This window comes from Acipenser ruthenus, chromosome 19 (genome assembly GCF_902713425.1).
Source record: "Acipenser ruthenus chromosome 19, fAciRut3.2 maternal haplotype, whole genome shotgun sequence".
In the NCBI taxonomy this organism is placed as follows: domain Eukaryota; kingdom Metazoa; phylum Chordata; class Actinopteri; order Acipenseriformes; family Acipenseridae; genus Acipenser; species Acipenser ruthenus.
Genome location: NC_081207.1, coordinates 22,497,983 through 22,551,971, shown reverse-complemented (window position 1 = coordinate 22,551,971; position 53,989 = coordinate 22,497,983). Strand labels below are relative to the sequence as shown.

The window sequence follows — 53,989 nt, the reverse complement described above, 5'->3', positions numbered from 1 at the left end:
TGCACAACCAATGCCTCTTTTGTTCCTGTGTCCTTGGTGCAGTGCCTTTGAATTCTTCTTCTCTGTGTTGTGAAGTAGTTGCAGAATGTAACCTGTGTCCTTGTATTGAATTTGGTGCTTGTGAATTTAGTGCTCATTAAAATTGACACAATGACACACCAGCATGTGCCATAACAGCTTTCCCTCACTGCTATGCATGCAGGTGTATCTCAATCCTGATATGCAAATCCCATACCATCCACTCACTCAATATGAGATTGCTAATTGTGCCAATATAATGTGGACTAATGTTAAGACCAGAAGTCATTTATCCTGACTTTAGTTTAAACCCAGGCCTTCAGGGGAAGGCATGGAAAGCTGAAAAATTAGCCTGCTGTTCTTTCTTGGAACCTCAAAGTGGTTTAATATTAATGAGAATATTGGGAGGCCTGAACAACTAAAAGGATTTGGAAGGATTTATTACATGAATGAAGACCATGTGCAGGTGACTGGTATTCACTTTTTTGCAATGGAGGTATATTTAAAATGCACTGCCTGCAATTACAGTAATTGGTAGGTTTATTTTCCAGTCTTTCAACTTGAAGCCAATTGAGATGGACAATGGACAATCTGGGGTTGCCTTGGAAACCTTCAAGATGAAGTATAGAGCACCGTGTTTAGCAATGGTTAAGGGTTAGCCTTTATGCCCGTTCAAGCCCCTCAAACTAACATGCAAGTAAAGGATCCTTTGTCTGCTTTTAAATTGGTTCAGAAATGTAGAGCTAGGCAACAAAACAATTACACTACAGAAACTAGCAAGTGTGTTCACATAGCAATTGGAACAGACATATTGTCAAAAGTATCTTATGATTAAAATAGAGAACATATTTGTTTGTTTGTTTTTTTTTTGGTCATTGAAAGCTACAAAAGCCAAAAGAAGGCAGGCTTATATCAGCAGTGATGGTTCAATTTTCACTTTGTACTATCCCTTGCTATTGGTGTTTGTACTCAAACGGACAGATCAAATATATTTTAATGCACTGTCGAGTAGAGTAGTCAGAATGTAAATAATGTTTTTATTGTCTCTCTATTATGAAGGCAAATGTAGCGATTGTGCATTTACTTGTCCAAAAGAGAAAAGGTATGAAAGTGTGAAAATGGCGAATGTATTAACTTTGTATCCTTTAAATCAATTTGTTGGTACAGAACAAGAAACTAGGGAGTGAAATATAATGTAATGTAATATAATGTAATCAAACACTAAAAAGAAAATCATTTAACATCCTAAATCAGATTAAAGATTAAAGATTAACAATGGTAAAGATTGGCCCTGGTATTACAGAAATAATGGAACGGTTCTTGTTTTACTGAATGTGAAAAAAATGTCAAGATTACATACCTACTATAAATAATGTTGCCCATGCATAAATAACTAAATGAATTTCTGACGCAGTTGGATCCTTACAAATAAATGAATATGAAAGGTCTGCTTTTGTCTATTTGATAATAAAGAAACTGCTAATTGAAAAAGTGAAACAGAAGACGTGCAAAACTCTTTTAACAGCAATACATTTATTAAATATTCCCCCCCAAAAATGGCAAAACTAGTAAAAAATAAAACATCAGGGCTTCATGTTATCAAAATAAAGGAATTGAGAGTTGCTAAAACTTGGTATCATTATGTTTGAGTGATGTTTCGTATTTTTCATTAGTAATAAATACTAAGGTGTGTTATTTTTTTTGTTTTGTTTTTGCAAGTTATAAACAATAAGAAGCAAGGATACAGAAGGATACAGACAGTGATCTAGAACTGACGCTAGCAGAGAAAGAGAGAGAGTAACAGCAGGGTATGAACACAGAAGGGGGAGGAGGGAAGTCTGGGTTTTCATGGAGATGATGGGAGGTTTTTAATTCTTGACCGTTTTTGTTTTGTATTTAAAATGTTCATTTTTGGGCTTCGGACTCTTCATCATCATCTTCATACATTTCGCCTTCCTCTTCGGCGGTGGCATCCTGGTACTGCTGGTACTCAGAAACCAGGTCGTTCATGTTGCTCTCGGCCTCAGTGAACTCCATCTCATCCATGCCCTCTCCGGTGTACCAATGCAGGAAAGCCTTGCGCCTGAACATAGCTGTGAACTGCTCTGAGATACGCTTGAACAGCTCCTGGATGGCCGTGCTGTTGCCGATAAAAGTGGAAGACATCTTGAGCCCTCTTGGTGGGATGTCGCAGACGGCCACCTTGACATTGTTGGGGATCCATTCCACAAAGTAGCTGCTGTTCTTGTTCTGGATAGCCAGCATCTGCTCATCCACCTCCTTCATGGACATGCGGCCACGGAAGACAGTAGCTACCGTCAAGTAACGGCCGTGGCGTGGGTCGCAGGCTGCCATCATGTTCTTGGCATCAAACATCTGCTGGGTGAGCTCTGGCACAGTGAGGGCACGGTACTGCTGGCTTCCACGGGCGGTCAGAGGAGCAAAGCCGGGCATGAAGAAATGCAGACGAGGGAAGGGTACCATGTTGACTGCCAGCTTGCGGAGATCAGCGTTCAACTGTCCGGGGAACCTCAGGGAAGTGGTCACACCACTCATGGTGGCAGACACCAGGTGGTTTAAGTCTCCGTACGTGGGGGTGGCTAGCTTCAGGGTCCTAAAGCAGATGTCGTAGAGGGCTTCATTGTCAATGCAGTAGGTCTCGTCTGTGTTCTCTACGAGCTGGTGGATGGACAGGGTGGCGTTGTATGGCTCCACCACTGTGTCTGACACCTTGGGGGAAGGCACTACACTGAAAGTGTTCATGATGCGGTCAGGGTACTCCTCCCGCACTTTGCTGATCAGGAGGGTGCCCATCCCAGAGCCAGTGCCCCCTCCCAGAGAGTGGGTGAGCTGGAAGCCTTGTAGACAGTCACAGTTCTCACACTCCTTCCTCACCACATCCAAGACTGAGTCCACCAGCTCAGCGCCTTCTGTGTAGTGGCCCTTGGCCCAATTGTTTCCTGCTCCACTTTGACCTGAAGGAATATAACATGTATATATATATATGAATGAAATGTCAGATAACATCATTCCTGCCTTGCTGTACCCTTCTTCTTACACAACATGTTGACTACACTTTAAGCATTCTGAATACATTAAATGTCACAGACATTTTTTTAAGATAAAGAACTTCAGATGCACTGAAGTCTCTGAGATTGAGAACTGAAGAAACAACATATTTACATATAGAAAATATCAGATAGATGATTCGAAAGTACTTTTAATTTGCCATCAATGAATATATAACTGCAGCTTTATTTTGGTTAAGAAATAAATCTAAGTTGTTTTTTTTTAATGTAGTAATTGCCAATTATTTTACTATTTTCTCCCAATTTGGCATATCCAATTATTTTTAGGCTCAGCTCACCACTACCACCCCCGCATTGACGAGGGTGTGGCGAAGACCAACACACGCTGTCCTCCGAAGCGTCTGTCGTCAGCCGACCATTTTTTTTTCACACTGCAGACTTACCGTGCAGCCACCTCAGAGCTACAGCGTCGGAGGACAACACAGCTCTGGTCAGCTTACAGGCAAGCCTGCAGGCGCCTGGCCAGACTACAGGGGTCGCTGGTGCGCGGTGAGCCGAGGACACCCTGGCCGACCTAAGCCCTCCCCCCCATTCCCTCCCCCCCACTCGGAGTGCCTTTACCAGATGCGCCACTCGGGAGCATAAATCTAAGTTTTTGTTCAAAGCAAATGCTGTGTTTAATTGTTGAGCTAAACAAGACGTTTGCAAGCAGCTGTGCTTACCGAAGATGAAGTTGTCTGGTCTGAAGAGATGACCGAAGGCCCCTGAGCGGACACTGTCCATGGTTCCAGGCTCCAGATCAACCAGGATGGCTCTGGGTACATATTTGTGAGCTGTGAGGGAAACAGGGTGATATTATCAATTAAAATTAGAAGCTGTCATGTACCAATACCATGACACCATTGCTTTTTGTTTATTCCCATTCATGTCTAAAACTAGCCAATTACAAAACTCTTGCAGACTGAGCTTACTGGTTGCCATCGTTCCGGCCTGTGTGGTTTTCACAATGTTTTTTTGGCTTCCTGGACTTGAAAAATCATGTGATATTGTGACCTTTCAACTCTGTTGACTCCATCTTGGTAAAGTATTGAAGCAGTTGCAGATGAAATGGCAAAATATTACAGGATTTCTGAAGTCTAGGAATTTAAAAAAAAAACATTGGAAAACAATACAAGCCTGTAAGCAATAGAACTCTGAAGTACTCAGAATGTATTCAAACATCATGAAACTTTAAAGGAAATGATATATACTCTGATTTTAGAGCCCATTGAGTTTTAGTTTTAGTACATTCAAAACATGTTGAAACTATATAAATTCAAATGTGTATGTTTTTTTATCAGATTTTTCTGTTTTGTTAGTAGCAGTTGGAGAGGTTTCAAGACATTAGGGAGTCTTCACAGCTAACACTATTTTTGAGTCATGTAAAATCAGCTCAATAGAATTGTTTTTCTATTGGATTTTTGTGATTGTGGATCACTGTGCGCAGCCATAAATTGAAGTAAATAAGTAAAGATGACTCGTACATGAGGCCTCATTGTAATAGACACTGATTCTCTCCAGCTGAAGATCAGAGTCTCCAACGTAGTTTCCAGTGGGGTCGATTCCATGTTCATCGCTGATCACCTCCCAGAACTGAAATGATGAAACATGAAAATCTGATAAGATCCATACAAATACAGTACACACCTAATACAGTGCTAACTGCTCCATGGCTGTATTTGTACCTTGTTCTGAAAGGCAATAAAATATGTTAGAAAACTACATGTTTACAAAACTAGATCGAAACAGGTCAGAAGATTCATTATTGGACAAGTGCAACTTAGTTGTTTCTTGCAGGTTTTATAACTTAAACAGGTTTAATTTTCTTTCAACAATAAGCTGCACATTTTGTATTGAAGCCTTTGACAAGCAGTAAAGTTTTAGTGAAGTATATTTTAATGCAATACATATAATACGTTTTTTTTATGCCTAAATGACTACAAAATGTCAGTCATTTTAAAAGCTCAAAACATACAAATAACAATTGTACATTCATGTAATTTCCTGAGCGTTGTACATTTTTGTAAGTGTCCATTAGAAATTGCTAAAAACATCTTTCGGATTTTGGAAGCTCTACACTAATCCTGTGGTGAGGCCTAGCGCTTAAACTGCCCTTTATGTCTTTATGCCATTTACTGTAGCAATTATTTTTCCACACAAACGCTGACTGCGCTCTCAACAATGGTTCTTTCCTGTGTCTCTCCCTGCTGTGATTTATTGGAGCAAAACTTGTCCAAGTTAGTTTGTGTGCCGCTCCAGTTCATAAAGCCATGGTGCTCTTTTGTGTTTCTGCAAAGAGAAACACTCTGGATGTAGATGTGAAATGAATGGAACTAGGGCACTGTCCATGACTAAGCCAGGCATTGCTGTCTCTAACCATTGCCAGGACCTGTGGGGCAGAAGCTCACTCCTAGTGTCTGGTTATTATTTTGCTGTTGTAGATTATTTTGTGTTCTGGAATTTATTTTCATTTTGACTCTGGTGAGTTATGCCAAAATATTTTAGATTCCAATCCTGTATAGCAGGTTTTAGGACCGAAAGTCCTATGAACAGTAAAGTGTGTGTAAATTAATCTATCAATATGGGTAGAACTTCAGAAAACAGAAACAATATCACCCCCCAGAGTCTGTGCACACAGATAGTCATTCCACGTCAACCAGTGGTCATCACCCGACCATCTCAAATAACACAAAGGTTTTACAAAATCTATATTGTATTCATATACAGTACTGTACAACCTGTGGTGGTTATTTTACATATTGTCGACATTTAACCTTACTCATTTCAATCACTGGGGAAGCAAGCAGACAACAAAGGCCTGTAGCAACAATGGAAACAAAGGTTCCCACACAGAGATCCATTAACTAACCACAGTGCTGCTCCCAGAGACTCCCAGTACATCTGCTTAGATGTGTCTAATCTTGATTACCACTTTCCTGTCAATAATATACTGTAGTTTTCTTATTGTAAGATTTAAAGTGGTATTTATTCATGTTGCCATAATTTAGGAATGTAACAGACACCCACTATATAATTCACGCCCCTTGTAAAATGTGCAAGTTATACTTCAAGAATTACACCATATCATATTGCAGCTGCTTGAACAGAGTTGAAAGGTCACATTAAACATGAATCAAAAATCACAGACATGTCAGATGTCAGACAGCAAGTCCTCCAACAAAGCACAAAGCTAATTAGATTCAATACTGAAGCAAAAGAACACAGAACCACTCGGAATTATTGCAATCCTAAAAATAGGGAAGAATATAAAAGGATATAAAACAAAAACATTACATAATATTAAGGCTTTGATTTTTTTCTGTCTGGGCATTATAAGGTTAAAATCGAAAGTAACTAACACGTGGGAAATTATGCAAGTCATCACAAACGGTATCACGTGGTGATAGTTGGAGAGTAGAACCACTAAAGGTAAAAAAAGGTCCTATAAAAAAAAGATAATAATAATAAAAAATAATTATATATATATATATATATACTGTATATATATATATATATATATATATATATATATATATACACACACACACACATTATACAATCAATCAAAAGTCATCTAATCTAATTGATGTGGAATTATTTCATTAAAATGTGCTGTCACTGGCAGTGGATGATGTTAAATTAGTAAGACCTACTGTCTGTCTGATCTAAGATCCCTAGTAGGCTCAACACAGACAATGTTATCTCCCTGACTCTCTCCCCCTCCCTCTCACCCAGCTTCAGTGCAGCTGCCTCCCCCTTATTCCCCCCTCCCCCCTTCTCTTCCACCTCACCCAGGGGGCCTCACAGGACAGGCTCCAACATGCTAATGGCCAGCTTTTCTCTCCTTTCACTTAGGCACAGATGTCTACCGGACATCTGAATTGATAATTAGCTGCTTTCTCTCTCAGCCCGTCTTTCAATTCTGCAGGTGCTCACCACAAACTGTGTGGCATTGATTTTCTCTCACCTAAATTAATTTCTTTTTCACATTGCTATTTTTCCTCCACCATGCCCCTCATTTTAATGTAAAAATGAAACAAATTGCAGAAACTTATCCCATTTTCCCCTCTGTGTCTGCCTAAAGAGGGGGGGGGGGGGGGGGGGGGGGGGGAGCGGGGTCAGCTGGTGAATTATTGATGTGACAGATGTTGGGTATACACTGATTTCAGTCTCTCACAGACAGCATGATGTCATTACATTATCTTAGCCCGTAGGGGGTTCAGGAAGAAGTTAATTTCAGGTACTACAGTAACCAATTTTTATTGTATATAAAGATACTGGACTATATCACAGTTTAATGGCTTGTGTTACAGTTGTAATGTAGTAATGCAACCTTTATGTCCGTTATATCTCTGTTTAATAATCCAGTTCAGCTTTTTAAAGCATTTGATTGATTTGTTACAACCTGAAATTACAGCCTGTCTCTTGGAACTAAACAATTATTCTAGGGTCTTAAACCAAATGTTTCCATTAGGATTCATAGGTATGAAGAAGTATTAACCTTTCCCTGGTTTCAAACTGCTTCAAGAATTCAAGCTCCCCGACTGAATTTAAGATAGCTTAAAATCAAAATGTGGGTGTTTGTGTACTGGTAATGCTCACACCCAATTAATCTAGTATGATAAAACAAGCTAATCAATTCAAGACCACAGAAAGCACAAAGGCCATATTTAGTTTAAAAACAAATCAGGTAGGTAAAAATAATAATTTGCATGAGATGCAAAGCAGTGTGGAGTAGTGGTTAGGGCTCTGGACTCTTGACCGGAGGGTTGTGGGTTCAATCCCCAGTGGGGGGACACTGCTGCTGTACCCTTGAGCAAGGTACTTTACCTAGATTGCTCCAGTAAAAACCCAACTGTATAAATGGGTAATTGTATGTAAAAATAAGGTGATATCTGTATAATGTGAAATAATGTATAATGTGATATCTTGTAACAACTGTAAGTCGCCCTGGATAAGGGTGTCTGCTAAGAAATAAATAATAATAATAATAATGCAGGTTACACTGCCTGGCTCATTTGAAAGGCTGGAAGATGGTTTGAATATTCAAATGCAAGCCCTGTCTAGCCTAGTCTCAGCCTAATGAGTGAGGGCCCTTCCGGATACAGCTCTCGTCTCAGCTACCATCCAGCAGCCATGATGACTCAGAGGACACATAATTCCTGGGCTCTGTGTCTATTCAATCAAGAGCCGTTTCTCACTGCTAAGTGTCTAGATTCAGCAATTATGTATTGATGAATACTCATGCGCTGCAATTGGCAGAGTAATTTAGCAATTTCCAATGCTTACATTATGAATGTATAATAGTGTGCCATGCATTTTTTTTACTGTAGTTTACCAATCCATTGTTCTTTACTATGCATGCCTGTGCTTCAATACAGCTGAGTAACAATGACACTGAGGAAGGTAAGGATGGCTCTAGAGTGCACTGCACAGTGTAGAACTATTTCAATTTCTCGGGCGTGTTGCATAGTGAATTCATATATCATATGTGTGTACACTGCCTACTAGTTTGATTCTCCTTAATCTTTTTTCCTTCCACCACAAAGCATGCCAATCTGAGACCCACATGCTAATGATGCCCTGACATTGACTGACAGGCAGCTGAGTGCAGAAAAAGGGGCCAGGTTCAAAGCTGCAAAAGGAAAGACCTTTATAAACTACCATAGAACAGCACACGCCAATAGGACAATGGGACAGTTGCTACTTTTCTAGCACTTTAGCAATGCTAGCTGAGGCGATACAGGAAAATGTAAACAATAGTATTGGAATGCATTTATAGTATGGGTGTATTCTCCTGAAGAAGCCCTAGTGAAACCCCAATATTGCCAGTAATGTTTGAGAAACTATTTGTATGTCAAAATAAGAAAATGTTACCCCTGTGGTATTGTTCCACCAATAATGCAAACCATTGTAGATGATCTGTCACTACCAATGCCACCAAGTACAGAACCAATGCATTGCCATTGAAGATGATTTGGTAAGGACTATGTCATGTTAATGGCCAAAACAATTGAGTTGAACTGTCTGTATATGTGTATTGTACTTGCAATTCCAACAAAGAACTGAGACTGAACTCAGAAACGAATTATATTACTACTGCTGCTTCAACTAATAATAATAATAATAATAATAATAATAATAATAATAATAATAATAATAATAATACTTTGTCGAGTTGGGTGGGGGCCCCCACAAAGAGAGGCCCAAAGCTATGGGGGGGTTGAGAAATCCTTATTCATCCATATGTAAGAGTTAGCAGAAATCGCACCTGTCTGCGGCCTGTGGCTGTGTGATGCGAATATATTTTGCAGTCTATGTTCCTCAGTGCTTTGTACTGCAGACGCGAAGAAATTCTGTACTGCAGAAATTCTGTCCCTTTGTTGGAATTCTGCAGTCTGAGGGTGTGGCACCGTTTTCAAAACCAGGAATTGAGCACTGGAAATTAAAATCTTTTCAGACATATTTCTGTTATTTACCTAAGCAACTGTAATGCCGTTTTAGTAATACTTATCATCCATTCTGAGTTTTTCTGTCTTTCACAGTTTTACTTTTCTGTATTTAGAAGTAATGTTTTCTAGTTTAGTGTTGTGCTCTTTCGGATAAGACAGTAAATTAACCCACCCCCTCCGCCCTCCCCGACTGTCTGCAGTGCGGGGCGTGGTCATAGAATGCTATACACGTCAGCTCAGCTGTAGCAAAATTGAAAATCAATCAGTCATATTCTGCATATGACAATCATTACAATCGTTAAAGTGATTGTTACAAATACACAGAAAAGGTAGCAGAAACTAATCCGTTAAACTATGCAATCATTTTGTACAATTCATTGGTACTACTAGCGATGCCTCAGCAGTTGAGCAGGTCATTTCCTAAAACAACGTTTCAAAGACTAAAATGTTCAGGTTGCAAAGTGTACATTGTTGTAATTACATTAAACAAATGCAATATTACACAGAATGAATTAAGAAAATATTGTATTTAGCTAGAAACTATTTTTTTCCGTCCAAGGGCATTCCAATGAATTCAAGCATTATCAATTTTAAAAAGAATATTCCTTTTTAAAATCATTTTATTTTATTGCATTTTATTTTACCTTAGCTCCAATCTGATTGCCACATTGGCCAGCCTGAATGTGAACAATTTCTCTCATTCTTCCCTCTGTTGTGATAGTGAGTCCTGTACAGATGCAGAGTGTGGGTGGGATGCGGTGGTCTGTTCCAGGCAGGCAGACAGGCAGGAGAAGACTGTGACAATACAGTCTGGGGGGGTTTATATTGCTCCTTGTGCTGCTGCACTGCCTCACAAAGAGAGATGCTAATTCAACGTGCCGCTGACGTAACTTTCCCCAGGAGAGGTGCAAGGCAATGCCCAATCAGGAATAGCAGAGAGAAACACTGCAACATCCCAGCGCCTAATCGCTTCTCATCTGCGACCAGTAAAACCAGCTGCATCAGCACCGAGGACGAGTCACCCGTCATGAGGTGGAATAGCAGAATTACTGTACAGGAAAACTCCTGGGAGACTGTAAATCCAGATCGTTTGTCATAAGCTGAAGTTTTCAAAATATACCCGTGTGCACTGCTCTAGATTTGTGTGGCTAGCGGTATTTTTCAGCACGAGAACAAAGAAAGACGGTCTAATTTTGCTTAGGCATTACGAAACATATTGCCGTTATTGCAGTTCAACTTTACTGCGCTTTAACACAAGTCCTGGAGGAAGCATTCAGCACGCTCAGCTGTTTCCAGTAATATAGTGAATAATGCCACGCCACACTTTTTCTTTGTACAAAGTAAACATTTGCATCATGACAATACAGTGGGTATGCCTAAATATCACAACCTGAACAAACACTGGGCAAGTAATTGGGGTATTTTTTTTAAGCTATTTTTTTTAATTTTTATTAGTATTTATTTATTTATTTTACAGATATGTAATAACGTTATTTTATGTAATACTATATATATATATATATATATATATATATATATATATATATATATATATATTCTAGTTTAATCTAGTTATATATATATATATATATATATATATATATATATATATATATATATATATATATATATATATATATATATATATAATCTTTTTTTTTTTTATTTTATTGTACATTGACACTAAATTGGGTCCAATCAAAAAGAAAAAAAAAATTGGAAGCAAATGTGGACTGATAAGACCATAACCAGAAAGCATGACAAGGCAAAAAAAAAAATACATTTCTGCCATTAGCAAAATGTTGTTACCCACATGGCTAAAGTGTGTACTTAATTGTGTAATGAATCATTTTAGTTTTCTACATTCTGTCAACACTCAGCAAGGTCTTTGTGTCTGAATCAGCACAATAAAGGCATTCTTTGTACATCACAAGAGCCTCAATTCCCATTTCAGCTGACTGCCTGCTTTTCACAATGTTTACATGTGAACTGCACAGATTTCAAAACTTCAAAAGCTTTTTGGAGCTGTCCCTATTTCAACAAAAAACTTGAACGATATCTTGAACCCTTGTCCCACAATCATCCTTTCAATATATTTTCTATGTTGTTTACTCCATTCTCCCTTTCAGCAGTTTATCCATGGATGTGCACTCTGCTTTATCAAAGCCTCCTTTCTGTTCAGTTTGTTTACCAGATGTATTTTTAGCTGAAGTTGTCAATATTTTCCTGCTGGTCACTGTGCTGTTCTATTCGGAAAATGTAAGCACACTCATTCTCAGTTCAAATAAAATGAAGTTAACTGATGGCTCAGGTTTTATTTATTCCAAACAGAATCTGTGTACCATTATTGTGCCCCAAACTGAAAGGTTTAACATATTAAATGTGGATTCACAGCAAAAAAAGAATTACAAAAGCTGCATGGAAGTTGTAGTTCATATAAACAGGCTGTTTTTTCAGAGCATGGTACAGCAGTATGGGGAAGCTGCTGCTTCATTGTTTAGCTACAGGGGCTTTGTAGCAGCCTAAAGGAATATTCATGGTTCATTGTAGACCCACCCAGGAGCTGTATCCAGAGAATTACTGTGCCAGGGCTGTCTTGCCGAGCCTAGTTGGGGGCAGGGAGGAAACAATGACAACGCAACTCACTGTTTTCAACCTTAGTGTTTCTAAAAGGTATTATTGGAGATTTCAGAGCATGACTGCAACAATACTGGTTATATATTCAATACGAATGGTAATACTGAGTATGTCACGAATGTTATTCAGTGAGGGATTGTCTGTTGTCCACTGGATCACAATCAGAATAAGAGGATTCATCTCATAGGACTGTCCCGGTGAGCAGAAAATACATGTTGCATTTAAATTGCAGAACCGTTTGAGGAGTAAAGAATTTTCAGATGTTCACTCCATTCTAGAATTGTGAGACACTTATAAGCAGATGTTACCAAATATAAATCTGCTAGGGAGGTCAGCATTATTAATGTCATACATTTAAGATGACTGGCTATCCTGATAACCTGACTGAGACCTCATCACCATCTGGTAGTAATATCCCTGCGCACCAAAAAGGAGAACAAAGGAACTATTTTCCCCCATGTAGAAATACTGTGAATGAAGATGGCCATGTCTTCACTAACATATAACTGCAATAATACCCCCTCAACAGGAATTACCAGAGATCATGGGTGGGTAGATTACAAGAGATTACCAACCTCTGGCTCAGTTGTGTTAAACTCTCCATTATCTTTGGTAATTCCCACTGTGTCAGGTGTTAGTGCCTGACTATAATATTACTAATTATTTCTTTAGGAATATTACAAGGTGATATAAATGCAAAAATGAATTTCTAAACAACTTGACCCTCCTGAACCTTTCCAGAATGGTTTAAATTCTCAATTTGCATGGAAAATTCATGCAAAGAATGCATAGATCTAAGAAGTTTTGAAATCAATTAAATATTGGGTTAAGCAGCTATCAGGAGCAAATGAATTTTGTTAGATAGTTATGACTGAGAAAATACCAAACTACATAAAGAGCAGGACGAGGTAAATCAGTCCATGAGGATACATTTTCTATCCTCTAGATAATTTTGTCTGACATTGTTATATTATCAAGCCTGTTTGAATTAGTAACTGTTAATGAAAACGTTTTGTGATTGGTCAAAACTGTCTCTATTGTTGTGCACATCAATCAAAATAGGTGCCAGTCGGTGCCCTCTCTGTAAATCTCTCTCTGTAAATCTACTCTGTTCTTATTGTCACGATTAGTGTGCATTTTGGATGTGCTCATTTTACTTGAATAACTTGTCATGCCATTTGAACGTGAGAGAATTGATTGAAAAGTTTCAAAGTGATTTCAGTGCTTTTCCATTTGACAGATGGGGTGAGTAGGGACATCTGCACTGCACCCGAGGGTAACTCTCTGATCCTCTTAGGATAGTCTGTGTTGAAGGAGGGCGTGTACTTGGGTAACTTGAAAAAAAACTGGAGTTGCTTTAAGCTTAATAGTGAAACTGTAAAAACTATTTAAAGATAAGTAAGATTCCTCAGAAAACAGATACATCGCAGGTAAAGTCACGTGCCAGTTTCTGCTACCTTGACAATATGGAAACTATAAGTCTGAATTTACAAGTTTCAAAGTAGGCTCAGTACTTTTGTATTTGACAGATGGGTTCAATAGGGACACCTGTACTACACCTGAGGGGCAGTTCTCAGATATCATTTTAATAGTTACTGTTTCAAATGAGCAATGACTGCATGTATTTTGTTAACTGATCTAATCCACTGTTTTCTTTTTGGTGTGCAACATTTCTGCTGTTTTGATTTCATTACATGCAACATATATTGCTCACCAACAGGTGTTGGGTTAAGAAGTCAAGGAGCCTTTAAGTACTGATATGTATTTATTTATTTATTTTAAAAAATGGAATTTATTTTTAAAAAAGACATTTCCCCTTGTTCTTATTGACCACAGCTTTTAATTAAATATTAAATAGGTACAGCACTTATATAAAAGGCTATTTTTTCGCAATGGGATAAAGTGGCTAACTTTAACCATGCGATAAAAAGTCATCTTACGCTGGTTAATACTGCAAGCATCAGATAAATATTGTCTTCCAGTGGCCTTCAGTTTAGTAACAAGCTGCATGCCATTTTGAATTGGTAGTGTTCAATGACATACATATTTATTACTGTTAGAACACAGTGACTATTTAGCTTATAGAAAGTTATGTTGGTGCATGGCGTAAAGTAAATAGCTGACAAAAAAACTGGTGTTATAAGCACTCACTTATCTATCTGTCATCCTGTTTTATGTAATGGGAATGTTTTTCATGGCCTTACAACATGCAAGGATAAGGCCTCCCTCTGGTGGTGTCTTTGTGGCATTGCTACATATGCATAGGCCTGGATTTATTTTGGGGGCTGTTTATTGCAGTGTGATTTATAGGTCACTCACTTGTCCATTAACTCATCCTCGTAAAAAAAACAAAACAAAAAAACAAAAAAAAAAAAAAAAAAACAAAAAAAACATTATGTAGTTCACTGATTTCACTATGTGGTCTCCTGTAAGGTTTAAAAGTAGTTTCAAAATTACCTTATGCCCCAGGCCCTCTGTCATGCTGGTAGCTTTTTAGGGTGCCAGATTAACACTGTGGCCAGCAGATTTCTTCTGTTACTGCAACAAAATTATGTTTTGAAATCATTTCCTTAAATATTATGTTTAGTCTAGGAGAGCCACAGTCCTAATGCCTGCCTTGTATAGTTTTGGATATAGATTCCATTACAGCGATCTGGGACTACTGTATCCTGACCACTGTCTTCAGGGAGAGACAACTAAAAAACTACTCATAAAACAGTAAATGCTTTGGATACAAATAATTAGCCAGTTCCTGAGTATAAAAAGGGTCCCCAGGTCTCTAATGCCCATGGAAGTGTATTCCATTACTGGTTGAAAAACAGTAATATTAACCTAGAAAGGGGAGCAACCAGCAAGCCTTGCTTGGAGGACCAAAGAGAGAGGGTGGGTTCATAAGGTACCAGAAGGTCAAATACAGTGCCTTGCGAAAGTATTCGGCCCCCTTGAACTTTGCGACCTTTTGCCACATTTCAGGCTTCAAACATAAAGATATGAAACTGTAATTTTTTGTGAAGAATCAACAACAAGTGGGACACAATCATGAAGTGGAACGGAATTTATTGGATATTTCAAACTTTTTTAACAAATAAAAAACTGAACAATTGGGCGTGCAAAATTATTCAGCCCCCTTAAGTTAATACTTTGTAGCGCCACCTTTTGCTGCGATTACAGCTGTAAGTCGCTTGGGGTATGTCTCTATCAGTTTTGCACATCGAGAGACTGAAATTTTTGCCCATTCCTCCTTGCAAAACAGCTCGAGCTCAGTGAGGTTGGATGGAGAGCATTTGTGAACAGCAGTTTTCAGTTCTTTCCACAGATTCTCGATTGGATTCAGGTCTGGACTTTGACTTGGCCATTCTAACACCTGGATATGTTTATTTGTGAACCATTCCATTGTAGATTTTGCTTTATGTTTTGGATCATTGTCTTGTTGGAAGACAAATCTCCGTCCCAGTCTCAGGTCTTTTGCAGACTCCATCAGGTTTTCTTCCAGAATGGTCCTGTATTTGGCTCCATCCATCTTCCCATCAATTTTAACCATCTTCCCTGTCCCTGCTGAAGAAAAGCAGGCCCAAACCATGATGCTGCCACCACCATGTTTGACAGTGGGGATGGTGTGTTCAGGGTGATGAGCTGTGTTGCTTTTACGCCAAACATAACGTTTTGCATTGTTGCCAAAAAGTTTGATTTTGGTTTCATCTGACCAGAGCATCTTCTTCCACATGTTTGGTGTGTCTCCCAGGTGGCTTGTGGCAAACTGTAAACGACACTTTTTATGGATATCTTTAAGAAATGGCTTTCTTCTTGCCACTCTTCCATAAAGGCCAGATTTGTGCAGTATACGACTGATTGTTGTCCTATGGACAGAGTCTCCCACCTCAGCTGTAGATCTCTGCAGTTCATCCAGAGTTCATCATGGGCCGCTTGGCTGCATCTCTGATCAGTCTTCTCCTTGTATGAGCTGAAAGTTTAGAGGGACGGCCAGGTCTTGGTAGATTTGCAGTGGTCTGATACTCCTTCCATTTCAATATTATCGCTTGCACAGTGCTCCTTGGGATGTTTAAATCTTGGGAAATCTTTTTGTATCCAAATCCGTCTTTAAACTTCTCCACAACAGTATCTCGGACCTGCCTGGTGTGTTCCTTGTTCTTCATGATGCTCTCTGCGCTTTAAACGGACCTCTGAGACTATCACAGTGCAGGTGCATTTATACAGAGACTTGATTACACACAGGTGGATTCTATTTATCATCATTAGTCATTTAGGTCAACATTGGATCATTCAGAGATCCTCACTGAACTTCTGGAGAGAGTTTGCTGCACTGAAAGTAAAGGGGCTGAATAATCTTGCACGCCCAATTTTTCAGTTTTTTATTTGTTAAAAAAGTTTGAAATATCCAATAAATTTCGTTCCACTTCATGATTGTGTCCCACTTGTTGTTGATTCTTCACAAAAAATTACAGTTTCATATCTTTATGTTTGAAGCCTGAAATGTGGCAAAAGGTCGCAAAGTTCAAGGGGGCCGAATACTTTCGCAAGGCACTGTATATACAAGGGGGTGGCACCAAACGGTTGAAGACTAAATAATCATTTTAAAATCTATGTGAAATGTTATGTGGTGCAAATGCAAGATCGGGGTTACTCAGCTGCATTTTGGAAATGGTGCAATCTGGCTGAGGAAGTATATGGAAGACCAGTATCGAGGGCAGAGCAATAGTCATTACACTATGGTATACTAGTGCATACATCAGTGTTTTAATATCAGAAACGATAAGGCAGCTTTGAACTCTAGCTACGTTATGTAAATAATAAAAAGCTGCTTTTGTTTTATTTGACGCCACCCAAAGGAAGCATATTGATGCTAAATACAACTGGACCTTGTATAGACCCCCACACACCTAGAAGCTATAAAATATGCCTGGATAATGACAAGCAAATAGTATAGTCAATAGTATAAATGCGGCATTGAAATCAACCAAAACTAGGGACAATAACTTAACTGAAAAATAACATTTGGTGATTCAATATAGAGCGACACCCCAGCTAAAAATGATAGTCACTCAGCATAATGTTATTGTGCATATTCATTTATGCATTTCAGAAGTCTCAGTCCTCTGCAGCTGTCATCTTCCCCATATCGGTCACCAGTCGCTTCTGACACCACTGAATGCACTCAGAATTTCTGAGTGCATTCACACCACTTTCTGATACAGAGCTTCTACAAATTCTACAACCCACAAACTAACACATAGCTGCTCTATCAGTCACATGGTTCACTTCTAAATATAGTGTTGTGTATTAAAACAAAACAGCTAGAGGAAAAAATTCTAACTTCTGAAACTACAAAGCGGTGCCTTAATGAATGGCACAACAATTTCACAGGGCCCAAAATAAAATGTTATCAGTTTAGCCATGTCCTTATCTTTCTGTATCATGTAGAATGATCTTTTTCTCAAATATAATGGTGCCTTTATTAAACATGCCAAATGAGTGCAGAAACAGTAATGCAATTATGATTAAGAACACAACATGGAATAATAAAAAGATTTAAAAAGAAGTATTATGCAAAATAATCCCTAAGTGATTGCGAATTGTGTCCCTGTTATCTTCTGGGGAGGAGCAGTTAAAACAGAAGCCTTTCTTGTGTTATTTGTTGACATTTTATTTCATTGGTCAATGTAGCTGCTTACTAGGCATTTTCAGGCAATGTTCAATGGTAATCACCAGGCAAATACCACATACAAAGGAAAAATATCCATTAGATGTAGAATTATCAAAAAAAATAATTTTGCAATTTCACATCTAAATTGAATTATTTGTCAGTCTTCACATTAGGCAGTTTAAGGGCTTTTGGTAGTGGGCTCGGACTTATGACTAGTTCATATTTTGTTATAATATATACATATTCCATTTCGTTTTGTACAGTGCTGGAGGTTGCTTGAGGATACATTCAGCATTTATAATGTTTGGTTCCTCCCTATGTTATATAACAATAAAATTGTTTCAAAAGGCAAACAGGGAGAAAAATGACTCACCCACCCGGCCCCTGGTCCTCCGAGTCCTCACATGACCCAGGAAACAGCCCTCTCTTTATTGTTGGGGTGCTGCATAGAGATAAGAGAATCACACGCCTAGTTCCCAAAAATGTGCAGCCTGTGGGTCTGTCTTGATAATGTCATGGCAAGAACAAGAGGAGAACAAAAGCCAGTGTTTCGAAGGGAACTGGATTGTCTGTAAAAATGTAAATGAGGCACCTTGGGTCACCCCCCTCCATTAATATACAGTGGAAACAGGTCTATAGTCCTGAAAGAATATCAACTCTTTCAATCTGTTTTCATGATTATCTCAATTGGCATGGCAAAAAAATTACCTTTCAATATCTTAATTGAAAAATCCTTTTTCACCCCCCAGAGACATCCAGTAAAGCTGAAAAACACACCATAACTATAACATATATAACTAAAGCACCACTAGAGACAGCCATTGGCCACATAGACAAAAATCTGATCAAAAACATTTCATTCTGTGTGTACAATTACGTGGGTCAGCCATATAAAGACGTGATATCTATAAAGGGGGCAAGGTTATAAAAACTTGAGGTTAACTCCACCCACCACCACCATTCTTATTGCAACGGGTAACTACTAGTAACATGATTTTTATAAAAGGGGACAAGTTAACCCATTGTTTTTATAAATTGTCGCCTTTTCTAGATATCACATCTTTATATACTGTAACTGAAGAATGTTGTCCACTTTTTGACTTTTTATTTCTCCTAACCTATTAACGGATGCAAGTAACATTTATATATGCATATGTGTCAATTTCTCTACAGAAACAGAAACGTAGAATGGCATTGCAAAAATTGGGATTGTTGTGGTGATATCTTAGTTTTCCTATAAAGTTCAGTCCTGTATAGAGAGTCGCAGTAGTTGCTCTGCCTCGTATTCTTACTTGGCTCTAGCATTACTCTCGATTTGATATGAGTCTGTACATCCTCAGATTAAATGTTAAATGTGAAAGTCTTACTGGTCTTTGAAGACTCTTTTTTTCTGGAAACAAAGAGCATTGTGAGATTTCTGTATTGTGAGATTTTTGTATTGTGTGATTTCTGTATTGTGAGATTTCTGTATTGTGAGATTTCTGTATTGTGGTATTTCTGTTCATGTTGGGCCGTTGATTTGGAAACAGATATTAACAGATAGATTTTTCAGTTCCAGGGAGACACCATAAGGGAGACACTATATACGGAATATATATATATATATATATATATATATATATATATATATATATATATAGTTATTCAGTTCCAAGAATAGAATCCAAACCTGTTTACAGGGACTTCAGGGAAAACACTCTTATCCATATATATTTAAGCGATAGTTTGTGTTTACAGTAGGACATTAGTATTACTACATTTCCTTTTTATCACAGCAGTATATCTTATGATTGGCTGTTCAAAGTTTGACTATGCTTAGAAAATAGTAAAGAGAAAAACTTTAAATCCATTTTTAGAGATACAATTTTGATACATGACTGGTATACCCTAGATGTATTTTACATATTTCAGATTTCTTTTCTGTCTGATCTGGCAGCTGTAACTTACCTTAATCAATACAAAGTAAATTACCAAACAGAAAAGGGACATTTTCTGAATAGGGACCAAGAACAGATGTGACTGCAGTGTACAATGCCTCTCACGTCACTCTCTTTCAGGTGGGTCAATTCAATAACTAAAGAGCTACAGTCAACAAAGTAAGGTTAAGAGTTCTGTGCACTCAGCGTCAAAAGAACGTTTGGTTTCATTGAATAGAAGAAAATTAAGAACAAGAGGAAACCGTTCTGCCCATCTTGTCCAGTTATTAGTAGCTGATTGATCTAAAAACTTTGTCAAGCTGGGCCTTAAAGAATCCCTGTGATTCAAAATCAGCAACATTGAAGTTTAGAATCAACAGAGGTCTTTTTAATTGTAAGCACTGTGCAAGCATGTATGCGAAAAACTTTTTTTCTTTATCCATAAATCAAAAATATATGGTAAAAGGTTTAGAGCATTTTAGAGTACCCGAGAATCCACCTAGATTGAGATTCAAATTTTTTATGGTAGTCCAGGGATAAACCCATGTAGGTTAGCGCCTACAGTTTAAATATTATGTCTGCTTGTTTGTTTTACCTTACAGCTTTCAAACCTGTAGAAAACAAAACAAAACAAAACAAAAAACGTTTGTTTATCTCCACAGTATTCTCGTTAGGAAACCCAAGCAGAACTGTTAGCAAGCCACAACATTTCCAAGACTGACTGGACAATATGTGTGGATGTTGTGTGGACATGGTGTCATGGTACCATAATGGATTACCAAATATCACTAGTATATCAAATATAATAGTACAACCATTATACCATCTTATCAATGGCTTACTTGATTAGCTGCCCTACATGGGTATTTTTTTAACATTCTATTTCTCTGATAGTCACGGTGTATTAAATTTTCAATGTAAGAATTATAACACTGAGCCTTAGGTCTAAAGATGTTTCTTGGCAATAAATGCTCCACCCTATGCTGTCTGATCTGTTCCAGTAGTGACTATAGTGTTCTGTATATCATCAAGCAAGGTACAACTGTACCCAGGCACACAAGAAGATTAAGTGCCACATTAAAAAAAATAATAATAAAAAAAAACAAGATGCTGATGTTTAAAAGCATCAAATAAAATAACTCTTGTGGTTCGTTGAAGAGCTCCGACATGCACTTTGCTGGTCTCTTGCTACTTCTGCAATATTCTCTGTGGACGTTCACAAACAAAATGGTGCAAACTTAGCGTGGTGCGTTGTGAACATGACCTAATGCTCTTCAACATTTAACACTGAATAAAAGGTGCTCAGAAGGCTAATGTTATACAAATTCACAAACGTAATACTTTTATCTCAGATTATTTTTATTTCTAACCCTGTTTTAAATCTTGTTTTTCTAGCTTACAGAAAACAAAGGGCCATTCTCTATGCCAAATTGATTCCCGTAACGTTTCTATCTTTTAGCAAAATCACATTTTCTACTTACTTTGTTTTTTTACGTGGTAAAGTGTCAGGAAACCATTTTACTCTGGTCTTGTGAGTCTAATAAACAGAGAGATCCATAGATAGAGTGGTTAGTCCTTAGAGTTTATAAATAACAGAGGCAAAACAAAGACAGCAGACATAGCTTTGGGATATTCAAAGCTGTAAATAGTTAGACTATTTAACTCCTTTATTGTTTGATTTGTAAACCATAGAGACAGGTCTCAGGATATATGCAACTGAAGCATGTATTGCAAGTATATTATGTGCTGGGAATCAGGCTTTTGTGTGTTATATACCAATTACAATTCTAAAACTAATAAGAAACAACTTAAAGTACATATCACACTAAAAAAATATCTGGTCGTTTGGCAATGCATGTATAGGTGCACAGTGGTATTTAAAACCCTTACTTTTGTAGTGGTCCTTTTGTGTATTATCCCATACATTCTAGCCTTAAACTCGAACCAACTTTGTGCTGTTCACACAGTAAATGTGATAGTCAACTCCTACAGCTATGGCAAAACGTTTTTGCAGCACCTAGAATTTAAGGTTTGAAACAAAAGGAATATATATATATATATATATATATATATATATATATATATATATATATATATATATATATATATATGAACAGATTGTAGATATTTTATTTCACATCATGTAATCAAAGAAACTCCAAAATGATATTGCAAAAATAAAGCCTTAATAGGTTGCTGTAAGACTCTAAAAATGGGAGCACCCTGGGCTTCCACTGTGTAGATCGGGGTGTTAAAGTCTTGTTCACGCTATTTGTCATGTATTTTCTTAAAAGCAAAAATAAGTTTATTTTGCTTTTCAATTTGAATCCCTTGTTGAGCATAAAGGAGAATTTTAGTAGTTATTTACAATTTATAAGATGAGGTTAGGGAAACATTCAATAGAATATAGGGAGGATAATGTACTTGAGTTTATGCATGGAAGGGTTTGGGATGTGTTCCAGTTAGTTTGTCTGTAGATACTCTTGGAGTTGGAAGTGTTTTTCATTGGATTAATCTGTAACCTGCTACCCAGGGTTTCTTACCACCCCCTCACATCTTTCACAGCCTTTATCCCAATCCATCCTCATCCTTAGCTACTGAAAAGCCAGAGCTTGAAAGCATGAGTTTAGGGAACTCTTATTCTGAAGGTTGTTGGGTTTGTGTCCAACTTTTTAAACTAATATTATTCTTATTATTTTGGAATGAAACCCATGTATAATAAAACTACCACCAGTACAGGAACACAACAAAACACTGTCAATGCCAAAACAAACAACAACAGCCTGCAGGTTTAAAGTTTTATGTGCAGTCAGGGAGAAATTTGAGGACGAGCAGAGTAACGCAAGTACTCTTAGAAAAACAATAGGCAACATGAATTTAGTTAGAAATGACCTCAGACACATGACCTCTGTGGGGTTAGGCAGTTCAGACTAGTGGCCCTTAGAAAGCAGAGGCTTTTGAGTGACAACAAATCATTCTTCTCCACACTCCAATAAAGCCAAGCGAGGTTCTACTCTGATTTTTTGTAATAATACGTGTAGCCCCCAACCCCAATTTCTTTTTGTAAAATAAAAATAAATACTGACGTTCATTGTTCCAGTGTTAATCTCAGCTCTTCTTCAGTTGTTACAAAATAAACACTGCTAGTTCTACAATTTCTGTCTGCGCATATAAGGCTGTAATTGTATCTCTGGTTTCTGGAGTTATTGATATATCACTCAAGCTTCATAAAAATACTAACAAATTAATCATGCAAATATCAAAATAACTTTGAACAATGAAAATGTATTACACAGGACTAAATATTTTGGTTATCTTTATAAAAAGAAAGGTTTTTAACAGTTACATTACTGTATCATTGGGTAAATGAAGAGTGAATCACAGCTCAGAAACTCGCTGTGTTGATCTCCCTCAGAGAAATAAGCAAAGATTTAACAGTTATAAGCAGCTGGACAGTAACTTTTTGTTAACTTCAAAGCCCCTACATTGTTACAAACTCCTAAATATCTCAGATTGCCTTGAGGGATAATTTGTCAGCCACATATGAGAGAGAGAGAGAGAGAGAGAGAGAGAGAGAGAGAGAGAGAGAGAGAGAGAGAGAGAGAGAGAGAGAGAGAGAGAGAGAGACCTTTTTTAACTTATTATCTTGGCACTACACAGTTTATGAAGTACCCCTTTGGGAAACTAAAGAAAATGGGTGTCAAACATCTCTTATAAATCTGAAAACTGCATAGTTATAGGCATTTATTTTTAAGGCCTGCTTTGATTTGTTAAATCAGGCCCATTATGCAAACCATTTCTGTCTGTTTTAACTACACAAGCAGAGAGTATTGGCTGTGGGTTCCAACTGGGGCATGTTTTGGGAAAGTCCAGTGACCTTCTGGTATGAAGTTTAAGTGATCACCCCTTCTATTTTGTCAAATTCTCTGAATATCTTTTTTTAAGCTTTCTGTATAAATCAATGTACCAACCACATTGCTGTTTCCTCTGTATTGGAATCTATATCAAACTATTCAAAGCTATAAGCCCTACTTTAAAACAAGTTAGTTAATACAAACCATGTTTTCCTGTCAAAGGCCTGGGTAGGGGCTTTCTCCATCAGCATTCACATCCAGAAAAGCATTTCTTCCTTGTATACAGCTTGTCACAACCTTTAACCCCCCCCCCCAATTCCAACCAGAGACAAACTAATTGAGAATTTATGTTTGAAATGAATACATCATTGGATGTCAGACGTACATGACTGTTGGCAATAGGACCCCCAGCTAAGATCAAGGACAGAAAATGTGCCATTTAAAGCCATTTCAAGGGAGGCCAGCAAGATAGCGATAACTTGATCAGTGGAATATTACAAGGCAGACTTACTGACAGCATGTTAGCATAAAGAAGGCATCAGATAAAATGTATTAGCTAGAACTAGAAACAGCTATAACAATTAAAATAGATCTAGCCTGGAAAGATCAGTTTAAAGTGAAAGTAGGAGACCTGTAAATAAGAAAAACTTGAACTTGAAAAAACTGGAATTAGGGCTCCCGAGTGGCGCATCCAGTAAAAGGCACTCCGCGTCGGGTGCAGGATGCACCTCATAGCCTGGAGGTCGCCGGTTCGAGTCCAGGCTATTCCACAGCCGACCGTGGACGGGAGCTCCCAGGGGGCAGCGCACAATTGGCCGAGTGCCGCCTGGGGGAGAGGGGGGGGGCTTAGGTCGGCCAGGGTGTCCTCGGCTCACCACGCACCAGTACAGCCCCTGTCACAGGGGCAGCTCCAAATTAGAGCCACAGTAGATCAATGGTATGTACAAAAAAGTAGAGAAAAACAAGGACATTACATAATTACGTAAGCGGAATTTAAAAGCAATATGTCACCAGGTAAGCAAAAAATGTGTTAGTATCATGGTAAAGTATATTAAAATGTGTTCCCATGATACATACATACATCTGTGATGTACAGACGAATGAAAGTACAGACAGAGAGACACCTCTATAAAGTACAGACAGTACTTTATGTGTCCTCCTACTAATTTTGGCTGCAGATTTCCACACCCAAGTTCCTTAATTGGATCGTCAAATCAGTGCTGCCCTGCCAGCACCATGTTTGTCCTTTATGTCATTGATGTTGCAGGCTTTTCTATTTTCTTTTGTTGAGCAGAGTGTAATTTTAATTGAACTAAATATGAGCAAAGCCTTAACTGACATGATCATTTTGTTCAGCTAATAATTCCATTCAATATACAGATCTCATATGTGCACATGTGGAAGGCATCAGCAGGGTCATGTGGATCTATGCATGAGACTGTATGCAAATAATTTCATTAGGCAAGGCAGCTGGTTGGTTAAAGACAGGCATTGCATGTATTGAGGACAATGTACTCTCGAGGTGAAGTGGTGCAAAACTAACTAAAAGTTAGGTGTGGAAGCTTTCTTTAACTTACAGTTGTGCCACATATCATTTAAAATTGCTGTTTGCTGTAACACATGCTTCTTTGAAAAGGGTACATTTGAGACCTGCCTAATGGAAGTGCATGACAGACAGGATTTTTGGTTTTATTTAATTAGCTATAACCACCAGCTACAATCAGGCACTGTGTGGTTTCATTACTTGAGGCAGATTTAAACACTGTGTACTGCATTCTGAAACAGCTCCCAGCAGGAAAAATATAATGTAAAGCACAGCCACCTCTATAAACAGTTTGAGCAGTGCAAAATGCAAGCAGCAGATGTGCCACAGTGATTTTATAAGATTCAAGTAAAACGAGAGGGGTAGTGTATAAGGCTGGCACTTTTAAACATGTAACCCCCCAATAAACGCTTAGAAAATCCATAAATTATAACTATAAACTATAAGCAGCTGGAAAGTCATTAATCTGCAGATTGTTTTTTTCTTATATTGAGTTGCACTCTCATACTGACTCAATGGCATTCAGGTTCATCGTCTATTTGGAACAGGAGACGCTGTAAGAAAATGGTAAGTGAAGTTAAATTCATTAAGAGCTGTTGTTGAGGTTTCCCAAGTGCTCCGTACTCCTTCAATAAAGTATCATTGTGCAAATAATTTTTCTTGTTTGTTTGTTTTTTTTATTATTTATTTATTTAGAATATCAGGTGTACATCATTGTACACCTGATATTCCCTTGGCCCTGGCAAGGAGGCTGTGGGATACTAAATAAACTAGCCAACACGAACATAATAAAGCCAGCAAACTTTTACATGCAAAAGGATATATTGACTTATCACTTATTGAGGTCAATGTAGCCAGTAGACTACACTGGTCATACCCAAAGTACTCTTATCATAATATAATATTGACCTTAAATAAAAAATAATCAAAGTTTTTTTGTTTATGTCATATTTATTTTTTTATAAAATAATTGTTGATTATGTTCCTCTTTTTCTCTGTGACTCCTCTTACTTCTGGGGGGGGGGCTCACTGAGGGGGAGAGTCATTTTTTTTTGCCCTTCTTTCCTCTCCCTCCCCTCTGACGCTTTTTTCGAAAGAGGGACTCTGGGGGTCCTGGGTGGATAGGGTTCTCTCTTGGTTCCCACATCCTCTTTTCTTCCTTGATGCCTTCCTCCACCTCAATCTCTCCTTCTACTTCTCCCTCCATCCCTTGTTCTTCCTTCACTACTTCCTCCCACTCACTTAGGTCAGTCTCCCTGTTCCAAGTTGGTGGAGTTGGATGACTTTCTGTGAGGGGAGGTAGAAACCACATTCTCTCCTTGTCCCTCCCCCTGATCTGCCTTATCCTTTGCGGTAAAGGAGGAAAGATTGGGGGCTGCAGTATTTCCTGATTCAACGAGGCCTCTGTGTTCCAGAGCTTCTTTCTTTTTTGTCTCCTTCTTCTTTTCCATTTTTGCTGTTCTTTTACTATGGTGGTTCCTCCTCCCTCCTTCCCCCTTTCTTCCTCCACCTCAATCACTCCTGCTTCTCCCTCCATCCTCTTTTCTTCCTCTGTAATATCTCCTTCTGCTCCTCCCTCCATCCTTTTTTCTTCCTCCACCTCAATCTCTCCTACTCCCCCCTCCACCCCCTTGTCTCCCCCCACTCTGCTCATGCATTTGTCTTCATCCATTCCTATATCCTTCCACTTTTCTTCCTCCTCTCCCTTTATTCCAGTCTCTCTCTTTCCAGTTTTTTCTTTTCTCCATCGTTCTTCTTTCACTATTCTCTCATCATTTTTCTTTTTTTCTCCATCTCCCTTCCAATCTTTAACTCTCCCTCTACAGGTCCTCTCTCTTCCCCTACCTTTTTCCCTCATTATACCTCCACAATCTTTCTCTCGACTCCTTATCATTTTTCTCCCGTTCCTGCAGTCCAATCCAGCACACCCCCAGGACTCTTTCATGATACAGCACAGTATTTTTCTCATGGTTGCCTTGTCTGTGTCTGAATAAACACGGCCAGAAAAGCAGCTTGAACATTCTTTTGCATCTTTGATTACATTACCGAAATTGTGACCTCATCTTTGACAAACAATATGCTCATGATGACATCATAGGCAATGCACGTGACATCACTCCTTTGGCAACAATACAAGCAGTTTTAAACAGACTAAATTTCATGAAGAAAATATAGTTTCCCTTGTATTCTAAGAAACAAAACAATTTAGACTACAGGACTGTATTACTATCAGTAATATTACATAACCACCCACAGACATTTTATTAATACTAGGACTGAAAAAATGTATTGTATTTAAACATCATTATTCCATGTTACCATGGTAATAGAATGCTTTATTGCCATAAATATATACTAATATTGATATGCACGTACAGGTGAAAATGTATGCCTTTAAGACTTAGAAGACATTGAAAAAGACTTCTAGTAAAATAATGTGTCATTGACTTTAAGTTTTGTATAGTATTTTTAAAATTCATGTATAATTGAATTGGTTTTATTTTTATGTTGTGAAATGTGTACAGTACATCAAGACAATCTACAAGCTGTTACAGGAATGGGAAAGCTTGCAAAAAAACAGCACTAGAAAACACAATTCTGCTGATCATGATGGGTTGAGCCCGCAGATGTGTGCAATGCACTGTGAGAAGCAACAGGCATGCGACAGGGGCCAGAATCACTGAAACCTTCAACACTAGACAAGACATACTCGTTTCCTCTTGAACATCATGGACATCATAAATCCCTGATTCAGTGTTTCAAAGCAGCGATGTTAGTTGATAATGAATGGTAACTCAGGACTATGTATCCAAGAGAAGAAAGCCGGAGCAAGGAAAAAACAGAAAGTTACAGGCATCTACATGATTTTTTCTCAAGGCTGAGACAAATTAAATAAACGAGGAATGCACGCACACCAGAGGCGATTTGTATCCAGTGACCTAATTAGAAAAACAAATGTGTGGCAGAGAAAGGGAACTGACAAATGGCCCAAATGGTTCTGTGTAGTGGCTGGTGTGGTATGCATTGATTTGTGGGCCATTAAGGTTCTTCACAAAATGTGCATTTTTGGGCTCAGGGTCCATGGTCACCAAAGCCAGGTCTTGAGGGAGGTTTCCAGCTGTCATTGATTTAGGGACCATTACATAAAAGTTTATAACTTTGGTTCGGGAGATAGGATTGCCCCCACACTCATTACGACATCTACTACCAAACAGGAGATTATAAATAAACCAGACACTTACTCCTCCTCATGCGCAATTGATTCATATACCTCCCCCAGTCGGGGGTCTCTCGTCTCGTCCAGCCAGTCAGCCAGCCGGTGGGCCCTCAAACCAAGCAGGTTTGAGGCCAAATGACTCGTCTGCATCGCACTCCACAATCATCAGTAAAAATATTACTATTCTCAAATTCTCTGTCTCAGGGGTTTGTCCAGAACTACTGAAATACCTTTCAGCATGATTTCATGCTTAGAATACAGCTTTCTCACCCACATACTTTCTTATGCCCATCACTTTAAGATTATTAAAATAACTAAATAAATAGGTCCTAACAAGATGCTTGTTTACGGCTTCACGAAAAGAAAGGCACCCTGGAGCAAGACAATGCTACTGTATCTTTTGTTGATGAGCTATCCACATGATTTTTTTTTGACGAAATTGTACAGAAAGGGATATTTAATGAAAGACAAAAACAACACTCACTCACATCAACCGCTCTGGGGTAAATGGTTCATATCAACACATTACCTCTTCGTCATGTGTCTTCTGTGAGAAATTGCTTTTTGTCAGTCCTGTCTCACATGTTCACACACCATGAAGGGTCATTTTTTTTTTATTTTTTTTTTACAAAGAAGTCGGATTAGTTGAAGCAGTAGAACCAAAAGAAAGTCATTTTCCCAGGTATGTGATGGTAAATAGCAACACCATCTTGTAATGCACCCATAGTTAAATGTTATTAGTAGATCAAAAATGCTATTTTACAATGGAATCAAGCTGTATAAGCCACATTTATAACATGATGCGGAAAGTAACAGGGGTATACTGTACCTGTTTGGTGCACAGAATTGCAAGAAGTTTTCACTGAGGGAGGAAAGTAGTGATAAAGACTTGTAGCAATGTCCTCAGCCTGGATGAAAAGGTCTAACCTGAATAACAGTGAAGTCTGAAAAACCAATGTGCTTCATGTATCCTGTTAACCTATGTAAAATACATCACGTAAGCATGTGAAGAACAAGAATTGCTTTAGCTAACCTCAGATCAACAGGGTAAAGAGTTTCAATTCCATTTCTTTGTTACATTTCCTTAACTATTTCATATTGTTTGTACTCCGTCTGAGTGGTAGAATAATGACAATAACTCAATATTGGAGAAAAAGAACCCAGAACTACAAAAAATTAAAAATAAAATAAATAAAAAAAACATTCGGTTTCTCTTTTTTTTTTTTATCAATGTGGAATACACCAACATTGTTCTGGGAACCTCAGCTTTAGAAAATATTACTAAACAAGTGGATTTTAAAACAGATAAACAGTTTCAGGAGTTGATGGGCTTGATGTTCTCCGCTTCTGAGGTCTTAATCCTGTGACTGTTAATCACGAGTCACGAGGCCACTAAAGATCATTTCCATGGGTCTTTATCTCAAATTATAGCTCGCTGCACTATCTTTGGCACATACTTTCCTAAAAATACTGAATTCTCATGAGTGGCAAAACCACTCTGTAGTCACTTGACAAAATGTTTCCTAATTGTTTTTTTTTTTTTTTATGGTACAACCGATCCCCAGTTTTAATTACATTTAAGCATTTATTCAATTAAATGGCTATAAAAATCACAAAATAATTACCAGCTAGAGATCTTGTTACCAGAGGCTGGAATCCCTGTGGACCAAAACAGGGCCCAGCTCAGCCTTGTTAGTGTCAAAACCGGGTCCTAATCTCTGTCAGGTATAATTTCTTTAATATATTTTGCACTTTTTTCTTGACATGGTTTATTATTAATATAAAAACAAAATTACACCATTTTACATTTTACAATATTGCACACAAGGCACGATAGTTTGCATTTAGCCTTTACTGATGTTCCATAAATCACACTTTTTACTGCCTAGGCCAGGGGTGTCAGACTCCATCATCGATGGCCGCAGGGTCTTCTGGTTTTCATTCCAACTTAAGCTCTCAATTAACATAATTGATCTAATTATTTGTTCAATTTGACATATTTAATATTTTTCAAGGTCTTTTACAGTTGATGGTTTTAAAAATGCACTTGATTGAAGGTACACTACCTATGAAACATTTTGAGGCCTGAACAGAAGTGTTAAATGTGTCCAGTTAATCAAATAATTAGACCAATTAAGTAATTAAAACAAAGAAAGCATCTTAGTCAATAATCAGTAATACAAACACTGGTTTAAAACCTTAATTCACTTTGAAACAAAAGCTTTAAGCTAACAATGTTTGAATCTGTTACCAACGTATGACTACTCTGAACATAATCTTCTTTAGAATACCTATCCATAAAAAATGAAGTATGCATTGTTAATAACATTTGCTCTTGAAAAGTAATGAGTATATAAAGGAATAATAACTGCTAATTATAGAATAATCCAGTTTTTTTAAAAATATATAACACTTGTTATAACATATGTAACTAAATATATACATAAATACAATTTCCATCTGAGCTTTCTTTTAGTACCAAAGCTCCAAATACTTGTTCATGTCTCATATTTGGTAATTGATGCTAATTGGGGAATGGCCACACCTGTGATTCCTGCCAACCTTACATTCTCACACACCCACTATTTACAGCAGCAGGGCAGAAGCCCTGCCACACAGCGCAATGACAACTATGTGAATATACAGTAGTATTTGACTTGATAAAGAACATTTTGAAAAACATCACAATATTGTAAAAAAAAAAAAAAAGCAGTTGCCATCTCTGTTGTTATCGCTATCAGAATAATCACCCACACTTCTAGGTGAACTTAATTGATTCACATTATAGTTCTGTTAGCAAATTAGAAATCTCCTAAGTAAATAAAACAAGTAGTAATACTCAAGTTGTACATGTGCCACTGAGTAGAAGCTATTTAATAAAGGAATTATTGAGACAACCTAATAAATCCATTATGAAATGGGAAATATAGTAAAAGTGGTTGATTATATATCCAAGCAGGAATGTCGACTAATACTTAAAGCAGGTGTCTCCAACCCTGGTCCTGGAGAGCCCCTATCCAGCAGGTTTCATTGGTGTCTTTACATCATCAGTGGCTAAAGATCTGGAACACCTGTTAATCTTGACTAATTAAGCCAATAATTGGTTCAATTAAGTAACTGAGAGATCGATTGAAACGAAATCCAGAAGACCCTGTAGCTCTCCAGGACCTGGGTTGGAGACTTTGTTGACTGACCATAGAATCTTCCCACGATTATAATTTTCTGCTATCTGTTAATTAAGTTAAATCTTCTTTCCTATTATTTTATTGGAAACACTCAGATTCTCTTTTCAATATGTTCCCAATTGAAAATGGGAACATAAAGTGTGTATCTTATAAATAACTTATTGTAGTTTTCTTAGTTTTTGTTTTAATGAGTTATAGGCAAAAGTGGTGGAATATCAGTGACAGTTTACATTTTCATGTAATTTATCTTTTAAATACAGCTTGCATAGGTGAAACAAATCTTTTTAATTGTGCTTTTGTAAGAGGCCATAAATTGCCTCAAAAAATATATATATATACTGTATATATATAGCATAATCAACAAGTACAGAGAAACACCATGTGTAATTGACAAACCCAGGACTGGAAGACCCAAAAAGCTGTCTAACAAGGATGAGCAATACTTGAAAATAATATCCTTAAGAAATAGAAAGAAGACAAGCATTGAATTGACAACAGGACTGACAGAAGGCACAGGTGTTGTTGTCCATCAAATCAACAGTACAAAGGTCACTCTTGAAATCTGGACTTAAAGAATGTGCTGCAATAAGAATACCTCTGTTAAGAAAGGGGAACAAGACTAAAAGGCTCAAATATGCACATGAACACAGAAATGCTTTGGACTGTTGATGGATGGACAACGACACCTGTGCCTTCAAAAGGGAATGACAGAAACAAAAGTTAGACTGAGAAGTTGTTTATAGTTTGAACAACACCAGTACTGTATTTACTGTAGAAATATTGCTTGAATCACTAGTATAGGGAATTGGGGGACATGCTGTAGGAGCGTTATATTCGAGGAGCGTTATAATCGAGAGGCTTATTGCGAGGGAGCACTGTATATAAAAAGCTGATATTAATATTATAGACATCTAATCTTCAACTGAACCTAATAACGCCACTGAAATGTTTTACATAGTGAATGAAAATGTATGTAATAAAGGGAATAAAGGGACATTTTATTAATACTATAGCAGTGCATTACACACACACCAATACAATATTTATGTATAACGTTCTACAGTAGAAATATTTGCCTTAGTGCTTTGCATGTATCGCACTGCCGTCCGTTAAAGGCACACTACACCCAGGTGTTATTCATGCTGTTTGTTTTTTTTTTTTTTTTTTTTTTTTTAATCACATCCCTGAAACACAAATCAGCTATGCCTTTAGGTGTTTTATAACAGAAATACATTTCTTATTTCCTTAGTGTTTGCTATCAAGCAAAGCATAAGAAACAGTGCAAACCAACAAGAGCAAAGCATAAACTACCAGGAGCAAAGCATAAACTACCAGGAGCAAAGCATAAACTACCAGGAGCAAAGCATAAACTACCAGGAGCAAAGTAGCAACTCCTTAAGCGTCTTTCGAAGTTCTTGACTTCTGAAGGCATAGATAATGGGGTCTATAAATGAGTTGCAGATTATCAGTATTAGAAACAGGTTGAAGTGGTTGAAAAAGCAGAGGCAGTGTGGGTTCTTGGGGCAGGTGACAATCAGGGTTAGGTGAAGGAAGAAGGGACCCCAGCATATGAGGAATACCCCCAGCAAAATGAGCAGGGTGACAGCCCCCTTCATGCTGGTGGCCTGGTTTTGGCGCCGGTTCTTGTAGAAGGCAGTGATGCGCTTGGCATGGAGGTGGGCGAGGGTGAACATGTGGAGGTACATGGTTGCTATCAAGATGAGCATGAACAAGAAGAAAGTGATGAGGCAGATGATGACGGCGTTGTTCTTGTAGTAGGTGATAAAAAGTGTGCTGGAGAGCGTGCTGGCCACCCAGATGGCTATAATGATGGCCACAGCCCGCTGAGTGGTCATGATACTGTGGTACCGCAAGGCGTAGAATATTGTGATGTAACGGTCTGCTGTGATGGCACCCAGGAACGAGAGAGAGGACACCACAGAGCTGCAGATCATCATATCAATGATGTCGTCCATGTTTTGGATGATGTTGAAAGTGACCACCAGGACCCCTTGATCTATCAGCAGCATGAACATGGTTTCCACCACATTGCTGACGCTCACCAGCATGTCCGACACGGCAAGGCAACAGATAAAATAGTACATCGGAGAATGCAGGTTCCTGTTTTTAATAATGGCTAACACCACCAAAATGTTCTCCAGGAGACTCAGAAGCCCAATAGTCAAAAAGAGTTCATGGGGAATAATGATTTTGTTGCATACCAAAGTTGTTGTGTTGCTGTAGGAAGCATTGTCTGAGTTGTTCTCAGAAACAACATGTTTCATCACTAAAGGATTAAATGTAGTGAAGTTCATTTTGTTAAAGCTGACTGAAAAACAAGAATGGCCTCTTCAAGCAGGTTCTCTGTTCTGATATGTCTTCTGCTGAAGATTGGTAAAATAAAATACAAGTTAGTTTCTTTATAATGGGCTAAATCACAAAATCCAATTGATAAAAATGAAGATTTGTTGGAGAGAATTGGCCAGGGAGAGAGGGAGAGAGACAGGGGGTCCGGATAATGGTACATGTCATTCCATTAAAGCAGGGTCCCCCTTGGGAGAATGTCCTATTTTACAGTACATTTTCCTGCTTAGGAAATACCAGTACTGAAAATTGCTGGAGCATTATGGATCTGTTCTATTCCTATCAAGGAGGCAGTTATATAATGGACATTTTGGACAGCTTAATATTAGAACGGTTTATTCCGAGCCAGGGCATTACCAAAACAAAAATGCTCATCATCACAGCATGATTTTTGAGAGAAACCCATAATAAATACATCATGCTTTAATAATTAATATAAATAATTACTTAGAGCAGGGGTTTTCAACCGGGGGTATGCAAACCCCTGGGGGTACTTGTAAAGGTCATAGGTCAGAAATGCACAAATAAAAATGAAAGTAAGAGAAAATAATGATCTTGAATTTTTTAACGGCATTATATATTCTCTAAACCACGATTATTACGTTAACTGCTAATGAAAAAAATAAAATAAATCTATCACGTCCACATTTTCCACCTGTACGCATGCGCAATTTCGATTGCGTGAATTTCCACTCTGGTGATAGAGGTGAAGCAGGCACCTGGCGATTGTACCTGGAGAGCGCTCTGTGATGCTCATGATCTTTGCTGTTTTCAACTTGCCGTATCAGTGAAGCACAGTGTTTCTGCGTTTTTTAGAAGTATAAGTGCTCTGGTAAACATAAATAGTCATCACAATACTCATACTTTAACGAGTTTTGTTTATTACCGCGGCTCAATTTTATTAACAGCAATAGCGGCTGGTTGAATATGTGTTCGGTGTTTGATACATTTCTTACTTGCAATAGAAAAACGAAGGAAAACACAAAAGTCAGAAAGTGCAAAGCGACATAGTTATACAGAGTCCCTATGGATGATTTTTAGCCTAGTAATTAAGTATAGTTTAACGGCACACATAATTATGCTGAGGTGGGAAGTAATAGTAACGTGATACACATTTACAATGCAGACTATTTTTTTTTTTTTTGGTATTATTTATGTTGACTTTTCCCAATAGAAAGCGAAAGATTCCTAAATTCTTTGCATCCAAGTTTTAAGAATGAAGCCTACTGTTTGGTTTTCTCAGACTGTTGTGTAAAATTATATATTAAATAAACTGGAGAAAAAAGAAATGTGTTAACCAGATTAATCTGCATTTTATTGCATCTGTGGTACCATTAAGTGAGCGAAAATTGCAGTGAACTTTAGCTGAAACCTCTCGACAGAAGGGGTACAGTTTAAAAAAAAAGGTTGAAAACCCCTGACTTAGAGTAATAAAGATTGAATATGTTTCATTTTAATTTATTATAATAAATTATATTATCCATGTAATAATAACTGAATGTTAACTTATTGAACCAAATAAACATCCACTGCTGGAGGTGTTTAACTGTATCAACACATAAATATAAAGTTACAAAGAATACAGAATTTTTACAGAGACAGTGCATCTGTACATGGCATGCAATCTACAAAACAATGAGCATTTAAAACTGATATAGGTGGTGGTCTACGAGTAATACAGAAATAAAACTTACCAGTTAAACAAAATTTTGCAGCACATGTGGATATGTGTAAATTATGATCCTCAGCACTTCTATTGCAAGCCTTCCTTCGGCACTTATCCTAGAGAATTGCAGATTCCTTTTGACTTGCATTTATTTATTTATTTTCCAAATGATAAAAGGAATCACATCAAGTTCTTAGAGAAGAAATAAAGTCAAGGGAACTGTTTAAACATTTACATTTGAAAAAATGCATTCATTGAGTTTATTCAGCCAAACCAGGTTCAACAAGACTAGAAACAGTTCTCCGGTCAAAGTTGCTCTTTATACAATGGACCTTGTTTTTGATGCTGAATGATTTCACTTTTCACTCACTTTGCAGATGCTTCCTTTTTCGGTTTTCTTATTTTGGGTTCTAGAATCGTTGAGATAATTCTTCTGAAGCAGCCGGTGGCTTGATTTGAAACTTTGCAGCAGGCAGCTGTGTAAATGATTTAATTCCAAGAAAATCAACTAAAAATGGTTCCTTTGTAATAGAGTGATATTTCGCTCTGATTTTAAGGTTTATATTCCCTCCTTTAACTCCTCCTATGAGCAGGATAACCAACCGCATGATAGACTTCCAAACCGCTGTATGCCTCAGCAAGTGTCACTGAAGCACACATTCACACCCAGTGTCTAAATATGTCTTCAAGATTTATGACAGGGAAAGCACACAGCAATGAGGTATTTAACAATGTTAATTTCTTGTGTATTGTTTTATGGCTGCTTTAACATACTGCTTGAGATCGACTGGATTATCTCTCACTCTCTAAACCATTTTAAAGGAATACTTTAGCCTCTGCATTTAATCTTTGTTCTGTGTACTATCACATGAAATGTGTTCTTATTCATAATGTTTAATAAAGGCACCAGCATATTTTACAGTCTCTGAGAAAGATGAGCCAGATGGAAGTATTCAAATTTAAACAGTTTATTAGATATTTTCCAGTACAAACCTTTAACAAAGTCAACTGGTGGCGAAATTACCAGTGGGTACCCTTATTGAAATCCTAGTGAAAATAAAGCTTAGAAAAGAAATATAGCTCTTTGCAGTCCAATTATTTTGACAAAATAACACTTTAGACCATGTGCTGTTCAAATTGAATTAAAGTGACTTTATTTACATAAAACATGTTTTAAATCACTATATAATAAAACAAGGTTTTATTCTTTTTTTTACTATTTATATGAGGGGAACATTGCAAAAAAAAACAGTTAAAAAAATCACAAAATTCTTGGTTTTGCTGAGTTAGTGACTTTAGAGCAATCACTCGGGTTTCAAACTTATTGTAAATCAATAAGACAACCCCAACAAAGAAAACAAGTGAAAAAAAGTAACCAAAAACAATTTATGTATTTTATAACTTTATTTAAGAACTGCAAAACACAAATGAAAGTACACAAATTTGAACCAACAACAACTATAGAACAAATGTAACTATGTACCTGCTACTCAGATGTACAGTATCTGTAAGTATCCTGTGTGATACTTTTCAAAGCAGACACCTATCTATCACAAAACTATCTATGCTTACAGGTGTGTCTTTAAAAGCCTTAAAAAATACTATAATTTATATTTAAGGTTAAGGTCCTGGATTTCACTGGGTGTCTAATATTTCAAACCCAATATACTACTTCAATAAAGTTGATAAACCCCACAATAATTAATCAACTACTACAGAAGAGCAAAACTGAGTAATAAGGTCTATGTATGATTTTTTTTATTCCTTTTTTTGTAATGATTAGTAATGCCACTTTCTATAACAGCTGTTGAGACTGTGGGGTAAACAGAGGCAAAGAGGCACCTACACATGTGATTGGTACTACTGACAATTACAGTTTAGGTTTCACTGTATGTGATGTGCTGCAGTTTTCACTTGCTCAATAGCACATCACCATGAGTTGATGTGTTTTAGTAACCCACCCCCCCTTCCCCCCTTCAGTAGGAAAATCATAGACTACAGCTGTGTAACAAATATAAAGACAGTATCTCCAAGTGTACTGCCTCTATCAAGTAAAACCGTCACATGACCTTGGCAGCCATAAGTCAGAGAGGTCAAGGTTTTTTGTGGGGAAGTAGGAAGACAACTTTTTCCCACATGGACTGAATCTCAGTTGCGAGAGGCTCAGAGTAACAATCTATTGTTGAATAGAGTGCTTAATTTTTTCAGAGGGGCCATTGTCCAAATGCAAGAAAGAGATCTCAAGAGACGGAAGATGTGTTGAAGATCTTGCGTCAATGGACTCGATTTATCTTTCGAGACGACGTCTTGTATAGAACTAGGAGGGCCCTCGGGAGCAGGAGTTACAGCATCAGCTTGTGCTGCCTGCTGGTTTTCGCCCTCAAGTGTGGGAGGACTACCACGAGAAGGCTGGATACTTTGGAGTAGACAAGACTTTTGCGATGGTGAGTGCCCATTTTTATTGGCTTAATTTCCTTCAAGATATTAATGATCGATGTGCAGCATGTCCTTGATGTCAACAGAAAAAGATGCCTGTAAGGCCTGAAAGGGCCCCCCTTGTGTCTATTCAAACTTCCGCTCCATTAGAGTTCGTTGCACTAGATTATTTGAGTTTGGAATGCTCATCCGACGGATGTCATAGATATGTCATACAGTGCCTTGCGAAAGTATTCGGCCCCCTTGAACTTTGCGACCTTTTGCCACATTTCAGGCTTCAAACATAAAGATATGAAACTGTAATTTTTTGTGAAGAATCAACAACAAGTGGGACACAATCATGAAGTGGAACGAAATTTATTGGATATTTCAAACTTTTTTAACAAATAAAAAACTGAAAAATTGGGCGTGCAAAATTATTCAGCCCCTTTACTTTCAGTGCAGCAAACTCTCTCCAGAAGTTCAGTGAGGATCTCTGAATGATCCAATGTTGACCTAAATGACTAATGATGATAAATAGAATCCACCTGTGTGTAATCAAGTCTCCGTATAAATGCACCTGCACTGTGATAGTCTCAGAGGTCCGTTTAAAGCGCAGAGAGCATCATGAAGAACAAGGAACACACCAGGCAGGTCCGAAATACTGTTGGTAAATTCCGTCTTCTTACCAGTTCTTTGTGGACTCCACACAACATTGGAACCACCTGTCTACCAAAGAATAAAAAAGAAAGATGAAAAGGAGAAATGTGAATGCTGTTTAAGACTTATCCTCTACAGTGGATTAAACCGTGTGAGCAAACTGGTAAGAGATGGAAACATCAAAGTTACAGTGTTTCATGAAAGTGTGAAAAGAAGACCAAGTTGCTGCTAAACAAATATCAGCAATAGGAACATTCTTAATTTTTGCCCAGGAAGTAGCCACACCCCTGTGAGAATGAGCCTTGACATGCTTCACCTGTGGTTAGGGTAGGCACAATTGCATAGCTGCCCCCCGGTGCTTCGGTATCGCGGTGCACGCATAGCCCTTGGTACTTTGGTATCTTGGTGTGCAAGGTACTTATTACATACGACACACGGTGCCCAGCGCTACAGTGTCAGTGCACAGGCACAGTGCCGCATGGTACTGGGTGAGCAGTACGCACGGTGCACATGTGTCTTGGCCCACTGCTACAGCGCTAGTGCAGGAACAAACGGTGCTGCATGGTGCACGCAGTGCATGGTACTCGGTACGCATGGTGCACACGATGTTTGGTGCCCACTGCTACAGAGCTAATGCAAGAGCGCACAGTGCTGCATGGTACTTGGTGCACACAGTGCTCGGCGGTATGCACGGTGCACACGGTGATCGGTGCCGGTTGCAACAGCGTCAGTGCAGGAACGGAGTGCTGCATGGTACATGGTGCACGTAGTGCTTACAGTGCTCTGTGCGTATGGTGCTCGGTAGGCAGGTGTCTAGTACCTCTGTGCACATAGCACCCTCGGGTGCTCGGTGCACGAGGTGCCTCCATGCCCTCTGCCTGTAGACGGTGCTCCACTTCGCTGTAGGCTATGTGCTGCCCCAGGCATGTGACTGCACGTAGTCCAGGCTAGAGACCCCTGTCCAGTTGCTGTGATCGAGACTGCGTGAAATTGCTCTCTCTCGAGTTTTTTGGAGTTCCCCTGCAATTTTGTTGCTGGAAGCAACACACATGCGCCCAGTCCAAGTGTGGCTCAGTGCCTTTCGGCTGCACCCCAAGCACGACAGACACCGTCGGCTGACCGTGTCTCACCTATGCTGGGAAGCTCTATGCTACTGGAGGCAAGCCTCTCACCTGAGCAAAGGCGTAAGGATGGGAGTGATACACAACCATCAATTGGTGATGACAGACACACCCAACTCTGGTTGGGGAGTTCGCAAACCCTGGTCGGATTGCTGGACATCCCTGCACATAAATTCGTGGGAGCTGAGAGCAGCCCACGAGTGGCCCAATGCGTTTTGTATGCTTTCCCGCCAATACCGCTGCTTCATGCTTTCTTCAAGAAGGTCAGGAGAGACAAGGTGATAGTTCTCCTGGTGGCCCCTAGATAGCCGAGGAGATTCTGGTTTTTAAACCTCTGCTAGCTGCTGCAGGGCCAGCCCTGGGGGATCCTGCTGCGCATGGATCTCCTCAGTCAGACGCAAGGCACTCTCTGTCACCCAGGACCGGGCAGACTCCAACTGTGGGTCTGGCCCCTGAACGGGACCATCTGCCCGCCTTAGGGCTCTCAGATGCAGTTGTCAGTACACTGCAGAATGCTAGGGCCTCCTCCACTGGGGCATTACACGCCATATGTGTAAGTATTTTCAAAATTGGTGCATGGCCAGAGGACATGACCCCAATTATTGCCCTATAGCAACTAATTTGCAGTTTCGGGCTCGATGGAAAAAGAGAAATGGCTTCCTCAGGATGACGGTTTTAATCCCTTGGTGGGCGGGACAAAGTGTGTCATCCCAGGAAGGGGTCTATCGGCAGATCTGGTATAGAGAGCTCAGCGATACCTACCCAATGGGCAACCATATCCCATACATAATGTCGTTGGTGGTCGTCTTCTCTTTCAGGGAACCAGGGTTACGGTAAGTAATCTAACGTTCATTGACACAGCGAGCCAATATAATCCCAGTCAGGAAAGCTGTTTTCAAAGTGAGGTGTTTCATATCGGCTGATGCCATAGGCTCATATATTTTATTTTATAAAATAACGACACTCACATCAACCTCATTATTCTTTAAAAGTTACACATTGTGTTTCTTTCAATCGTTTCTTTTCTGCACTTACGTAATTCAAGTCATACAAGCAACTGTCGTCAGCATTGCCATTCTAATTAATGAAACTCAGTATATGAATTGAATTTTCATATTCCTCCTTGTGTAACAGTTCTTTTGCTTAATAAAATGAAGAGATTTCTCCTATAAATAGCTGGTTTTCTTCATTCTCTGTTGTGTAACCACTCAAGACACATAGACAGTGAATAGACCCAAAAGATAATAATCAGAACTGGGAAACCTACGGAAGCATCCTAGTGCCAATTAAAAAATATATATATTAAAAAAAGTATCTCTACCCCCCTGAGAGAATGAGCCTTGACGTGCTTCACCAGTGGTCTTCCTTCAAGTTCATAACAGAGCTTGATACAGTCCTTAATCCATGCTGCTATTGTCTGTTTTGTCACTGGTCTGCCCTTAAGGAGAGGGGCAAATGAGATGAACAGCTGACCACTATTCCGAAGGGATTTGGTCTTGGATATGTAGATCAATAGTGCCCGTCTGACATCCAGCAGTGCAATTCCTTATCCTCCTCCGTCTGATGAGGTGCAGGATGAAATTCTGGTATGATTATCGCTTGTGATAGGTGGAACTCTGAGACCACTTTAGGAAGAAAAGAAGGATCCTGTTATTAAAAAATGGCATGTATGGCTCACCAATTACTAAAGCCTGCAGTTCACTGACACAGTGAGCCAATATAATCCCAGTCAGGAAAGCCGTTTTCAAAGTGAGTTGTTTCATATCGGCTGATGCCATAGACTCAAATGGATGATGCATGAGACGCCTCAGTATCAGAGACAAACTCTACTGGGGTACGATGTGAGGTGTGGGGAGCCCCTTGAAGAACCTACTCACTAGTGGATGGGATCCCACCGATACGCCAGCTCATACTGTTAGGAAGCTAGAAATTGTAGATGAATAGACTTTAATAAATGAAACAGGCACCACGCGTATGGACTTGCGCGACTACTCAGACTGTCTGCCAGCACATTTTACTTCCCTGGTAGGTAGACGGCGTTTAGTTTGATGCCACTTTCCAAGCTTCAATGCCAGAGAGCATAAGGACCAGGATTTTGTCCCCCCTGGTGGTTTATGTAATGTACTGCTACAGTGTTGTCTAGATATACCTGGACAGACCTGCCCCTGAGTATGGGACCGAAATGTTGAAGTGCCAAGAAACACAGCTCCAGGAAGTTTATATGATGTGAGTGTTGGTAGAAATCCCAGGAATATCCTCTGGTTGTTGGCTCCTGAAAGGACGGCCTAGATCTAGTGTATTGGTGGAAACCCACCAGTTTGCATCTTGCTTTGCTCTGGCGGATATTGTCACCTGGTGAGAGGGTGACTGTAGAGGAGACCACTGAAGACAGTACTGGAGGCCCCTCACGTGCAGGCAGGCATTCGGGACCAAGAGAACGGCTGACGCGATGTGACCCAGCAGCTGCTGGAATGCACTCGCCAGAGCAGAGCTGAACTTCAGAAATCTCGCTGCAAGCCTCTTCTGCAGGGAGACAGAGTGGCAGTAGTTGAGGGAGTGTTCAGAGTCTCCCCCAGAAAGGAGATCTAAAGCGGCCCTCCTGATATCAGCTTAGATCTGAAGCTCCTGGAGGCTGAGCATGAAGAGCTCCTGGCATGTCTGGATCCAGACCTGCGGCTGGGCTGGGTGCTGGGAAGTTCTCAGTGCTTGTCTTGCTTCATGCGTGGTCTTGCAGACAGCAGATAGCAGATGTCCCTTAAAAGGGAGTTCAACTAGCTGTCCCTGTTCTAAGCAGGCAGAGAAGACAACTGTAGAGTATCAGTCCTACACGCCACCACGCTGTGAGCCATTACACACGCTGATGTATCTATAGAATCACAGGCAGCTTGCAAGTCAGTTTTAGCTGTGACAGTAATTGTTTAGCAACCTCCAAATTTGCAGGCGTGGGGTCAGACAATAGTCTGCACGTGTCCATCCACAGGCCATGTTGGTAACTTGTCATGTGAGCCTGGTAGTTTGCAATACGCATGCCCACAGAAGCTGCAGAAAATGTCTTTTAGATAATTCTGAGTCTTACTGGAAGCCCGGTCTGAATGCTTGTTTTTCAGGGTGGCAGATAAAAGTCCTGGAGCAAATGTAGGATTTTTAAAAATGTCATCCTTATGACCTGTGGGTATTTTATAGAACCTACGAGCCCTTTGTAAAGTAGGCTCTATCCCTGAAGGGGTTTGCCAAACTGATTCCATAGATTGCCACATGTCTGAGTTAAAGGGAAATCCCTGAAAAATATCAGAAGCAGGAGTGTCTAGAATACTCATAAATCCAACAGACTTTCCTGCCGCCTCCTGGACATTCAGAGCGACTGCAATAAGTTTCATTAAGCCCTCTGAATCTTTTTAATTTAAAGAGGATTCAGAGACATCAACCTCATCGGAAGGAAAGTCTGTCTCAAATTCACCTTCCTCTATATCTGTACAGGGGTCTGGCTGTGCTAACATTTCAATGGGAGGATCAGGCGGTAACACATGATATGGTTTTTCATTGAGCTGCATAACAATCTCAGATACCATCGCTTTAACAAACTACTGTAGGATAGCAGGTGTTACGTAATTAATAATACACTCCTTCCAAATAAAGTTACAGATTATCCAGCGCTGTTAATCCTGATCACACAGCCAGTCTCCACGCCCGTGTCCGGTGCCCCAGACTTCTGAACAGAGGTCAGAACAGCCGCTCTTTGGGTAAATAATGCGGCGTGCAAAGCAGAAAGCGGCTGGTAAGAAGATTCTCCTCCAGTATGAGGGCTTGCTCAGCAAATACATGCCCATTATCTCTTCTGCACTCCCAAATACTTAGACCAGGGGTTTTCAACCTTTTTTTGAAACTACCCCTTCTGTCGGGAGGTTTCAGCTAAAGTACCTTGCAATTTTCGCTTACTTAATGGTACCACAGTTGCAATACAAGGCAGAATAGTCTGGTTAAAACATTTCTTTTTTATTAAATATATAATTTTATACAACAGTCTGGGACAGAAAACCAGAAGCGGGCTTCATTCTTAAAACTTGGATGCAAAAAATGTTGGAATCTTTCGCTTTCTATTGGGAAAAGTCATTATAAATAATAATACAAAAAGATAGTCTGCACTGTAGATCTTTATCACGTTACTATTTACTTCCCACCTCAGCATAATTATGTGTGCCGTTTAAAATGTTTACATTATCAAAAACATTCACCTCAAGATAAAACTATACTTAATTACTAGGCTAAAAATCATCCATAGGGACTCTGTATAACTATGTCGCTTTGCACTTTCTGACTTTTGTGTTTTCCTTCGTTTTTCTATTGCAAGTAAGAAATGTATCAAACACCCAACACATATTCAACCAGCCGCTATTGCTGTTAATAAAATGCACCCGCGGTAATAAACAAAACTCGTTAAAGTATGAGTATTGTGATGACTATTTATGTTTACCAGAGCACTTATACTTCTAAAAAAAAACGCAGAAACACTGTGCTTCAGTGATACGGCAAGTTGAAAACAGCAAAGATCATGAGCAGCACAGAGCGCTATCCAGGCACAATCGCCAGACGTCTGCTTCACCGCTATCACCAGAGTGGAAATTCACGCAATCGAAATCGCGCATGAGTACAGGTGGAAAATGTGGACGTGATAGATTCTGTGTTTTGTTTTGTTTTTCATTAGCGGTTAACTTTGAGCGGCTAAACAAAGACTAAATAATCGTGGTTTAGAGAATATATAATACCGTTAAAAAAATTCCACTTCATTATTTTCTCTTACTTTCATTTTCATGTGTGCATTTCTGAGTCGTAGACCCTTAGAAGTACCCCCGGTTGAAAACCCCTGGCTTAGACAGACCAGCACAGAATGAAGGGGGTATACTTTCGATTTAGAAATCAAAGAAAACTAAAGAAAGTTAATAACGAACGTAATCACTACTATGTCCACGCTTCCTAGCTTTTTATGAAACAAGGAAACATGCAGGACATTTGACCCTTCTGCGTAATTACCAATGCATGCATTTAAAAGTATGTGTTTTGTTTTGTTTTGTTTTTGTTAAAACTCCGGGCAATCCAGTCCGCATGAATGTTCCTCATGATGGGTACAGCAGCTCCAGGTGAATTAGGGAACAAGGCTTCGTTTTTAAAGCTCTCTTTTTGCACAATCTATATGTCATGTGCCTTTGTAACTTGCGTGGGCAAGTTTGTTTTTATCAGTTACATAATACAACATGCCCTCTTTTTTATTATTTAACCATCGAGGACAGTTAACACAATCAATACAGTGTTATTCAACCATAAAGCACAAAAAGCAAATAAATATAAGAGGAATGGATTGTTTCTGTGGGTCCATACAAACGTTGGCCTGTACATGTGATGTTTGAAATGATGTCCATGTTTTTCTACAATAGTGATGCTCTTCACCTTTACATTTTAAACACCAATCCTTCAACTGTTCTCACCAACAGTCCTCCAGACTCCTTGGAACAGTATCAGCTTGCTTCTGGGTGTTACTCAGAGTTAACACAAACACAACTGTTTACTGCATTTGAATACACACTGATGTATGCAATTACTGGACTGTGGCTTACTTTAATACTTCTTAAACTGGGTTTAAAATCTGAATCTATTTTTGTTTGTTTTTGTTTTGTTTTTTTACAGTGGCTTATTAAGGACAGTAGGGGAAAAAAAATGGTTATGTCAAGATCACAAGATTAATTCTCAGGATCTTGACATTTCAAACCCTGATGCCAAGATCACAAGATAAATGATCTGAGGATCACGCCATTTCAAACCATGATGACGAGATCACAAGATAAATGACCTCAGGATCACGCCATTTCAAACCGTGATGACGAGATCACAAGATAAATTATCTGAGGATCATGCCATTTCAAACCGTGATGATGAGATCATAAGATAAATGATCTGAGGATCACGCCATTTCAAACCATGATGTCGAGATCACAAGATAAATGACCTCAGGATCACGCCATTTCAAACCGTGATGACGAGATCACAAGATAAATTATCTGAGGATCATGCCATTTCAAACCATGATGTCAAGATCACAAGATAAATGACCTCAGGATCACGCCATTTCAAACCGTGATGTCGAGATCACAAGATAAATCATCTGAGGATCACAAATAAGTACTCTGCAATTATATCGGTTCTATTTCAAAAGATCATCAAATAGGACAACATGGCAGTTTCTATCTACTGACCAATGGCAAAAAAAGAAGAAAAGCCTGTTTTAATAGACTTGTTTTTAAATGGTGAATCACCCATCATCTCTCATATCCCGGGACATTGTCTGAGAACATTATAACTATGTCCACTTCATCTTTTCATGCAGTCTTACGCCAGGAAGTGTGGAGAGTGGTGGCAACACACCTTAAGTAAATTCCCAATCAGGATCAAGAATAACCCACAGGTCTCAAACCTACATTTTAGGTTCCACAAAATGACCATTAATCAAATCACATTAGCTATCTGATGCTGAGCAACATTAGCTCTGCTATCAGAGCTAATAAGATAGACAAATATATATATATTACTGCTCAAAATCCCAGAAATCAAACGTGGTTTCTTGAGCAGTGGTTTAACCACGGTCAGTTTAAGACCTAAATAGACTACCCTTGACTTCAAAGATTAATTTATAATCCTCAGTTAACCAATGTTGGAAAATTGAAGGGATAGGGTACAGAGCACACGTACACAAACACCTTAAACCATTTATGAATGTTTTTATTGTTGGAACTTAATTTAATATTTTTTTAACTTAATATAAGTTCTCATTTTACCAAACTCTCATGTTGACCGTATTATCTTTATCAGATCCCAAATCATGACATCCATCGATCTACATATCTATATTTAAACTACCATGCATGCCATGGGGACAGTCAGAAGTCAGGATGTCAAGTAATCCTTTGGAAATTAAGTCAAAAAAGGTTATTTAATATTATTGGTAAAAAAAACATTCTTTCCAGTAGACTGGATTCAAACGAATGTGTTCATAGTGTACTGCTTGCTGCTAATGTGCTTCTAAAGAATGAGGAGAACAAGGAGAAAAAACACACCTCAGAATATCTCAAGAGATTAGATTTCACTCAGAATATCTCAAGAGATTATAGATTTCACTAATACATCACATCAAATGTGAAGGTCCATACAAGTCTTCAAATCTGTAGAGAAAATCTTTTTTTTTTTTTTTTTTATTACTTGGGGATGTTTTGTATGCCACAAGTTTTTTTCCCCTTTTTTTAATACAAAAAAATACTTTTTTTACAGTCAAAATGAAATCCCCAGAGAAAGGGATTATAGTGTAGGAAGTCTTACATGTGCATGTGTGTCACACATCACATTTTCCAATACATCTGGAGAACCTGGGGATAATAAATAGTATTTTAGCACAAATTACTGAGAGTATCCTATTCTGGGTATATATAGAGGGGTCTGTCCATTCATCAAATCTATTTGTATGTCACACTTCCATTTAAACGTAGAGGATATATAGTTTTAGCACGTGCACAAAAAAACATTCCGATACTCTGACCAAACCTTTTTGCCTCATCTTAAAGAATAATACTTTGCTTACACCACTTTTAAGTATCTGCTTCCCAGATATAACTGTCAAGAGCACTATTAGTTTATAAATGTGTTTACTGTGCTTGCATTACTGTAAAAGAAACAGGTATTAAATGCTTACCTAAGAGTCATCAGGTTTGTAGGTTACATATTATTTTTCAAGTGAAAACTACTGTTACATTTTGTAAAGTGTTATTAAGCCTGAATTGCATTTACCAGCAGTGTATTCATTTTTTCTGCTGCTGTTAATTAAAATATTCATATTCTGAGGCTGTTTTTTTTTTTTACATAACAAATTAAATCCATTTGGATTGCTGCAAACAGACAAAATGTATAAATAATGGAAAGTATTGAAAAAAAAAGTATGCTTTTTTTTTTGGGGGGGGGTGGGGGGGGTGTTTTATTTTCAAATTTACATTTTTAAACAGCCTCCTATTGAAAGAGACTTTAAATACATATTCATGGTCTTTCAATTGTGGCATCAAAATTCCAAAGCTGCTGCTTTATTGAGAACAGATGAATTAGCAGGGTTAATTTGGTCTTAGAACCTCAAGAATGGCAGTTCCAATTGAACAGAATAAATTATTGAATTTAAAATGGTTTCTTTGTTATTGCTGTTGTCTAAGCCCGGTAGCCTTCCAACTTCCCCAGCCCTGGCCCAGCAGCCTGCTGTCCTGTAGACACCTAAACTGGACCTCAACGGTCTCAATCCCACTCTTCTTCATCCCTCTCTGGGTTGTCCTCACGCGGTGGCTCCTGAAACTGGATATTAGCCAGCATGTCCCTCATAGCCCCCATTAGCCGGTTCACTTCCTGGTTCAGCTGTCGCCCAGCATGGGCCACTTCCAGGTCCTCCTCAGGCCTTACGCCACCCTGCAAAGAGCAAACAAGGGGCCTTGTCAGAGACAAAACATACAGCATTGGGTTCAATGAGAATAAAATATATATTCTTACATTAGAGAAACATGTATAATACCAACAACGACTAATGTTTGCTCTGGGAGTTGCTGAATGTGGCAGTAAAATTTTTCATATCTGTTTGCAAGATACACATAATTGAACATTACAGAGAGAATCTGTTCTGAAGTTGAAGCCAATATGTTAAAACGTGTTGGTCTTTATATGGTCTTTATAAACCAGAATGTTCCAACACAACAATATGACTCCTGTATTAGGACCGGTTAATGTTTTTGGTTACCTGCACATACTATATTGCCTGAGTTTATTGAAGTCTGTATCTCAAATACTTGAGTTCGGAAGAAAAAGCAGCAATATAAAAAGGTGTGTCCTACATATTGCAAGTGTTACATTTTTTGGTCAAAATTCTGTATATTTCAATACAGTATTTGCCGCTACGTTAATGTTTTATATTCATACATACTTACATAAAGGAAAGAACTGACTAACTTTAAAACGCAATGGGACACCAATCTGGACGTCAGTAAAGAAACACTATTTTTGTAATAGTTAACTGAATACAAAACTATTTTTTTAAAAGGAACAGTTCCATTCTGTCACCCCATTCAATCTGTGCCTCAGTCTTCCACTGATGTGAATCCTTTTTGGTAGAACTAATTGCCTCCATAACATGGCGCATATCTTTTGTTGCCGTTTGTCCAAATAGGATAGACATACCAGCAAAAAGTTTAAGAGCGCACGTATGGTGATTATATATTTAAAGAATATCAATAATATAAAAGAAAGTCCCATAGTCCAAAATGGGAATGCATAACTTCAGAAACAGCTTACTGTATTTCAGAAATGTAGATGCATTTCGGAAATACAATCTGTAACAAATAAAAAACTATGCTTTAAAATCTTTTCTTTGACATATTGATCAATGTTATTTTTAACAATATTATTGGGTCAATAATCAAAAGTTTGAACTACTCGGCTTTCTTTACCGAAATAAATCATGCTTCACACGGCCAGCTAAGTACTTATTGGTACAGATGTCTGTACTACCCATTTTAGATTATGGAGATTATGGAGATAGATTAAGCTGCTTCTAATGTTGCCCTTAGGAAGCTTGATGCTTTATATCACTCTGCAATAAGATTTGTCACTGGTGCTCCCTACCGCTCTCATCACTGTGATCTCTACACTTTGGTTGGCTGGCCCTCACTTCAAAACACGTCGGCTATGTCATTGGTACAGACTCATTTATAAAACCCTAATCGGGAAATCACCCCTCTATTTAAGAGAATTGTTGACTATATTGGTCTCCTACTACAACCTTCGATTCAGCAATTTGATTAGTTTAATTGTCCCTCGTGTTTTTACTGCTGTTGGGCATAACTCATTCCAATATGCAGCTGCTCACGATTGGAATGAGTTACAATCAAGGCTTAAACTCCCTGGTTTTATCTCAGAGGGTGCTTTCTTTTCTAGACTTGAAGCTCTTTTTCCTGTTTCATGTGCTTGTCAGAGCAGATGCTGATTTTATTAGGTTTTTTTAAATTTATTTTTTTATTGATTTCGTATTGCTGTAATGTCTCCAACTGTCTCTGTATTGTTGTTTGTTGTATTTATGTTGCCTCTTGGCCAGGTCCGCATTTTAAATGAGAACTTGTTCTCAATGTCTTTACCTGGTTAAATAAAGGTTTAAATAAAAAAAAAAAAGTTTGATAACAAAAAGCAATTCTATTTTTATAGCAATGGTAATGCCAATTACATTTTATGGATTTCTAAAGAGACTTCACATTCTGACCTGAAATAAGGAACATAAAAACACTTAATATTTGAACCTAAAATTGTATTTTAACAGTTTTACACTACAGCACACATAGTAATGACACACAGTAACTACAGAACTGCCTAGATGTTAGTGATTTTTTTGAAAGAAATATGTGGATCTGCTCAATCAGTAAGCTGCCATGTATTGCAAATGATGCAGCCTTTTTAGTAGGCACATTAAAATAAACTTAATAAATTCAATGACAAACATTTCGATTAGAAGTATTTCAAAACATTGAAGACACTGAGAAAAAGTTTGACAATGAATTTAGTAAGTTACTTTTAATATGTTTAAATTTAACACTATTGAGTGTTCACAAGGACATATAGCACTGAAAGTTGGGGAGTTTAGAACGCATTTTACACAAAACTAATTATTTAAAACTCAATGTATACACATATAAAATACCCACTTACCTGTAGGTTGAAGTTTGGCAGTAGAGATCGTAAAAACAGCGACAAAGTGCTTTCATCAGTAGCAACTCTATTAGCTCTATGGAAAAGGGGTTAAAAACAATAAATATTAGTGGATTTTCCTCCTCCTACAAGGAATGTATGCCACCTGTAATGTTGAGAAATACATTTCAAAAGGAGACACATTTTGGCAAAATGGTTAGTAACATTTCAAACTTCTGTTTTTAAAAAAACTTGTTATCCCTTTCTACTGTGTAACAGGTTATAAGGCGATATGGTCATGGCTCACATTTTACCCAAAATGTGTTTCTTCAGATGTACATTGAATTTTGTACAAGCCTGGGCATTCACCATTGCAGTAAATTATAATATTTTAAAGTTTCGTTTTAGGCAAATAAGCATATAAAGTTCTGTATATTTAAGTAAGCTGCATTAGTTAATATAAGCTATTTCTAAAGTGGGTATTGTAAATATATTTATTACAATAGAAAACACAAGACCTGTATTCAGATCACATTCTACCTCAATTTTGTTTTCATTTCTATATAGTTAAGGCTGTCACAAGACCAACATTTTCAGTTCAGCTGACTTCATATGAAAGCAAACATAAAATCAATGTAGCTCCCATTTGTAGATTTGAAAAAGAAAAGATTAAATATCTACAGACCCTACTGCAGTTGAATGGTAAATAAGGACTGTATATTTTAGTATAATTGTATTTGTTAATTTTTAATAATGATCTCAGGCAACCAGACACATATATAAAACCACTAGAAGCATTTTATTCAAACTTTGAAATGGATGGCGACGTTCAGTTACATTTAACTCAATATATCTTACTGGCAAAAGACCACATGTTTTTTTTCTGAAAAAGTTTGCTTTATATAAGCAATGGTTATTAAAACAAATTAGTACTGTGCAAGCCAAGCTGACGTCAGAAATCCTTTGAATATAAGCGTGAATTAATGATGTGCTCAAGGTCCTCATTACAGCACATATGATTCTCAGATTAATCTAATCTTTGTTTGAAAGCTACAGTCTACCAGTATATATTTTCATTTTAAGTGACAAATGACTACCCTCCACATAGATCTGAAAGCTATTTAAATGAAAAAGAATGCAGTTAGACTACAGAATAAATACAGGAGGTAGCATTCATAAAAATAATGTCATTAACACATCTGAATCACCTGTTGTTCAAAGACACCATGCATGCCAGTCTAAAAAGCAAATATACCTTTCAGGTCTGGTGTAAGAAGCCACCGAATCTAAAGGAGGCAAGGGATCAAACCCCATCACTGGCTGAGCAGTCACTTCCTGGAGAGGAAAACAAGCATGTGAGCAACATACATCTCCTGCCAAAGCTGTAAATACAAAATGCCAATGAATGTATGCACATGTAAAAACACAAGTGCGACAAAGCTAGGCAGACGTGGGTCATCACATATCTTCTTATTTTCATTAACTTGCAGCAAATAATGTTGTAACCACAATTGGAAAAGTGGATAGGATTTAAAAAAAAAAAAAAAAAAAAAATCATGTTTGATGTAAGATTCTAGAACTATAGATATCAAGTTCCACGTGTTTTCATTTTAGTAAAAGGAACGATGATCAAGGCTGTAAGATGAATTTTACCTTTACCTTATTACTACTGGCAATATTATCACTATTCAAATATAGTCCTATTTTAATTCAGCATAAAATAGTTGACAAATAGAACCCAATGTTCGACAACAAGAACTGTTTTATCTGCTATCCCAAGAAACTGCAGCATCGCCTGTCCTGTGTAGCCTGGGATACGACTGTGCTAATCTCTCTTACCAGAGGCAGAGCAGCTGTGGCCTCCTTTATCTCAGACAAGATAACATGGCGATGGATGCTTCTTGGGGCACTTTGGTACCTCAGCTTCCTTCTGTAGATACAGGTATATACATTTTAAATGTTCGCCAGGAACTGCAACATCTAGTTTTCATGGGTCCAGGGGAACAGCAGGTATGCATTAGCCATTACATCAAGCATAACATCATAACGGCAACATAACAGAACTAACCATTTACCCCTGTATTAAAAAAAGCTTTCAGGCAGCACATTACTTATGTTTATTTATGTATTTTTACTCTTGCATGCAATTATTATTTTTAATTTATTTATTTTTATTGAAAAAATATTAAAATGTTTTATTAAAATGTGTTTTTATGACTTATTAGTTGGAATAATATGTCCTCATAATCTAATGTCTTGGTTTTTCAAATGTACTATATTAACCCTACTTATTGTATATTACTTATCCTCAAGCTATGACTGAGTCTAATAATATATTCCAAGCCTGATGTACTGGAACATTATTTCTCTTACCAGCCCTTTTCATACACACTATAAATCAAGTGACAATTGTAAAATTCAGTAAATGTTGCCTTTTATGCACCATATATAGGTCTACAATGTTCAGTTTAAAAAAAATCATGCCGTAGTAACTTTTGTTTTAAAACATGATATCTGGTATCACACTTGGTTCATTTCTGTTTGCAAGCCATGTTTTTAGATTGTGTTACATTTATTACTTGGTCATTTCACCTGGAGGATGAAATTTTTCCCAGCTCTTCAATAGCTTCTTTATTGTCATTAACCAACCAGCTGCTTCTCTTTTAACTAACATGCTTTGGCCCAAAGGTGAAATGACCCAGGAAGTGCAAGCTTAACAGATATCCTGAGAATAGGGTGTAGAAACTGATAACTTTCTTGAACCTAAAATGGTACCAGCCCAGACATCATGTTTTCAAATACAAAATACACATTGGAAAGCCATAGTTTAGATTTGTACTCTCTTAAAATACATGTCTACCCCCTAAACAGTTTATCTGAGTGTTTCACACTTCAACAGGGGGGCTTACTTCTTCTCATACTCCTCCACCACAGGATCATTGGCATCTACTCTCTGCAGCACTTCTTTAACATTCCTCTCCAGCCACAGCATCACAGCCGGGTCTTTCCACAGAGAGTGACTCCTCCCGACGAAGAGGGCCACGAGCTCATTCAGGGCAGGGGGCTGCCTGTACAGACACACACAATCTCATCAGCTTTCTATATGATTCTACACTGGTATCGCTACAGGATATCATATTGAAATCTCACACCAATCACCTGACCAATACAAAAAAATGAAGGCTTTGCAACTAACCCACTGCCACATAAAAACATGTTTAATAACGTGTTTAACAAACAACTGACCTACATAATCGAAAACAATCCTCCTTTTACACAGTCTCCTGAAAAAATATTTCATATCCATTTACCTAAAGGTGCAATTTCAAGCACCCACAAGAGAATGATAGCTTTCAGCTGTGCACTTAATAGATTATGCTACTCTGAAGTATTTGGTCGCCAGACCAAAGTCCTATAACTTAAAGGAACAAATTAGTTGTATTGTGTGATTGTCAGAGAATAGTGAAA

General features: G+C 38.2%; 3 protein-coding genes across 4 annotated transcripts in view; all 3 read right to left on the bottom strand.

Annotated features, from left to right (window-relative positions):
* Positions 1-1,531: 1,531 nt before the first annotated feature.
* On the bottom strand, positions 1,532-10,369 carry LOC117424726 (tubulin beta-3 chain). The gene is made up of 4 exons (XM_034041395.3): positions 10,183-10,369; positions 4,571-4,679; positions 3,770-3,880; positions 1,532-2,993 (listed from the first exon to the last, which is right to left on the bottom strand). Exons 1-4 carry the CDS (start codon positions 10,237-10,239, stop codon positions 1,924-1,926), a joined length of 1,347 nt encoding a protein of 448 aa, XP_033897286.1. The 5' UTR covers positions 10,240-10,369; the 3' UTR covers positions 1,532-1,923.
* Positions 10,370-30,140: 19,771 nt separating this feature from the next.
* Positions 30,141-33,846, bottom strand: mc1r (melanocortin 1 receptor). The gene has a single exon (XM_058992644.1). It carries the CDS (start codon positions 33,835-33,837, stop codon positions 32,923-32,925), a length of 915 nt encoding a protein of 304 aa, XP_058848627.1. The 5' UTR covers positions 33,838-33,846; the 3' UTR covers positions 30,141-32,922.
* A 12,679-nt stretch (positions 33,847-46,525) lies between these two features.
* The window catches only part of tcf25 (transcription factor 25 (basic helix-loop-helix)), a 19,212-nt gene continuing 11,748 nt past the window's right edge, over positions 46,526-53,989 (bottom strand). For both annotated transcript variants that reach the window (XM_034040513.3, XM_034040514.3), the window contains exons 14-18: positions 53,431-53,589; positions 52,361-52,451; positions 51,777-51,856; positions 50,543-50,618; positions 46,526-48,262 (exon numbers count right to left, since the gene is read on the bottom strand). In XM_034040513.3, coding sequence (XP_033896404.2) covers positions 48,095-48,262; positions 50,543-50,618; positions 51,777-51,856; positions 52,361-52,451; positions 53,431-53,589 — 574 coding nt within the window. In that variant the 3' untranslated portion in view covers positions 46,526-48,094. The remainder of the gene's footprint in view (positions 48,263-50,542; positions 50,619-51,776; positions 51,857-52,360; positions 52,452-53,430; positions 53,590-53,989) is intronic.

Excerpts from the sequence above, each read along its gene's own strand:
- mc1r (XM_058992644.1), bottom strand. The coding sequence starts at position 33,837 with ATGAAACATGTTGTTTCTGAGAACAACTCAGACAATGCTTCCTACAGC.
- LOC117424726 (XM_034041395.3), bottom strand. The coding sequence starts at position 10,239 with ATGAGAGAAATTGTTCACATTCAGGCTGGCCAATGTGGCAATCAGATT. Across the intron at positions 3,881-4,570 it reads CTATTACAATGAGGCCTCAT|CTCACAAATATGTACCCAGA; the intron begins GTACGAGTCATC and ends TTTCCCTCACAG. Across the intron at positions 2,994-3,769 it reads ACCAGACAACTTCATCTTCG|GTCAAAGTGGAGCAGGAAAC; the intron begins GTAAGCACAGCT and ends ATATTCCTTCAG.